The following is a 72,089-nucleotide window of genomic DNA, read 5'->3' as shown; positions in this document are numbered from 1 at the left end:
GTTTTTAGCACATAAACGCAGCGAAAACGTAAATTTAAATCTTAAAAAAAATGAAACCCTCCGCAGGATCCATGCGAAAAATAATATTTAATTCGTAGTTCAGTATGTTTACCTTAAGAAACTTTATGTTAATAGAAAGATGGAGGTCTTTAATGGCGATCCAAAAACGATGAACGGAGATCCTTAGCAGCTGCTCCTCAAGTGTGAAGCACTCCACCGGTATCCACCAAGAAAACGATGTAATGAAGGAGGAGGAGATGGAGAGAATTAGGGTTTTGTAAATCTTTTTGGTTGAGGCAAAAATAGGGTCTATAATAGTATATTTATAGGCAAAATTTTCAGCTAAAAATTTTCCCATAAAATATTATTATTATTAACCCTTTATTATTCTCACTAACAATTAAAACACCTTTTAAATATTAATCCTTTTTCTAAACACTTTAGAAATAATTCTCTCACTTGATTTAATTTCCAAAAATTAAATTCTTAATTAATAATATTAAGAACTTTTTCTTAATTAATTTATAATCAATTAAATCTCATTTAATTAATTATTAAATTTGCCAATTAATTATTTATTTCATAAATAAATAATTATCAGCCATTATTAATTAATTTCTCCACCATTAAATCATTCTCTTTTATGGTGTGACCCTGTAGATTCAATATTATGCTGGTAGTAGAAATAAATAATAATAAAACTATTTTATCAATATTTATATAAATTCTCTAATTCATTAAATATGATTAATTAATTAATCATATTTATTCTATATCGTGAGGGATACTTCTCAGCATATCGCGACTATCCGGATAATACGAATCACTGCTTAGAATACCAAGAACCTATTCAGTGAGTAGTTACCGTACAATTAATTCCTTCTACCCTGCAATGTCACGATTAAATACAAGGCATGGAACTTGTGTCAAGCCTATCTTATTTAATCACTTGCTTTCCCATTCACTATGCTTAGTTCTATTTAATGTAAATTAGAAACTCCTTTCTAATTTCATTCACTCTGGCCAGAGATTCCTGAACTAGCATAAGTGGATCAGCATTGAACATTCTCTTCCTACAGTGGAAGGGGTAGATCCTTTATTGATCATACACTATCTTCGTGTACAAATTCCTATATCCAGTAGAGCCCTTATAATTGTCCTTTGAGACTAAGAACTAAACCAAAGCATAGTTCAGTGTACACAAGATGACTATGATGACCTCAAGTCTAAGGATACTTGTACAACTATCACTATGTGAACAACTGCTGACACGTGAGTGAACTCCATCAGTTGCTCAGCTGTGAGAGTCATGTTCAGTGAACTTATTCTATAATAAGCACCCACATACTAGCTATAGTGTCACCACACAAATGTCTCTGAGAACAGACATCCTTCATAATGAAGCAAGCATAGTATGTACCGATCTTTGCAGATTATTAATTACCAGTTAGTAATCCTAGGACCAGGAACTATTTAAGTTTAGAGTTATCATCTTTTAGGACTCATTATTATGATCTCATCACAATCCATAAAAAGCTTTACTCTAAACTGTGGTATATCTTATTTAAACATTTAAATAGATAGAGCCTGCAATAAAAACAAAACAAGTCTTTTATTAATAACAATGAAATCAAAACAGATTACATAAAAGTTATTCCTAAATCCTCATACATGATTAGACTTAGGACATATCTTTTTCACCCCCCCCCCCCGTTTCGCTGTACAGAATACATCTCTTGATGATTTGGTCAGCTCCTTGCCTAAACAGATATGGTTCATCCCACATGTACCACTTCACCTCATAAAAAAACTTCTTCCTTTGAGCGTACGACAAGTATGGAGGCATGATATTATTCACAAGGTAGTTCACAATGTCTACAAACCATGGTTCTTCCTCTTGCACTCTAAACAACTGCTTATCGGGAAAAGCCTCATTTATTAATGTCTTATCCTGTGAAGTCGCACTTGGATCTTCCAAGTGAGAGAGATGATCAGCGACTTGATTCTCGGTACCTTTTCTATCCTTGATCTCTAATTCAAACTCCTGAAGCAAAAGAACCCAACTAATCAATCTAAGCTTCGAGTCCTTCTTTGAGACGAGATATCGAATTACAGCGTGGTCAGTGAAAGCTGTCACCTTCGTCCCAAGCAAATAAGATCAAAACTTCTCAAAACCGTAGACAATGGCTAAAAGTTCTTTCTTAGTAGTAGTATAATTCAGTTGAGCACCATTTAGGGTCTTACTAGCATAGTAGACCACATGAAATATGTTGTTCTTTCTCTGCCCAAGAACTACTCCAACTGCACACTCACTTGCATCACACATCATCTCAAAAGGTTCATTCCAATCAGGTGCAGTTATGACAGGTGCCGTGATTAAATACTTCTTCAAGAACTCAAATGCAGCTAGGCACTTATCATCAAACTTGAACGGGACATCCTTCTCCAGAAGATTGGACAAAGGTTTAGAGATTTTTGAGAAGTCCTTGCTGAAATGCCTATAGAAACCCGCATGACCAAGAAAGTTGCGAACTCCCTTAACAGAAATTGATGGAGACAGATTTTTAATGACCCTCACCTTGGCTTTGTCCACCTCAAGACCTTTACTAGAGACCTTGTGACCAAGAATAATTCCCTATCGCACCATAAAGTGACATTTCTACCAGTTGAGAACCAGGTTGGTCTCAACACACCTTTTAAGAACGTCGCCGAGATTCTGCAAGCACTCATCAAATGAGTCTCCAAATACAGAGAAGTCGTCCATAAACACCTCTGCATTCTGACCAATCATGCCAGAGAAAATGGTCATCATGCATCTCTGAAATATGGCAGGTGCACCATATAGACCAAAAGAACACTTCTAAAGGTGAAAGTACCAAATGGACAAGTGAAAGTAGTCTTTTCTTGATCTTCCAGAGCAATGCGAATCTGATTATAACCCGAATAGCCATCCAGAAGACAGTAGTACTCATGCCCAGCCAACCTGTCAAGTATCTGATCAATAAAAGGCGAAGGAAAGTGATCTTTTCTTGTGGCCTTGTTCAGCTTCCTTAGTCCATGCAAACTCTCCACCCTATGACTGTTCGAGTAGGAATGAGCTCATTCTTCTCATTAGCAACAACGGTGATACCTCTTTTCTTCGGTACACACTGAACTGGATGCACCCAAGAACTATCAGAAATGGGATAGATGATCCCTGCATCCAATCATTTGAGAATTTCCTTCTTCACAACTTCTTTCATGATTGGATTAAGCCTTCTTTGTTGCTCAAAAGTAGGCTTGCTACCTTTCTCTAGCAGAATTTTATGCATGCAATAAGAACAGATGATTCCCTTAATATCTGCTATCGTCCATCCAATTGCCGATTTGAACTCTCTCAGAATTCTTAAGAGTTTTTCCTCATCACTACCTGAAAGGTCAGATGCAATAATCACAGGCAAAGTAGATGCATCACCTAAAAAGCATACCTTAAGTGTTCAGGTAATGGTTTAAGCTCAAGTGTAGGAGCTTCCTCAATAGATGGCTTGAGGCGCTTTGGAGATTTGTTCAGCTCTTCCATTCCAAGAGATTCAAAAGGTATATCCATCTTCCTCTTCCAGGGAGAAGCATTCAGATATTGCAACTACTCATCACCTTCATCATCTTCACTATCAGAATTCCCCAACAAGGCTTTTTCTAAGGCATCAGACCTTACCAATTGATCAAGTTCTGAAGTAACCACAGATTCGACCAACTCCACCTTTAAGCACTCCTCATTTTCTGTAGGGAATTTCATGGCATTAAACACATTAAAAGTTACATCCTGATCCAGCACTCGCATGGCGAGCTCACCTTTCTGCACATCTATCAAGGTTCGGCCAGTAGCCAAGAACGGTCTTTCCAAGATTATGGGAATCTTCTTATCCTCCTCGAAATCAAGAAGTACAAAATCAGCCGGAAAGATGAGTTTATCCACCTTGAACAAAACATCCTCAACAATGCCTCATGGATATATAATAGAATGATCGGCCAACTGCAAAGTCATATAAGTAGGCTTTGGATCTGGTAAGTCCAACTTCTTGAAGATTGACAAAGGCATCAGATTGATGCTGGCTCCGAAGTCACATAAGCATTTGTCAAATGACACTTTTCCAATGGTGCAAGGAATAGTGAAGCTTCCAGGATCTTTAAGCTTCGGAGCCAACTTCTGTTGCAGCACAGTACTGCATTCCTCCGTGAGAGCAACTATCTCTAAGTCATCAAGCTTCACTTTCCGAGAAAGAATACCTTTCATAAACTTTGCATAACTAGGCATTTGTTCAAGAGCTTCAGCGAAAGGTATATTGATATGAAGTTTCTTGAACACCTCCAAAAACTTTTTAAACTATTTATCCAGCTTTTTCTTTTGCATCCTCTTAGGAAAGGGAGGTGAAGGGTAGATATGTTTCTCTCCTGTATTACCCTCAGGAGGAGTGTGTTCAAAAGTAGTCTTCATTGGTTCCACTTCAGCTTCCTTCCGCACTTCTTCTTCAGCCACAGCTTCTTCATCCGAAACTTGAGAGTGTTCGGGATTTGCAACCTTCCCAGACCTTAATGTAATTGCCTTTACCTGCTCCTTAGCTTCCCTCTTTCCTAGCACTTCAGTATCACTAGGGAGTGTACCATGTTGACGATTTAACAAGGTATTGGAAATTTGCCCAATTTGATTTTCTAAAGTCTTGATAGAAACCGCTTGACTCTTGCAAATGAGCCTCAACTCCTCCAATTCAGATTTTTCATTAGACTGTTGCAGCTGGAGTTGTTGTCTTAGTGCATATTGCGGTTGCTGAAAACCAGGAGGGTTATATTGCTTTGATGGATGCCGCTGATAAGGCTGCTGAACCGCATTCTGAGTGTTACTCCAGCTAAAGTTAGGATGATTGCGGTTGTTAAGATGATAAGTGGCTGGCACAGGTTACTGCGACCTCTGAAAATTGCTCACGAACTGAGCTAATTCACTAAAAATAACACACTGCTCCATCTCATGGGCACCAGCACAAAGCTCACAGACACTAGTGATCTGATTAACTCCATAATTAGCCAAAGAATCCACCTTCATTGTCAAAGCCTTAAGCTGAGAAGCTATAGCAGTAGCTGTATCTAACTCCAGAATTCCTGCTACCTTGCCCTGACATAGTCTCTGAGTAGGATTCTGGTATTTATTTGTAGCCATCAGTTCAATGAATTCATAAGCTTCATCATAGCTTTTAGCCCACAAGGCTCCTCCTAATGCTGAATCATGGGTCTAGAAGTAGCACCCAAACCATTATAGAAACAGTTAATGATCATCCAGTCAGGAATCTCATGGTGAGGACACTTTTTAAGCATCTCCTTATAATGATCCCAAGCCTCACATAAGGATTCTCCAGATTGCTGAGCAAATTGAGTAAGTGTGTTTCTGATTGCAGCAGTCTTCGCCATAGGAAAGAATTTAGTTAAGAATTTTTGAGCAAGATCCTCCCATTTGGTGATAGACCCTGGTGGTAGAGAATGTAACCAACACTTAGCTTTATCCCGCAGAGAGAATGGGAAAAGCCTCAACTTAATAACATCTTCAGAAACTCCATTGAACTTGAAAGTGTCGCATATCTCGATGAAATCTCTGATGTGCATGTTGGGGTCTTCTATCGGAGAACCCCCAAACTGAACTGAGTTTTATATCATCTGAATCGTGCTCGACTTGATCTCAAAGGTATTAGCCGAGATGGCTGGTCGAACAATGTTAGACTGAATATCATTGATCTTCGGTTGAGAGTAGTCCATCAAAGCCTTTGGATTTGCCTCTGGTTCTCCCATTGCAATAAGAACCTCTTCTTCTTTCTCAACTAAGAACTCTTCTTCAACTTTCTCCTCGACTACAACTTCTTCCTCAGCTTGATCCAGTGTTCTCTTACGAGACCAAGAACGCGTATGCATACACACTCGCTAGAGTAAAACACGACAAGGAATTTAGTAAGTAACAATGTCCGAGTCATTGAATTTAATGACCAATGATGACAAACACATAAACTAAAAATTAATACCGATATCCTCGGCAGCGGCGCCAAAAACTTGTTAGGACTGAAACACGCGCTAATATTCATGCAAGTATACGTGATCGCAAGTAATATAGAATAAATTCTAGTTCGTTCCCACAGGGATTGGTTTAGGTTAATTTCAATCAATGTATCTATGCAACATCGGTATGGTTATTATCCAATGCTAAGACGAATAATAAATTGAGGTTTTTTATAACTAAAATTAACTAAGGGATTATACTAAGAGAGTAAAGAGAGTTGAATACTATATGACACAAACATGGGATACTAATTCATTAAATACTTCAATCAATAGCCTTTTCGTTCTTAACCTTAGCATGTAATGGTGATGACACTAATCAGATAACACGAAACTGATTAACGCCAACTTTTATTATACGAATACGATACTGCCAGACATCCACAAAAGAGATAGAAGCTGAATAGACACCAATTATATTGAGACCCTATATGTCTATAGAATTTGACAACATAATGGTTTAATGCACAAGTTATCTATCGTGATTACATAGGGCAAGTAAGATGGTTAAAATTACCTACGAATCATGCATAACAATTATACATGAACCTATGCTAGCATGGCAAGTTTTAAATCCTTAAATTCACTTTCACTTCATTAAAGATTAACACACTATCTTATAAGTTCGTGACACTCATAAGACAAATAAGCACAACCAATACTAGGTTATCATACAATCACCACACACTAAGGTATCGAAATAAATTAACTAAGTAAATCCATAAATAAATTCGATAGAACCCCATGATAACGATTAGCCCATAATCGGACTCATCATCAATGTGGGTTCCGATGAAAGCTGGGTATAATAAACGTATTCTTTATATTGAATAAATAATAAACCAAGTACGAAATAAGAGTATAGGTTCACGAATAAGAAAACTAGCATCCAAAGTTACAACTTAAAATAAAGAATCATAAGTATAAATTAGATCCTCTTCGCCTTGGTTGAATTGTGCTCTACGATCTTCTTATGCCTTCTCCTTAAGCTTTGGTACGTCTTGCTATTAAAAACGGCTTTAAGTTATGTATATATAGCAGCCCACGCGACCGCGCTGACAATCTGCTCTTTGGGCGTAGGGGCGCTTTTTGGGAGGCAACCCAAGCTTATGTATATTAGTAGAAGATAGAAGGAAGAAAAAACCAGAAGAAAACACAAAAAAAATCAGAATAACTGAAAAAACAGGGTATTTTCTACAGAAGCACGGCACGCCTGCGCTGCCTGGCGGGGCGACCGCGCTGAGATTACAGAAACTACGCGCGCCCGTGCTGGGAAGTGGGGCGGCCGCGCTATATCAGCAGAAACACGGCACACCCACGCTACCTGGCGGGGTGGCCGCGCTGAAGTCCTGGACCCGAACAAAAATTTGAAAAAACCAAAAAAATCAAAACACAAAAAGAGTTCATCAGCATTTACTTTCCTCCCTTCTTACCCAAATTCTACTCCTAAAAACACTTCCCATTATCCCCACTAACCCATAATCATATCCCACTTCTATTATAAATCAATTTCTAATTCCCTATATATACATACACTTACATACATCCATCTCCATCACTTTTCATATTCTCTCAAACCCTAATTCTCTATACACATCTCTCTTTTCTCACTTTTTCAATTTCAATAACACCCAAGAGAGCTTGCATTCAAGTTAGCAGCAGCACTAACCCCGCCACTACTGATTCTTCGAGTGTTGGGGGTACGAGGCCTAGGTTTGTTATCTGGAGGCTAAAGCGGAGTACACGAGGCTATTGACTAAGCAAATAGCGAAGGAGAGGGGTTTTCTACCATCAGGTAAGGATGGTAAGCTTCTTGAGATGATTTTAGAGATTGGTTGGGTTTCTTTTTGTGAGGCACCCGTTGTTGTGCCTATGAGTGTAGTTCACGAGTTCTATGCGAACACGAAGGTTGATAAGAATGGGTATATGGTGGTGCGAGGGTTGAAGGTGCATTACAACCCTGAGGCTATGTGTAGGGTTATCAACTAACTCGAGCGACAGCCAACTCAGGAGGAGTGGGTGAACAATACAGGAGATAATTTTGACTTGGATTTGATTGTGGCTACGCTGTTCTGGATATACATTGGAAGTTTAAGAGGGGATCGAATGATTATGCCACTTTCCCTGCCTCATGCATAAACAGGTTTACTCGTGCTTGGAATGCCTTTATTTGTGCGAATATCATGCCTTCTCATGTGTATGATGTAACTGTGGATCGTACAAAGTTGTTATGGGGGATTTTGCAGGGAGATTATATGGATCTCGGTTCCATTATTTATCAGGGTATTATGAGGTTTTTGTGTGGGAGCACTACGGGGTCTATTTATTATGCCTCGATTGTGACCAAGCTTTGTGTAGCGGTAGGAGTTCATTGGCCCGCACACGAGCAACTTTAGTTACCGAGTGCCCCCATTGACAGTTTGATGATCTTGAGCATGCAGGAGTGGTTTGGTGGGAAGGCTGACGAGAAGGGCGTGGGGTACACCTATGATCATTTATCGGGTGGCCAGCCAGCTGATCAGACTTATGTTGGTGGTTTGACTCGGGTACGCAGAGCAGCATGGAGATATCAGATGGGTGAGCCCGATTCATTGTAACAACAAGAGCATCAGGGGGTAGAGGACAGTGTTGGTTTGGCCTCGGGGCAGTATAGGCGCTTGATGAGGCAGATGGATGTGATGTATGACATCCATAGTAGGTTTGTACAAGATCTTACCCAGGCGTTGGGTACAGCTTTTAGAGCCACGGGGGTTGACATACAGTGGCCAGTTTTTGGAGAGGATTCTGTGTACCCGCCTCCTGACACTCCACCCGCGTAGAGTGATGACCATCCGGATTCCGAGTAGGTATGTCTTGATTCCTTACTATTAACTTCACTAAGGATAGTGAAAATTTTAAATTTGGGGGTGGTAGTTAAGGAATATTTATGTGTGAGTCCATATAGATGCATATCCATGTTAGTTTAGTTCATACAGTTTGCATATTTGTCATGTAGTTATTTGTTTTTGTTTTCATTTTGCATATTTGTAATCATGATAGTATGTTGCATATAGTTGCATTTGCATTATATCATGATCCCTTAGGTTGATTTTCTGATTAATTTGTGATGTTGATTGAAGTGTAGTGATATCGTATAGAGGAATGTTAAGTCATAACGAATTGATTTACATGCTAGAAATAAGAAAAAATTTCACTAAGTCTTATAGGTTGCTTGAGTGCTAGATCATGATCATGATTTGTTTGTTTGTCGAGGTTTAATTACTTGTTTATGTCTAGAATTTATGATATTCTCTTAGTGACGAATGAACATGGATTTTAAAAATTGGAGAAAAACATTGGATTTCATTGCTAGTTGTGGCTAGGTGTCAAATGGCTAGTCGCCGGCTCATATTTATATTAGTCGTCTAGGGTTGAGCGAGATGGAGCGAAACACACTCGTTCAAAAATTGTGAAACAAAATTGTAGAAAGAAAAAAATAGAAAAAAAGAAAAAAAATATGAGTTATGCTTAATTGATCACGAGTGGGCTATTTGATACTCGAGTTATTAAGTTTTTAGGGGACTTTGTGCCTAGTGACCTAAGGCTTTTATAGTCTGGGATCCGTTAACCTAACGCTCGCTACATGGGTATTATTGCATAAGTCTTTTGTGGACCTCACTCATTGCATGATCAAATAAGCATGTTTGTGTTTTGTTATGTGTTATCAATAAAAACATGAATCCTTGTATAACTCCGATAAAATTGAAGTGTAGTTAGTCATTTTGAGTTTATCGTTTATTCTATTTATAACCTTGTGATTTCCTTGATGAGTGGTGAGTTATGATTACAGATCTAGTTGCAAGAGTATATTTGTTAAGCAATTGAACACACGCACGTTTCTGGCTTGTGAGTTGATTTGTGTGATTTGATTGAACTTTGTGTGAATAATTGCATTCATTGAGATATTGCTCATTGGTTGGTTTAGTTATGCTGAGGGGATCGTTGCATTCATGTATTTTTATTTCTTGTTTTTGAGTCTGTTTTATTTCTTGTTTTTGAGTCTGTTATGCTTGAGGACAAGCATCGATTCAAATTTAGGGGTGTGTTAACTGGCAATTATGTCCACTTAGAACGCGTCATAAAGGCTCGAATTGGTATTTTGTACTCAAGTTATTTATGTATTTGATGTGTTTTTGTAGTGTTTTGCATTTCAGGGCATAATCGGAAGAAGGAATGGTTTTACATTATTTTTATGCTAGAAGAGTGTTAGGATGGAGCCTTGATCATTTGCGTAAAAGAAACCAGCAGTTGAAGTCAAGAAAAGAAGAAAATTTCCATTTTTTCCAGAAGCTCAGCCGGCAACGCTACACTTGGGAGCGGCCGCGCCATACTCAGAGCGGCCACGCGGGATCCCAGGGCAGCCGCATTAGGTCGATTTTGAAGAATCCTGATTCTATTGGAAGACTGATTTTCCGGACTCCTAATTGGATGGGCTGGTATTTAAAGACTCCAAAAAGACATTTTTTTTATAACGAAGAGCAAGGAGATAACATGAAGAAGACCTAATAGCACAATTTCAATGAAGGAGAAAAAGAGCTTGCTTTTACTTGTGATTCTTTGCTTAAGTTATAATCTTGGATGCCTGTTTTCTTTATTGTTGAACCTAATACTCTTGTTAACGTACTTTGATTATTTATTCAGTTTATAATGACTTGATTTATTTACCATATTTTCATCGGAACCCACGGTGATGATGAGTTCGGTTATGAGCTAATCGTTATCATGGGGTTCTAATGGATTTACTTATGGATTTCAATAGTTAATTTGTTTCGATACCTAAGTGTGTGGTGATTGTACGATATACTAGTATTGGTTGTGCTTATTCGTCTTATGCGCATCGCGAACTTATAAGATAGCGTGTTAATCTCTATTGAAGTGACGGTGAATATAGTGATTTTGAACTTGCCATGCTAGCATATGTACATGTATTTATTATGCATGATTTGTAGGTAATTTTAACCATCTTACTTTTCCTATGTAATCACGATAGATAACTTGTTCATTAAATCTTTATGTTGTCAAATTTTATAGACATATAGGCTCTCAACATAATTGGTGTATATTCAACTTCTATCTCTTTTGTGGATATCTGGTAGTAGGGTGTTCATACAATGAAAGTTGGAGTTTACTAGTTTCGTATTTTCTAGATTAATTGTCATCACCATTGCATGCTAAGGTTAAGAACAATGACTTTGAATGAAGTAGTAATGAAGTTAGAATCCTATGTTTGTCTCATCTAAGTAATTCAACCTCAATTCTCTTAGTTAATGCTATTTAGTATAATCTCTTAATTTAATCAAACCCAATTTTTTATTTGTCTTAGCATTGAACAATAGCCATACCATTGTTGCATAAGTGCATAAATTGAACTTAACCTAAACCAGTCTATGTGGGAATGAACTAGAAAGTATTCTATATTACTTGCGAACGCGTATACTTGCGTGTAATTTTAGCACATGTTTTCGTCTTAACACATGCTACACTCAAAATAAATATCTCATCAACAAAAATCTTGGAAAATCATCCTACTCAATCTTATCAAAAAGGAAGCCTACTGTGAAGCATCTGCATATGTTTGGAAGCAAGTTCTATATTCTAAAAGGCAACTCTGAATATGTGGGAAAATTTGACTCCAAAGTCTTTGAAGCAAGTTTGGAAAGCACTTATGTGACTTTTGATGATGACAAGTGTCCAGGCTTGGAATGCCTTGATGAAAATAAAGCCCAAGCCCCTAAGTTTGAAAATCTCAACATTGATAGTGATTCTGAATATGAAGCTGAAGTCAACACAAGAAACAGAATGAATGAAGAGTCAAATGAGCAAGTGAATCATGAGAATGGAAGCTCATCTAAAACACATGAATTTGATAGCACAAACTCAGGGGGAGAAAGAGGAGAAAGTTCTGCAAGTCATGGCAATGGTGAAGAAAATGCACAAAATTCAAGTCATCAAACTCACACCAGAAAATGAGATAGGAGTCATACAAGAGAAGCAATTATTGGTGATCCAAATATTGGAGTGAGGACTAGAATACAACTGCTAATGAGTGTCTACATGCATGCTTTCTTTCAAAAATTGAGCCTAAGAAAATTGAGGAAGCTCTGCTTGATCCTGACTGGAAATCTGCTATGCAAGAAGAGCTAAATCAGTTTGAAAGAAATAAAGTTTGGAAGTTGGTTCCTGCACTAAAGAACATAAGTATAATTAGAACAAAGTGGGTGTACATGAATAAAATGAATGAAAATGGAATTATAACAAGAAACAAAGCAAGGTTGGTTGTAAAAGACTACTCAAAGGAAGAAGGAATTGATTATGATGAAACTTTTGCTCCAGTTGCAAGACTTGAAGCAATAAGGATCTTTCTTGCATTTGCTGCACGCTCAAACTTTAAAGTGTATCAAATGAATGTAAATAGTGCATTCTTAAATGGTGAGTTGGAAGAAGAGGTTTATGTGCAACAGCCACCTGGCTTTGAAGATTCAAAATTTCTAGATTTTGTCTACCAACTTCTCAAGGCTCTCTATGGATTAAAGCAAGCACCTAGAGCTTGGAATGACACATTGTCAGAATTCTTGCTTAAACATGGATTCACTAGAGAAACAATTGACAAGACTGTATTTTACAAAAAGCATGGTGGTGATATGATCATCGTTTAAATCTATGTGGATGATATTATTTTTGGTTCTACTAATGAAAAACTATGTCAAAGATTCTCAAGACTCATGCAGAGTGAATATGAAATGAGAATTATGGGAGAATTAAGTCACTTTCTTGGACTTCAAGTCAGTCAAAGAAGTGATGGAATACTCATCAGCCAAACCAAGTATGTTAAAGATTTATTGAATAAGTTTGGAATGGTTGATTGTTCACATGCATCAACACCTATGTTTACAGCTACAAAGTTGGATGAAGATAAGAAAGGAAAAAGTGTAGACAATTCAGGTTATAGAGGAATGATTGGATCTTTGTTATATTTGACTACTAGTAGACCAGACATTATGTTTGCAACATGTCTGTGTGCAAGATTTTAAGCCAATCCAAAGAAATCATATATGATGGTTGTGATGAGAATTTTCAGATACTTAAAGGGAACACCAAACTTGGGATTATGGTATCCTTAGGGAACTGGATTTGAAGCTGTTGGATACACAAATGCAGATTTTACTGATGCATTATTGAAAGAAAGAGCACTAGTGGAAGCTATCAATTTCTTTGACAGAGACTTGTATCCTCGTATAGTAAGAAACAACAATTTATGTCAACTTCCATAGCTGAGGCTGAATACATAGCTGTTGGAAGTTGATGTGCTCAAGTGCTTTGAATTAGAAATCAACTAATGGATTATGGCCTAGTATTACACAAAATTTTAATTATGTGTGACAATACTAATGCTATATCTATTGTTACTAATCGACTAAATCATTCTAGAACAAAGCACATTGATGTAAGATACCATTTTATTAGAGAACATGTTGCAAATGGTACTATTGAGCTTATTTTCACTGAGCAATCTTCTCACAAATTGGGGGAGATTGTTGTGCAAGACATGCTTATATAATAACAAGACTAAGTCACATTGACAACCCTGAAATTTAGTTGTATGATAGTCTAAATATGTATCATGTATTGTATTTCTAAAGTATGTAAAAAGGTTAGAAGATTAGACTGGAGTATTTTTCTGTAAACAGTTTCAAGCCTAAGAATAAACTCTGGAAGAAGATCAAGTAAAGATCATGCATAAGAGAAAAGATGTAGAAGTTTGGAGTTGAATAAATATGTTTTATGAAAAATATTCTAAGTCAAGATATCGACAAATCACCGATCAAGTTATATCGAGAAGTCATTCGAGAACTCCAAAATGACTTATCGAGATGTCCAAAATGGCTCATAGAGAAGTCTTAGAGATATCGACAAGTCAAATAAAGATGTGAAGATTGGAGATATCGACACGTCATTTCTGCATGTAGAGAACTCAGAAATATCGACAAGTAAAATGAAGATGTGAAGATTGGAGATATCGACAAGTCAATTTCTCATTAGAGATATCAGAGATATCGACAAGTCAAAATATATATAGAGATCTCAGAGATATCGACAAGTCATTTATACATGTAGAGATCTAGAGACCTCGACAAGTCAAGTACACTTATAGAGAACTCAGAGACCTCGATAAGTCAAATACACTTAAAGAGAACTCAAAGATCTCATTAAATCATTATACTTATCGAGATATCACTTATCTATACAAAAAACTAGAGATCTCGACATAAACCTCAAATACAGTAATACATATAAGTTAAAGATTCATGATTATCAATCAACGAACGATCTATTCACTTAGACTGGAAAGTCTACAAAAGCAGCTTGAAGAGTGCAAGATCAAGGCCAAGATTAACTGACAAAGGATGGTCACAGACCTACAAGATTTGCAAAGATTTACTAAACCAAAAATAGAAAGAATTAGAGATAGCTTAGAAAAGGGTTTAGTACATCTTATTGCATGCTGTGTAAACCCGTGTTTACTAATCTATAAAGTAAAAACCGGTCCTTTATTTTAGTAGTAACAAAACATATCTAAATTTTCTTGTACTCTCTCAAGAAATAAGCCGAGTTCTTATATTTTTAAGAACACATAAGTTGTAGTAAGACAAACTTAATTAATACAAATTAAGTGAGTTTTGAAATATTGTCTCTGTGATTTTATTTCCGTTGAACACAATATTTTTACAAATCATAAACTTCATTGTTCACAATTATCCAAACAAGTTTTTAAAAGGGTTAAAAATCAAGAAATACATTCACCCCACGTATTGTACTCAATATCTAACAAATACCATTGGAGATCCTCTAAGATAAGAAAAAAATACATAGAGGTTTTTTGAAATATACATTTTTTATGTTTTTTTTTGCAAAAATAGGACTTTAAAAATTTTTTCTGCAAAAAAATAATTCTTCAATTATTTTATTTCAAAAATACTATTTTGTAACCCGATACAAACTTAAATACAACCAAAAACAATTAAGACCTTTTTCAGAAAACGTATAAGCAATCACGTGGGCAGTTGTTTTTTGTTGCAAATTGTATTTTTGCGATGTTTTTAAAATAAAAAATAAAATCGCAAAAAATTTAGAAAATGAAGTATTTATTGTAATTTCTAAAATAGATATCTTAACGTAATTTTTTTTTTATCGTAGTTAACCCGCAGCCGCTACCCTTTGGGTGCGCACTGGGTAAACCCTACGGGCTCACGCAATAGCCTGCAAACCACGTGAACCAAGGTAAACCACATTTAAGCGACAGGCTCTGACTCAGGAGGCATAATCATAAATTCTCCTCCCGTGGGATTCGAACCTGTGACCAAGAGGATAGTTATCCCATTTTTAACCAACTGAGCCATATGTATTGAATCTATCATTGGAAGGATGGATACCATATATTTCAATTCTAAATTTATTAAATAAATGCATGGTATCTACATAATAACAATTTTATAAAAATAATTGCACAATTTATAAAGAGATCGTGAATTATTATTTAATTATATCAAGGTAAATCTTATTTAAGTTGAAAATCTATTTAAACTTTAAATTAATTCATATTAAAATTTTGATTCACTTCGAGGTAAACGTGACAATTCAGATAATCTGATCTGTTTCGAATCGGATCGAATTCACTTTTGGATAATTATATATTTGGAGGTCATTCAGATTTAATATGATTCCCTTCAGATCTAATTCGGATAAAGATTCTACAAAATTCATTTTGAATTAAATTTGGTTTGCTATTTTCGAATCATATCATATTCATTTTCTCAACTTGTGAGATTCAAAATATATCTTTTTATTAAATGTAGTACTTTTAATATAATATAATATACATTTACAAAAGTTTATGATATAATCATTTTATTGGATACAACAAGAAGATCCTGGGTCTCTCATGTTTCATCTTATATTACATTCATTGATTCTCAGGATTCATGATGGTTGCAACATTTCGATCGATATTTGGATGATGTTATTGTAATTGAAATTTATGTTAAGATTGTTAAGGCCTGAAAAATTATCCACTCAAGAATTTAGATAGACCTAGTACTGAATATTGCAAAAACATGTTATTGATCCACAATTTTTTTTTAGTATGGGCATTTCTTCCGAATATTGGTAGACTTCAGGATGGTTTCAAATTTCTTGGTGGAGCAGTAAACATGGATGCGGGTTTTATTGAATTTGTAGAACATATATGTGCACCGGAGTAGTTTAATGATGATAACTTGTACTATTAGAGTTTGCATGGGACCAAGAAAATCTTATTATGCTCCACGCACTTGTTCATCAATATTTTCTTATTAAAAAGTTTCAACTCAGTTTGACATTACTTCAAAAAAAGGATGACATAATATTGTGACGTCTTAAGGACCTGAATTTTGGCGCCTTTCAATGAAGATTAGCAGCTTCGCCTATGTGAAAGGGTGATTTTGGTGTATATGCCGGTGGTAATTTTAGTTTATTTGCTTTTGTGGTTTCTTAGACTCAATCTATTAGTCTGCAAAATCATATTCCGTCATACTATGGTATAATTTCTGCTAGAGAACGTTCTTTTTCGACACTAGAATCTGTGTCAAAAGTATTCTCACATGTGGATTTAACAGTAATCAAGAGTTTCTCCTCCAAAATTAACGCACTACTTAGCATATCTTTATAACTTTAGGGGTGTATGCGAAAACTTATTCATTAACTTCAATTTCAGAGTGATAAGAATAGTTTTCATTGTCTAGCGTCTCGACATACATAAAATTTTCTTCCGACTATTTCTCGAGAAAGGTTGTGATAACACATGTCATCATAGGAATTATAAATAATTTTACTTTAGAGGCTGATGATTTCCTAATTTCATAGGGTACAATTTGCTTAACTCGCATGAATATAGTTAAAGAACATGTTGTGCAAAAGATATGACATATTTACAGGTGTGTTGTATAATATATTTTGGAGGGCAGAAATTCTAACTAAAAAGAATACACCTATTAATTTTCTCACTCCAAGAAAAAGTAAGATCAACTCTTTGACTTATGATATTTTAATTTTATAGTTGAAATGGGCGGACTTATATTTGTGTTGATCTTTCTGGAGTTTTTTCATTACCAAATTTGATATTCGGGTGCTCATAGTCGGCTAATGCAGCGAAATCGGGGATAAGTATGATCAAATATGGGACAATCATCATAATTTTATCCTATTTAATTTTGATATATTTGAATTCTTGATTTTTGATTTCACTAAGTTTTATATACGGGTATAAACAATTATAAATAACAACCTAATGACAGTTAATTTAGTTAAATACATATTTATATAGATAAATTCAGCGAAATTTGATGGCGCAAATTATTACCCTTCCACCTCGTGTATATGTAAGTTAAATTATTTTCACTTTAATCGACATTTAGTTTTTATATTTTTTTCTAAAAAATAATAAGTTTATAAATAAAAATAAGTCATTTTTCTTTTTCGACGGATCTTTACAAAAGTAAGAAGAAAATATTGAAAGTAAATACATTAAATTTGTTTTCCAAATCTTCAGAAATTCTTTTATTTCCTTCTAAAAAAAGAATTCAGAAGAAGTTGAAGAGTCAATTTTTTTCCCTTTATAAATTTGAACTGTGTAACATTTTTTTTGTTTTCTGTGTTAAAGTCTAACACAACAATCAATACAAGTATTTTACACCTAACTTTTCCTTCTGTTCACTACTTTATGGACACAATAAAAATATAATAAAATTATTTGTATCAATTTTTTATATTATATTTATATATATTTACAGTTTTTTAGTTAGAATTAAATTGTTATATTAAAGTAGTAAATTATATGTTTAATACACTTTTAATATTATTTTATACATAAATATGATTTTCTATTAATTATTTACTATCACAACATAAATTATTTACATTATTTTTTAAAAACAAATACACTTTGTTAATATAAAAATTGCATTATAAAGTTATTAGTTAAAAAATATAATGTTTTTCAAAATCTTTCTAGTTGTACGCTTTATAATTTGTTTTTCTAAATACATTTTATATTCGTGCAACGTGGGTATTTTAATTTTTTTTGTATAAATATTATATAATAATTGACTTTTTATTGAATTAAACTATTAAAACAGGTTTTATATGGAATATGTAGAGATGTGTTTAAATAAAATATTTGATAAATAAGAAAATTAAAAATAAATAATTTATAGCAATTTTTGATATTAAATATATGTTAAAAATATATACATATTTTGGAATTGAAATCCCTCAAAAATTATTTGAATTTAATATTTACATCACATTTTTTACAACCTATATTACTATTTTAGTAAAACAATTAGTAATAGTAATCATTAATCAGTAGTAGCATTTAATTCCCTTTATGGGTTTTATTCATTTTTACTTTATTTAATAAACTCGTTAATAGATATATTGATCAGACTCGTGTATTTAATACATTCAAAATTGAAAAAATTGAAAATCGGTTCCATGCGATTTTATTCCAAAAAAACGAGTACTCGAAATTCGGAGAGAACTCGAATTGCTAATTGGATATAATTATTTTATTATTTTATCTATCCTATATTAAATTTATTTAATTCTAATTTTTGTGTATGTATCTTAAACTTATGCATATTTTTTGTTGGATTATATAGAGTTAGACATAATACTATTAAAAAATAAAATTATGTAATTATACTAATACTTTAATATCACAATGGAAATAATTGAGTTTAAGTAGAATTTGCTTGTTTGATTATTTTGCAACAAAATAATCAAAAATAAGTTTTAATAAGATTTCACTTATCATTCTAATAAATGTCAAAATTTTATAAAAAATAAATGTATATAATTTAACGTTTGATCTTTTTTAGAAGAGTTTTGAAATTTTTTTAGAAAGTTAAACTCGGATTTGACCTCAAGTACTCGAAGTCATTACCGAATTTTGACCAATTTTAATAAAATCAGTTTTAAACTCAATTACTCGGAAATCGAATCGAATGAGGGATTGAAAACGAGTACTCATAGTACTCGACTCACTCGACGATTTTTAGAACACTAAACACAGTTAATATCATGCATTGAAAACAATATAATTTTCTTGAACTGTATTTTACAAAAGTGAATTACATTCATCAACACCCGGAAGTAAAGGGATGTAGAGATGAAAATAAAGGGGGCAGACAGGGGCAGGGCCGCCCCTATGTATTTGGGTGCCCTAGGCGGGATTCAAAAATGGTGCCCCATATTCATAACCGAAAAATCACAATAAGATATATTCATTGTATAAAATAAAACTTACTTGAATCTAAAGTAGCAAGTGAATATAATGAATTTCTTGTACGCTAAATATCCAAATTTTCAACCTCCTGCAATAATCTCCTGCAAGTCACTGATGTAATATCATGAATATAGAACATTCATCATTACTACTACACAACAATGTCAAAATAAAGTTATAAAAATGAGTTTACCTTTATTGATTTTGAAACTTTTTTCTAGGCTTTTCAGATGTGAATCTCTCTATGATTTTGCTATAATCTAGAGAACTTGCCAGCTCACTTTCAATATACAATAAAGCTAATCCATTAAGTCTATCTTGAGACATCGAAGAGCGGAGATAAGATTTGATCAGTTTCAATCTAGAAAATGTCATTTCCGCCTCTACCACTGTAACAGGAATGGTCACAACGATTCTATAAGCTATCCAAGCATTTGGATAATTTATTTGTCTTGAACTAGAACTTAAATAATTAAGCACATCTATTGCCTTTGTTATCTCATCGGGTATTACCATTCGAAGCACTAGTAACTCGTTAAACAACTCTGCGCCAACAATATCATATCGCATATCATGTATAAGAAATCCCACAAGCTTCATGCAACAAGATTTTAACCCCTCATCATCACCAGATAAATGCTTCTTCAGGTTAAATAAAAACCCAAAATTTTCCTTATAATCTTGAAACTGTTTAAACCTTTCTTTGAGTTGAAAAGCACCTTGATCAACAATATACAAGAAATAATACCTTCTGAATTTTTGTTCAGCACTCAAGTTCTGATCATCATCAGCTGCAGTAACCCCAAGATCATCAAAATGAACAAGCCTACGAATTTTTCGCTTTTCAGGAAACACAGGCTCCACATCCAACTCCAAAGCTAACTCTTTTGCCTCCTTCTTACAAGAGTCATAACCAGTCATCATTTGCAATTTCTCTGCTTCCGCCGCTTTCAATTTCTTTTGCCTTTTTTGATGACGCGATAACTGGTTACGCTTCATTTTCAAATTATCTAGTCATCAAACAAAATAATGCAATTAATTTTAGTCACCAATCCCAAATCAGTAAATCACAAAAGACATACTACTTTTTACAAAAATAAATCTCAATTATTCTCTAATTATTCACATCAAATCCTTAAATTGAAAAATAATAATAAACAAATAGTAAATTACAATATTATTAAAAAAGTAATTAGAATAGAAATCTTTAAACCATACCTGTATTATAATTGCTGAATTGCAAAGCACAGATGATCCGATCTTCACGATGAGTCGATGACTTCCAGTGTTTTGATAATTGATATTCAGAATGAACAGAGAACAATCTGTGTTCTGTATTTTATTCGGTAGCTAAGCAGAGGGAAGGAGAGAGTTTTGTACTTTTGTTATATGACTTCATCTGGCCATCTGGGCAATGGGTATAGACGCGCATAGTCCAAAAACTCAATTTCTCCAAACCTTTCACATTTTTACTTTGTTTTGTTTATTAAATAAATTTATTAATTATATTTTTTAAGTAAATTAAAGTAAATTATATTTTAATTTTAAAATAAAGTTATCACAAAGATAATAATATATTTTAAAATTTTAATATGTCCCCCAATCAAATATATGTTAATGTATTCTAATTAAAATTTTTATTTTAAAATATAAAAAATAAAAAAAATAAATAATATAAAAAATAAATACACCTATATACATATGTTATTGAAATATTTTGGTGCCCCTGTGTGCGGTGGTGCCCTAGGCGGCCGCCTTGGCCGCCTTACCCAAGGGCCGGCCCTGGACAGGGGTGGCAATTTCGGATTTCGGGTCATGTTCGTGTCTGTCAATTTCATGTCAAATTAAAATTACCTAAATTAAATAAAAATAATTTTTTAAGTGAAAATGAATGAAATTCTTAATAACGGGTCATTTCGGATCACTTTTCGGTTATGCAAGTCGTGTTCGGTCCATTTTCGGATTTTCTCTGGATAAATTGAATTATAAATCGAGTCGAATTCGTGTCAGTGTAGTGTCAGATATTACCGCCCCTAACGGCAGAGGGTGATATAAGCCCTAAATTAGGAACAGGACTTAGCATCCAACATAGCCGTACCAGGGGGTTTATCCGGGGCTTATCTGCCAAACTAAATCATTCTTGTTCTTCTGGGTTTTAAACAGAAATAAATAAATAAATAAATTCGAAGAAGGATGGAACATGGGTCAGCAGATAATGAATCAGCCTCCACATTTTCATTCACTGATGAAGATCATACTCTTGCTAATGCTCTCCGTTTCTCCCTCAATCAAGAGTATTCAGACATTTCTATTATGCTGCTGATGTGTTTAGTTTTATAAATTTAAGTGTTTGATTTTGTTCCCCTATGTTTTGCAGTCCAAGAGTGGCGTTTTGTGGATACAGCATTCCTCATCCGTCCCAGCCTCGAGTTAATATACGAGTCCAGACTACCGGTAAACAAGCCTTATGTTTTCTTTATCTACTGCCTATGTTTTGTGTAAGCTCTAGTGTTAATATTCATATGTTTCTTGGTGGTTTTGCTTGCTTCATTTGTTACTTTCATAGTCGGGCGGCGGGTTCTTTGGCTAGCTATTTTTCCCCTTTCTAGATAGTCTGTCATGGTTGTAATTGATTTAAGAGGCCACTTGCTCAAGGTGCTTTAATTTATCTTTCCCTTTAAGTTACCCCCAAATTTCCTACAACTGAAGGTTAGGTTCTAACTCGAGACCCCTTCTGGTACTAGAACTTATCAGCCTAATCCTGAACTTATCAGCCTAATCCTTTTTTCCCTTTCAAATTCTGGATGTTCCCTTCTATTCTGCCCCAAAATGTGTTGAGTAACCAGCTCATCTAAAACCTAAGGTGTTAGAGGAAGGGCCCAGTAGGATCACTCGAAAGCCCATTTATGGGTCGAAGAGTGGAACACTGGCGCCCATCTTTGGGGCATTAATTGCATTTAGTGTCCACATTAAATTGTGAGAATGTTGGGGTGGCTGGGAATCGAACCTTAGTCCTCCCGCCAGCCTAAGCTGTGATACCATGTTGAATAACCAGTTCATCTAAAACCTTAAGGTGTTAGAGGAAGACCCCAATAGGATCATATATTTAACAAAATGGTCTTTATTGTACTCCCTCAGTCCCTTCCAATTGTTTACATTTCTGAGGAAGTGTCCGACACGCATTTTAAGGTGCATAAAAAGTATAGTTATGTAACTTATTTTTACAATTTTCTTTTTCTGAATAAAAGTTAATGTTTTAATTTTTATTCAGAAAAACAAAATTGTAAAAAAAAATTACAGAACTATACTTTATATGCACCTTAAAATGCGTGTCGGATACTCTCTAAAAAATGTAAACAATTGAAAGAGACGGAATGGAGTATGTTTTTTAGCAATCCGTCTGTTGATACTCGTTACCATGTAATCCTACCTTGAATATGAGCAGATGACTTTTCTACTTGCAAATTATACACATAAAGGTCTATACTCACAATTGAGGAACCATCCAAGGTCAAGAACATCCATAGACACGAGCTTTGAAGCCATGGGCCTAATATGTGAAAATATATAGTGATTTGACCCTATTCCTAGGTTGATAAGCAAGAAAAAAACCTCACACTGGGGTTAGATTTAACTATGTGATGCCATTCGTGACATATGTTTTGTTTTCAAACTTACCCTTGGCATTTGGAAATGTTTTCTGACTTTCACAACTTGATGGATTCACTCTTTGTTAATTCTTTGTGCTCTAGACACAAACAAGTTTCACGATTGATAGTTATATAAGTTTAGTACCCCTAACATATGGTTCTTCCCTTTGAATTTCAAGGGTGACTAATGAGTAGAATCCCATTTTCTTCTCCTTTTGCTCAAATGGTCAAAATAATTTATATCTTACATGTCTTCTTTCTGAATCTACAGGAGTTCCAGCAAACGAAGTATTGAAGGATTCATGCCAGGATTTACTGATGATTTGCCAGCATTCTAGGCACACTTTTAGTCTAGCTGTTGAAGGTTTTAGAAACGAACAAGTTCGCAAAGCCATGGATATAGAACAATGAGGAATTTTTGCTGGCTTTACCATTTTGTTTTGTTTCTTAATGTTGAAAATTAAACCATCAATGCGCATGTTGACATTCATTACTGAGTTCAACTACATCATTGTCTTCATAAAAGATGGTTTGAAAGAGTTAAATTTGATTTACTTTGTTTACGGGGGGAAAGACTCCATTTGATGTAGCTTTTGAAAATGGTTGTATAATGTATGTGATTTATTGCTAGCAGAGATTCTTTCTGACCTCCCGAACTTGCAGTATTGGAATTTGGAATGTAAGCATCCTTCCCATTCAACAAATATGTTCGAATCTGTGTGTGATAATAAACAGTTTTTGAAACAGTAGGGTTTCGTTAATGACAAGAGACTTTCATCAATGGCAAGAGTGCCGCCAAAAGGTATGGGTTCCTCCCCTGCCATTCCTACATACTTTAAAATCCAAGGCATTGAAAAATATGTAACATACAAAGATAAAAGTTTGAAAGGCTGTCCTGGTACAACTGCTAGTTATCTTGTAAGTTGCAGAAAGGAAAATGGTCCATCTGCATCTGGAGGGCCCTTTTTGGCATAATAATGGAGCACCAGTGCTGATATAACCCAAAACTTTGTCATAAAATCCAACGTAGGATACACTATTCTATAATATTTAGCATTTGTAATACTTCTATAACTCAGCCACATAGGGATATAGACATTTAGATAGGGAAGCTCTTCCTTAGATTCAAGAGGATAAACCATACTATAAAAATTCAGTGAAAAACATGGAAGTGAAAAAGCCAAGAAATGATAAAAGCGACAATCATGCAGACCAGCAGAACGTTCATAAGTCGGCGACCATCAAGGAATCGAGTCCCAGAAACGACCTCAGGTGCCGCGTTTACTTCTGTCACAGGTCCATCAGTGTAGTTTGTCAAATTTGTCTGCTCAACGGTTACATTGAGTGCCTCAATCATCTGCTCAGAAGCAACATTTAGTGCAATGGAACCACATATCTCACAAATACTGCAAAAAAATCAAGGAAATAGGCAGCAAATCAAGACAAAGCGTAAAGTTACCGCCCTTCAAATTATTAAGCAATAACTTGTTAATTGAATATGAAACGGAAAACGGAAACTGAAAACATGAAAAATATGCTAACATCAATTGTCTGTTTCTTTTCCAAATGGGGAGAGGTATCCACTCTGTTATTACAAAAAGGGATGAACTGCAGTATGTAATAATAGCACTGATCACTAGTCAGGACCAGTACAACAAAATTAAACGGGACCTACGGATAGATTTTCTAATTTTTTGGATAATCTAAAGCTTCCTCATTTTTGTTTATATCCGCTCCAAGAGAGAAGGCAAGGCTGCATAAATTTTGCATTGCCTGGTCCATTGCTATTATGGAAGTTATGTGAGAAAGCCCCTTTCCAACCCCTAAAATAATTAGGTTTTATTCTGTCACTTGCACCATAAAACAATCCCATTAAGGGATACAATCTCACCACGGAGCAACAAATATTCACAATTTGATAATGTTCGGGGGTAGGAGGGCATGTTAGATGGTCAACTCTCCCAAAAACATGAGCAGTAAGTAGAAGCTACTATACGGAACTTACACTTTCAACAAATTTAAATAGAGCACCTGCATTGTTCTCTATGATAGAGTGCTCAATAGAAGTAATATATTCCCAATAGTGCACCTATTTTGTTCTGCAACAGAATCCTAACTTCATAAATTAGGCTATAACACAAAACATATAAATTTGAACTTTGACAACATACATTTTAGACTTGAGGCTGTATTATACCAGTTAATAATTCAACATAGCAAGGACAAGTTGATTGATTTAGAGCAGATCAATCAGATAGACTTCCTGCAGGACACACACATAGAGACACGGGCAAGATGTAAAGTTACAGTTTCTTGATGGGTAAGGTAGCACACATACCTTGATAATAGAAAAAAGGGAACTCTGAATACAGCCAAATTTAAGTATGTACTTCTGTGCATTCTTTTTCTTTTACTTTTTTTGCTTCAGTTCAATTATGTACTCTTGTTCTCGCAGTTAGAGCAATAGGTTTTGTCTAATATTACATGCTGTGTGTGTGTGTGTTTTAAGCACATGCAGGGTGACTAGAAAATGTATGCTCTGGCAAGAATGTGTTTGTATTTGTTTGGACAGTTCTAAAATGTTTAATTTTATGAACTGGCAAAAGAATGTAAACAAAAAAAATGCAAAAGCAGACCGCAGCGACACATTGATATGGGAAAAAAAATGGAACCATATGCTTGTAATCCACTAAAGTGAGTCGGTACACCGATAAATGCCAGGCAATGGCCACTATAAACTAAACTAGAGTAATTACAATTTTTTTCTTTAAAATAAAGGGTTTGCTAGCTCAACTACGATCTAATGAAACGTATGTACTCATTACCAGCTTGTATTATGTTCATACAATGGAAGTTGCACCTGGATCTTACAAAAATTATAGTTGTAATGGGAATAGAGGTAAGATATGGATGCTCTTAAAAACCATTGCAAAAGAAGAAGAGTATTAGAGCCTGAGTGGGGAGGTATGTGCGTGTGAGTATTTAAAAATCTGTAATTAATGATCATAACCAAAAATATATTATAAATTAAAAATCAGTAGGCAAATAGATACAAAAAAATATATAGTGAATGACAGAAAATAAAGTTATTCTTGTGTAAAAACTGGAAAAACAACATGTTAATCTAGTCATAGGCATCTTTTGTCTGATGAAAGGAAAGCCTGAAAATGGCTGTAAAGTACCAAAAAAATTATAAAAAGCTGGATGATGATAGTTCTTGCTTAACATGAAGCACTAAAAGAAAACTCGCAACCATTTGAATTCATAAGTTTCATGTGCCATGCAAAAGAGGTGGATTAAGAACAACACTTGATAAATTTTCGCTGAGACTACCTTACTTTATCCGCTGATACCGTAAGAGAAAGGCTAGTGACAAAAACAAAACAACATAATGGACAATCTAATAGGAACACACAAGTATGATGCAGACTCTGAAAAGAGACAAGTCTAAAGCAAAACTTTTTATCAGGATTATATATTGCGCAATCACATTTTAAGAAACCAGATATAAAAAGACATAAAAGAGAAACCGAAAAAATGTAAAAGGAGATACAGATACCCGAAGATTATACTAAAAAACAACCATAGAAGCATGGACAGCAATATGTACTAAACATCAATTCATCTCTTCTTAATTCTTGCAGCTGATATCAAGAAGAATTAACTTCTACAACACAGGAACGGTTACAAGTGCTCAAACGAGAAAAAACTTCAACAACACAAGGACGGTTACAAGTGCTCAACGGAGAGAAAACCGTTTTTCCAAAATTAATGCATGTTGAAACTCATAAAGTAGAAAGAGGAAAATTAATTGATCAGTAGCATCAAAATCAAATCTTGGAAGACCACATTTGTACAACACTCAAAGAATTCTTACTTCTTAATCAGGGGGTAAAAGTACCTTTAATAACTCACAATATACCACCTTTCCTAAACTGACACCAAAACCAGACTAATTAAGTTCACTTCTTGATCAAATCTTGGGGTAATAGTACAAGTCAAACAGTAACACAGTACATATAAACATAAGAAAGATGAAAATCAGAACTAATCAACCAAGAAAATACCACTTTTCCTAAACTGCAAACAAATCAGAACTATACACAGTTACACACAATGCACATATACAAACAAATATTAAAATCAGAACTAACCAACTCAAGAAACTACCACCTTTGCAAAATTAACATCAAATTCAGTACTAATCAATACACACACACAAGCACATGATTTTATCAAGAAAAGACTCACAAATCACAATCAACTATACAAAACCACATTTAATCAACAGAGAGAGAGAGGGAGGGAGGGGGGGGGGCGAGAGAGAGAGAGAGAGAGAGAGAGAGAGGAGACTCACATATTCCCCCTAATCTTGAACCAAGTTTCAGCACATCTCTTATGAGCAGCACCCAGATCACCTTTACAATCACACCCCAACTGTATATACCCACCTCCATTATCCCCATTCTCTCCCTCAGCCATTTCACCACCTCCATTTTCCATCAAATTCAAATGACAAATCCTACACTCTCTCTCCTCCACCTCCTCATCTCTCTCCTCCCCATCTCTCTTTCTCCTCTTCTTCCTCCTCTTCTTCTTCCTATAATAACTATGCACTTTCCTCTCCAATTCCCCACTCTCCAAATCCACCTCCCCTTCCGACACCCCACATTGAGACGACGACCCATTTGGCCGGAATGTGGTTAGCTCCTCGCCGGAATCGGAAAAGTGAACACTCCCATCTGTTGTGGTCCCACCACTGCTCAATGTGATCTGGGGCGTGTGGGTCCATCTCCGGTGACGCCGCCGTCGTTGCTGCTCGGTGATTTCCACTGCCCCCTCCTCTGTAACAGCTGACATTGCTTTTCTTGATTTGTTAAAGTGGAGTTGCAATGTGTGTTTGTGTTTATACTTTATATACTTCGTGTGTATCTTAATGTGTGCGTCATGTGTGAATTAGTTTTTGTTGTCTAAATATTTATTGTACTTGATTAATAAAGACAAAATTCAAAAAAATTTAGAAAGAGAACAGTGTAATATAAAATTTATTATTTTAAATTCAAAATTGTTTTTACCGTCGAAACTTCTGATTTTTTTTGGGAAGGTTTTAAGAGGAGAAAAGAAAAAAAAAATAGAAGAAAGATGAAAACAAAAAATCATGTATAAAAAAGTTTAGGACATAGCGGATAAAATAGACTCGATAATTTGTTTATTATTGTGAATATTTTTTTGTCATATATTTTCCTCGTATTGTATATTTAAATGTTAAATACAAAAGTTTGGTACACTTTAATATGATATATGTAATGATTGGGAATTTTCGCGAATTAATTATGGGAGTAAAGTGTAATTATGTGAATTATGTATTATTATGTGAGAATGGAAATATTTAAATAAATATTATATTCCAGTTTGACGTGTCAGCTGATATAAAGAGAATAATTGTGAAGCGTAGTTGAAAATGCTCAGTGTCGGGCCGTCAAGACGTAACCTGTTACGCGAAGAATGAATATTAGTAAAAAGGAAAGTTTTATGATTAAGTATATTTCATTACGATAAGTGATATGTGAATCTATGTTAAGGTGCATGATTACGTGATTATATGCTTGTATGATATTATTTGGAATTTTAGAAAATAAGAAGTGCATTATTTTAGAAAGAGAACAGTGTAATACAAAATTTGTCATTTGTCATTTTAAATTGTTTTTACGGTCCAAATTTTTGATTTTTTTTTGAGAAGGTTTTAAGAGGAGAAAAGAAAAGAGAAGAAAAGAAAAATAGAAGAAAAATGAAAACAAAAAATCATGTATAAAAAAGTTTAGGACATAGCGGACAAAATAGACTCGATAATTTGTTTGTTAGTGTGAATATTTTCTTGTCATATATCTTCCTCGTATTGTATATTCAAATGTTAAATACAAAAGTTAGTTACAATTTACTAATATGATATGAGCGACTTGTGCGGCGTGAACAGTTCGGTGAATATCTATATTGTGTATATAAATATAAAATTATTATATCTATTTTTATGTCAGTTTCGTAAACAAAATTATTAAATTTGCGTATGATTTTGTTGTGAAGTAGAAAATTACCCGGTCTAAAAAATCTAAAGATAGTTTGTGTATCTAACTTTGGAAGTTGCCAATTTAAAAAAATATGTGCAAATAAAAGAGGAAAAAATTGAAACGAAAAGACTGGTGTTACTTTTTTATAATGCCAGATACGCAGAGGGTTGATGTGCTCCACTTTGAGCAGAAGTGTGTGAATATTGTAGTGGTAAATGTTTATTTTTGTGGCATCTGTTGCTCTTATATGTTATATCATTTGTTATAGAAATCGGCCGATATTTCAAAAATCGCCGATAAATCGCTTAAAAATTGGTTTAAAATATTTGTCCGATTTGATCGATTCCCGATAAATCGTCGATTAATCATCCGATTTTTTAAAAATCGTCTAATAAATCGTAAATCGGTACCTCAACTAAATAGTTCCGATTTCCGAAATCTGTAATACTGGTTATATTTTAATATTTTTGGGCAGACAATGACTATGCGCTGGTCTAGTGACACTAAAGAGATGAGGTGTATTAAGGATTAAGGGAAATATTTTTTAATGTTTCTTTTTCACTTGGGCACTTTTCTTTATGTTTTATGGTTGAAGATTGTACTAAAGCAAGTCACTTTGAGTTTGGGATTTGCAAACCATACAGCTGTTTATTTTAATAATTTAATAACATAAATAACGTCTGAATTTGTTAAAGATTAATCCTTTATTGTTCTCGCTCATTTTAAGAATTTTCGAGAACATATTCTCATTTATAAGGCCATATATTATATTTGTTAAAAAAATAACCTAAATAACGTGCACAACGACATTTTGATATTTGATCTATTATCTATTAAAATTGAATAAAATTTTGTGCCTAAAATTATGGAGTTATTTTGATACTTGATCTATTATATATTCATATTGAATAAAATTTTGTACATAAAATTATGGAGTTTTATGTGTTACTGATATAATAAAAAGATAGTTAATAGTATGATTAGTTTTACCCAAAATTGTAAAAATCAAAAATATGTTCAAACTAAATTTTGTTCGAGAAAAACGAGTAGTCAGAACACTAGAGATACTCGGAATCAGATAACTAATCACATATTTTTTTAATAAATCTCTCTTATATATTAAATTCATTTAACTCAAAATTCAATATTTAGTGTATATGTATTAGAACTTAACAGTTAAAACTCAGTTGAAATATATTCTTTTATCACATTATATAAGTTATATACCTATATATAAAAATAATTATCTAATACTTCAATATATTCACTTTATATATTAAATAGTAAAATTTTATAACCACCACTACATTCTTACGTTATACTCATCTTATACATTAAATATTAACCGGTTCCAGCACTTTGCATATTTTTTCTACTTTTCACCAGTAATTTTGTTTTTTTTTTAATTTCCGTTCCCAACCCGAATGTAAAAAATTGGGTGGAATAGGGAGAGTAATAGTAAGCAAATTAATTAAGGCATGGGGGACCCGGAGGGCTCCACACTACCTAAGGTGTGCTTTACGAGTCCGGAGGAGCCTCCAGAAGGCTTCCAAGCCCCCATGGCGCACCTGAGTGAAATGAGAGATCTTTGGGAGCCCTTTTTCTCGGAAATGTATTGAAGGCGTCATTTTGTAGTCTTGCGAGTTGTACGCGTAGGGGAACAATCGTCAATCTTAATGTGTGGTTGGGAGCCCTGTCTATGCATTCGACGGATTGTCCTCGTCGGGAGACTTTGGGATTATCTCGTATTTTGCACTTATACATTTGGGACCACTTGTCCTGTAGTCTGGTGGGTTATTCTCATTGGTGAATAATGATGCGCTTGAGCATTTGCGGTAAGTCATGACTATACCTGCGATTATGATCTACGAAGATAGCGGTTGCGGATGAGATATCTAGTGGTCGGAGAGTTTTCTTATCCGTGAAGTTCCAAAGTCGTAATCGAGGCTTGGGCCTTTGTAACTAGCCCACATCTGGGTACTCCTAAAATAAATCAATGTTCGAGTTATAATAAGAAGTTGGTTCGACAATTGCTACTGGGCCACAAAATTAGAAACCAAGTCCATATTGATTTTTTCTCCTCAAGAAATACGTCCGGCTTGATCCTCTGTAAAAGGAGGTATGTACGCACATTGTAAGAATACCTGTTTGAGAGTTCCGAGAAGACAAATATAAATCTTAGCAATCTCAGCCGTTTATTAAGAACAAATTAACGCACTCTGGTGATTTCTCCGATCACCGACCACCGCTATGGATCTTAATTCCGGCCTCGAAACTCAAATATTTGTTAACTAAATTCCTCCGTTGACATGTAATAATATAATTGTAGTAGAACTTTGCTAGAGATGCTCATGTTGTCGCGGATAAATAATGGATACAACAATATTTTATTTTTTTAAAAAAAGGCTCTTAAAATTTAAAATTAATTAAGGACATTTAAGTAAATTCAGCAAGTACTGTACGATCGACCAACTATCAAATTTTCAATTGGAATTAGTCTTCTTTTAACGATTTTAATATAAATTGAATTAGAATATACTACAAATTAAGTAAATTCAGCAAGTACCTGCTAGTCGCTAAATACGCGCTAAAATTCACGCAAGTATACGCGTTCACAAGTAATATAGAATTATTTCTAGTTCATTCCCACATGGACAGATTTAGGCTAACTTTTTGATTATGCACCAATGCAACAATGATATGGCTATTATTCAATGCTAAGACGAATACAAATTGGGTTTTAATTATACTACGATTGACTAATGAGAATTATACTAAAGAACATTAACTAAAGAGAGTAAAGAGAATTGAATAATATATGACACAAACATAGGATTCTAACTTGATTAAGTACTTCATTCAATAGCCTTTTAGTACTTAACCTTAGCATGTAATGGTGATGACACTAATCAGATAACACGAAACTGATAAACGCCAACTTTCGTTGTACGAGTACCATACTACCAGACATCCACAAAAGTGATAGAAGCTGAATAGACACCAATTATATTGAGACCCTATATGTCTATAGAATTTGACAACATAACAGTTTAATGCACAAGTTATCTATCGTGATTACATAGGACAAGTAAGATGGTTAAAATTACCTACAAATCATGCATAACAATAACACTTGAACCTATGCTAGCATGGCAAGTTCTAAATCATTAAATTCACTTTCGCTTTATTAAGAATTAACATACTATCTTATAAGTTCGCGACGCTCATAAGACGAATAAGCACAACCAATACTAGGTTATTATACAATCACCACACACTAAGACATCGAAACAAATTAACTAAAGAAATTCATAAATAAATCCGCTAGAACCCCACGATAACGATTAGCCCATAATCGGACTCATCATCAACGTGGGTTCCGATGAAAGCATGGTATAATAAACGTAGTCTTTATACTTAAAAAAACCAAGTACGAAACACAAGTAACGGTTCAAGAATAAGAAAACTAGCATCCAACGTTACAACTTAAACAAAGAATCACAATAATAAACTAGATCTTCTTCGCCTTGGTTGAATTGTGCTCTCCGGTCTTTTTTACTCCTTTTCCTTAGCTTTGGTATGTCTCCCCTTGGTAAAATGTCTTTATTTATGTATATATATGTTGTAGAATTGACGAGGGCTTCAAACTCTCAAAATCCTACTAGAAACAGTGTCGCGCGCTTGACCAGCGCGGGCGCCTGAGTTTCCCTTCTTTGGGCGCGGCCGCGCGCTTAACCAGCGCGGGCGCGCCGTCTTCCTGAATAAAATTCTGAATTCTTTTCTTCTCCTTGCTGATTTGTGCTGGTCTTTTCACGAGCCTTTGTTCCAACACCATCCAAACACCAAATTAGCACCACAACCATGCTAATTTACTTGATTACCTGTAAAATGCCTGTAATGTAAAAACACTACAAAAACACATAAAAACACCAACAACTTGAGTACAAATACACCAATTCAAAGCTTTACGGAGCATAATAAAGTGTCATAAATGCCACTCAACATACCCCCAAACTTGAATCAATGCTTGTCCTCAAGCATAAACAGACTCAAAGAACAAGAAATAAAAATACATGAATGCAACTAAATGAATGCAACGATCCCCAATAGAATAACTAAACCAATCAACAAGCAACATATCAACAAATGCAGTTATTCGCATAAAGATCAATCAAACCTTACAAATCAACCTACAAACCAGAGACGTGTGTATGTGCAACTGCTTACAGACATACTATCGCAACTAGATCAATAATTATGACTCACTACTTATCAAAGCAATCGCAAGGTTATAAATAGAATAAAAGTTAGACTCAAAATAACTTATAACACTTCAATTCTTATTTTGGAGTTTAATATGGATTCACGCTTTTATTCACAACAAAATAACAAGTATGCTTATTTGATCGTGCAATGAGTGAGGTCCATAAAAGACTTATACAATAACACCCATGTAACGAGCGTTAGGTTAGCGGATCCCACACTATAAAAGCCTTAGGTCACTAGGCACAAAGTCCCCTAAGAACTTAATAACTCGAGTACTAAATAGCCCACTCGTGATCAATTATACATAACACTTATTTTTTTCTTTCTTCTTTTATTATTATTTTTTTCTTTTTTTCACAAATTTCTGAACGAGTGCCTTTCGCTCCATCTCGCTCAACCCTAGACTACTCATATAAATATGAGCTGACTACTAGCCATTTGACACCTAGCCACAACAACTAGCAATGAAATCCAAATTCTCCAATTTTTAAAAATCCATGTTATTCTATTATTAAGAGAATATCCTAAATTCTAAATATAAATAAGCGATTAAACCTCGACAAATAAACAAACCATGATCATGATCTAACACTCAAGCAACCTATAAGACTTAGTGAAATATAATTATCTCTAGCATGTAAATCAATTCGACAAGACTTAACATCACTAAATACGACATCACTACACTAGTATCAATATCACAAGTCGATCGGAAAAATTATCTAAGGGATCATGTTATAATGCAAATGCATGAAACTATATGAACAAACTATCATAAAAACTACAAAAAAAAACTACAAAAAAAAACTACATGGCAAAATATGCAACTATATGAACTAAACTATCATGAATATGCAAACTATATGCGACTCACACAAAACATATTCCTTCAACTACTACCCCCAAACTTAAAATATTCACTATCCTTAGTGAAGGTAATAGTAAGGAATCAGGCATACCTACTCAGAATTAGGATCATCACCCTCAACGGGTGGAGTGTCAGGCGTGTCTGGAGGTGGATACACAGAATCCTCACCAAATACTGACCACTAGATGTCAACACCCGTGGCTCTGAATGCAGTCCCAAGTGCCTGGGTGAGATCACTTGCAAACCGACTATGGATGTCATGCATCACATCCATCCTCCTCGCTAGACGCCTATATTGCGTCGTGCTCAAACCAGCTTCAACATCTGCTCCCGCCTCCTCCTACTCCTGCTGCGATGGACCAGCCTCACCCAACTCAGCTCTCCAAGCTTCCTTGTTCGCCTGCACCGTGGCACCAACATATGCCTGAGGAGCTGGCGTTCCACCTGGAAGATTGTCATAAAAATATCCAAGCCCCTTAGGATCGGGCTTCCCACCATACCACTCTATCATGTTCAACAACGTAGAACTATCGATTGGAGCATTAAGAAGCAGCAATTGCTTATGTGCGGGCCAATGAATACCAACTGCCACGCACAACTTCGTCACAACGGATGCATAGGGTATAAAACCCGTAGTACCTCCTCTCAAGAACCTCAAAATACCCTAGTAAATAACCATCCCCAAATCCACATAGTCCCCCTGAAGAATACCCCACAACAGACGAGCACGCTCCACAGTAATCTCATACACATGAGAAGATGGTATGATGTTAGCACAAATAAACGAATTCCAAGCACGTGCAAACCTGTTCATGCACGATGCAGGGAATGTGAAATAATCAGTCGTGCCCCCTTGGACTTCCAGTGAGTCTCAGGTACACATAAAGTAGCAACAATCAGATCGAGATCAAAGTCCTCCGGAGTCTTATCGTTCCAAGTATCCTGACCGGGCTTCCTCGCGGGCTGCTCAATCACCCTCCTTATCGTATCAGCACTATACTTCACCGTCATCCCCCTAACCACAGTGAAACCATTATTCTCCACGCGTTAAAATAGAACTCATGAACAACACTTATGGGAAAAACAACGGGTGCCTCGCAAAAAGGAACCCAACTCATCTCCATAATCATCTCCAACAACTTACCATCCTTTCCTGATGGCAGAAAACCTCACTCCTTCGCTATAGGATTCGAGAGAAGCCTCGTGTACTCCGCTTCAGCCTTGGGAGTTGAAAACCTCGGCCTCACACCACCTATACTCGAAGAATCGGTGGTGCTGCTGCTTACTTGAGTTCTTTGTCTCTTGGGTGCCATTGGGATTGAATAAGAAAGAATAAAAGATAAGTGTTTGAGAGAGAATTGTGTTTGAGAATTTGTGAAGTGTTGGAAAAGTTTTTGTATAAGTGTATGTATATATAGGATGTGAGAAGAGAATTAGATATAGAATAGAAGTGGGAATTGATTAAGGGAATAGTGGGAATAATGGGTTTAATTTGGAGAGGGAAATTTGGGATGTGGAAGAGTAAAAATCGGGTGCAAATTGATTTTTTATTAAAACTCCCGATTTTCTCTTCACAAGCTGCTATTTATTTTTTTCTGAATCGGGACCCCAGCACGGCCGCACGCTAGACCAGCGTGGGCGCGCTCACCTTATGCCAAATCGGCGCGGCCGCGCTTGGTTTCTGGAATTCCAGCACGGCCGCGCGCTAGATCAGCGCGGGCGCGCTTAGTTTCTGAAGTTGGCCCTGAAATTTTCTATTTTTCTGATTTTTTGTGTTTTTCTCTTTTCTTCTTGGTTCCTCTACCTACTAATGTACAACAAACTTGGGTTGTCTCCCAAGAAGCGCTTGTTTTACGTCGTTAGCTCGACGTAGAAATGCGAGATCAAGTGGACAATAAAATGGCACTAACCACTTCGCGGTTTGCCGTGTCACCATAGTAATGCTTCAACCTCTGACCATTTACCTTGAATGCTTGGCCCGGATCATTCTCAAAAATCTCCACCGCTCCATGTGGAAACATAGTTTTGACAACAAAGGGCCCTGACCATCTTGACTTCAACTTTCCAGGAAAAAGACGGAGACGAGAGTTAAATAAAAGAACTTGTTGCCCCGACACAAATGATTTGAGCACTAGACCCCTATCGTGCCACCTCTTGACTTTCTCCTTATACATTTTGTTGTTTTTATAAGCTTGAAGTCGAAACTCGTCGAGTTCATTTAATTGAAGCATCCTCTTCTTTCCCGCTGCATCCAAGTCCAGATTCAACTTCTTCAAAGCTCAATACGCTTTATGCTCTAGCTCCACCGGCAAATGACACCCCTTAACATAAACCAATTGAAACAAAGACATTCCCAATGGAGTCTTGTATGCTGTTCTATACGCCTAAACAACTTCATCAAGCTTCAAAGACCAATCTTTCCTTGATGGACACACAAACTTATCTAAAATTCGCTTGATCTCTCTGTTAGATACCTCAGCTTGACCATTTGTCCGAGGATGATAAGCCGTAGCAATGCGATGATTCACATTATACCTCTGCATCATAGCAGTGAACTTGCGATTGCAAAAATGCGACCCCTCATCACTGATTATGAATCTTTGAGTTCCAAATCTTGTGAATATCTTCTTGTGAAGAAAATTAAGCACTACTTTTGCATCGTTCGTTGGCAACGCCATAACTTCAACCCATTTCGACACATAATCAACCGCCAACAAGATATACTGATTGTTACAAGATGGGACAAATGACCCCATGAAGTCAATTCTCCAAAAATTGAAGACTTCAACCTCGAGAAGCACATTAAGAGGCATCTCATCCCTCTTGGACATATTACCCACACGTTGATCGATCACATTTCAAAATAAACTGATGAACATCTTTAAACAAAGTCGGCCAAAAGAAACCTGCTTGAAGAATACGAGCGGCTGTCTTTTCTCCACCATAATGTCCTCCATAAGCCGTTGAGTGGCAATCTCGCAAGATCCCCCCCGTTTCGCGGTAAGGTATACATCTCCTGATGATTTGGTCAGCTCTTTGTCAAAAAAGAAACGACTCATCCCACATATACCACTTCACTTCATGCAAAAACTTCTTGCTTTGAGCGTATGATAAGTCGAGAGGCATGATATTACTCACAAGGTAGTTCACAATGTCTGCAAACCACGGTTCTTCCTCTTGCACTCCAAACAGCTGCTCATCGGGAAAAGACTCATTGATTAATGTCTTATCTAGTGAAGTTGCACTTGGATTCTCTAAACGCGAGAGATGATCAATGACTTGATTTTCAGTCCCTTTTCTGTCCTTGATCTCTAATTCAAACTTCTGGAGTAAAAGAACCCATCTGATCAATCTAGGATTCGAGTCCTTCTTTGAGATGAAATATCGAATGACAGCGTGATCAGTGGAAACTGTCACCTTTGTCCCAAGCAGATAAGATCGAAATTTCTTAAAACCATAGATAATAGCCAAAAGTTCCTTCTTCGTAGTAGTATAATTCAGTTGAGCTCCATTTAGGGTCTTACTAGCATATTAGACCACATGAAATATGTTGTTCTTTCTCTGCCGAAGAACTGCTCCAACTACATAGTCACTTGCATCGCACATCATCTCAAAAGGTTCACTCCAATCGGGTGCAGTTATGACAGGTGCCGTGATTAAACTCTTCTTTAAGAACTCAAAAGCAGCCACACACTCGTCATCAAACTTAAACGAGACATCCTTCTCCAGAAAATTGTGCAAAGGTTTATAAATTTTTGAAAAGTCCTTGAAGAACCGCCTGTAGAAGCCCGCATGACCAAGAAACCTGCGAACCCCCTTAACAGAAATTGGTGGGGGAAGATTTTCGATGACCCCCACTTTGGCTTTGTCTACCTCAAGACCCTTACTAGAGACCTTGTGCCCAAGAATAATGCCCTGTCGCACCATAAAGTGACATTTCTCCTAATTGAGAACCAAATTGGTCTCAGTACATCTTTTGAGAACGTCGCCTAGATTCTGCAAGCACTCATCAAATGAATCACCAAACACTGAGAAATCGTCCATGAACACCTCCATATTCTGACGAATCATATCGGAAAAGATAGCAAGGAAGATGAGTTTATCCACCTTGACCAAGACATCCTCCACAATACCTCGCGGATATGTAATAGAACGGTCGGCCAACTGCAAAGTCATATAAGTAGGCTTTGGATCAAGCAAGTTCAACTTCTTGAAGATTGACAAGGGCATCAGATTGATGCTAGCTCCCAAGTCACAAAGACACTTGTCAAATGACACCTTTCTAATGGTGCATGGAATAGTGAAGCTTCCAGGATCTTTAAGCTTCAGAGGCAACTTCTGTTGCAGCACAACACTGCATTCCTCCGTGAGAGAAACGGTCTCTAAGTCATCAAGCTTCACCTTCCTAGAGAGAATACCTTTAATGGACTTCGCGTAACTCAGCATTTGTTTAAGGGCTTCAGCGAAAGGTATGTTGATGTGAAGTTTCTTGAACACCTCCAGAAACTTCTCAAACTGCTTATCCAACTTTTTCTTCTGCAGTCTTTTAGGAAAAGAAGTGGAGGGTAGATCTGTTTCCCCCTGTATTACCCTCAGAAGGAGTGTGCTCAACAGTAGTCTTCCTTGGTTCCACTTCTGCTTCCTTCTGCACTTCTTCTTCTGCAGCCTCAACTTCAGATTCTGGAGTCTTTGCTTTTTCAAGATTCGCCACCTTACCAGACCTCAATGTAATTGCCTTCACATGCTCCTTAGCTTTCTTCTTGCCTGGAACTTCAGTATCGCTTGGAAGCATCCCAGGTTGACGATCCAATAATGCATTAGCAATTTTCCCAATCTGATTCTCCAGGGTCTTGATCGACACAGCTTGGCTCTTGCACATGAGCCTCAACTCCTCCAATTCAGATTTTTCATTAGCTTGCGGTACTTGCTGAAGTTGAAGTTGTTGCTTAGGGGAATATTGTTGTTGCTAAAAACTAGGAGGGTTATACTGCCTTGCTGTGTAAGGCTGATAAGATTATTGCACCGCATTCTGATTATTACTCCAGCTGAAGTTAGGATGATTGTGGTGATTTGGATGATAAGTGGCTGGAGCTTGTTGCTGTGATCTCTGAAAGTTGCTCATAAATTGAGCTGATTCGCTAGAAATAGCGCACTGCTCAGTTTCATGCGCCCCCGCACAAAACTCACAAATACTAGAGATTTGATTAACTCCATAATTCTCTAAAGAGTCCACTTTCATTGTCAATGCTTTAAGTTGGGCAGCTATAGCAGTTGCTGCATCCAACTCCAGAATTCCTGCTACCTTGCCCTGAGTTAGCCTCTGAGAAGGATTTTGGTATTCATTAGCAGCCATCAGTTCGATCAATTCATAAGCTTCAGTGTAACTCTTAGCCCACAGGGCTCCTCCTGATGCTGCATCGAGCATAGGTCTAGACTGAGCGCCTAAACCATTGTAGAAACATTTTATAATCATCCAATCAGGCATGCCATGGTGTGGGCACTTCCTTAGAATCTCCTTATATCGATCCCAAGCCTCACACAGAGATTCTCCAGTTTGCTGAGCAAACTGAGTAAGAGCATTCCTGATTGCAGCAGTCTTCGCTATAGTAAAGAATTTAGTGAAAATTTTTTGAGCAAGATCCTCCCATGTGGTGATAGACCCTAGTGGTATAGAATGTAACCAGCACTTTGCTTTATCCCACAGAGAGAATGGGAAGAGTCGCAGCTTGATAGCATTATCAGTCACCCCATTGAACTTGAAAGTGTAGCAGATCTTGTTACATATTGAATTCTCAATGATCAGAAGATTCTCAGGATCTGGCTGTTCGGATGTCATCAGGATCTGATGCACCGTCAGGATTTGGCATGTCATCAGTATTTGAATGTCATCAGTATTTGAAGACAATCACCATTAGATGATTTGTTTTGTTCCTTATAATGTGGAGCAGATATCTGTTACGTCTGAGTTATAGGACTTTATCTGTTTAGTTTAAGATATGTATCAGTTTCGGTTAATTTTTGATAATGCATATCCTAGATTAATTTGTTGTAGCTGTGTAGTATATAAACACAGTTTAGGTCATCACTTAGTGTATCACACTCGAGGATCATTCGACCTAGCAGCTCTCAAGAACATCAGTATTTCTTGAGAGGATTTTGTAACAGTTTTTATCAGAAATATAAAAATCTGTTATATTTTATTACTTGTTCGAAATATTTATACAATTGTAGCCAACCCCCCTTAAACAATTGTATCTTTACTGGGCAACAATTGGTATCAGAGCACACTGATAAATTTACAATAAAAAATGATCTAAACATGTGTCTGAACAAGTGTGAAAGCATTAAAATTCCCATTCTGAAAAAGACTGAATATCCAACATGGAAGGTGAAGATGCTCATGTACCTGGAAGCTACAGATCCAGATTATCTCGATATAATCAATGATGGACCTTTCATGCCAACAAAGCTGGTGCCTGCAACTCCTACTGTTGCTGAACATTATCAGCTGAAGGAGAAGACTGAGTGGACACCAGAAGAGAAAGTAGTTGTGATGAAAGATGCAAATGTAAGAAACATTTTGCATAACAGTCTTGATAGCGTGATGTCAAACATGGTTATAGCCTACAAGACTGCCAAAGAGATCTGGGATGCTCTTGAAACTCAATGTCAAGAAACCACGGCCATCAAGAAGAACAGAAGGGCTATTCTGATTCAAGAATATGAGCACTTTGAGGCCAAACCTGATGAAAGTCTCACTGACATCTATGACAGATTTCTGACCCTGCTCAACAATCTGTCGTGGTGGGAAAGGCGTATGATCGAGAGGATTCAAACACTAAGTTTCTGAGAGCCTTGAGTGAAGAATGCGAGACTCAGACTTTAATCATACGACATCAGTATGATCTGGAAGTAATCACTCTGGATGAAGTCTATGGCATGCTGAAAACTCATGATTTGGAAGTTCAACAAATGAGAGAGAGGAAAAGCAATAAAGGGAAATCTGTTGCTTTGAAAGTGAATGATAAAGCTTCAAGAGAAAATTCTTGTAACAACCCAAATTTTTGACGGCAGTTAAAAAAACCTTTAGGAATAGTAACCTTGCGATTTATTAAAAACTTCTGTGATCACCATATACGGGTGTTTCATTTAAGTTTCCGAGTTCATATTGTGGTTATACGTACTAAATGAGTATATGCAAAAGTCGTGAGTTTTCGAAGAAAACCAATAGTCCAAATGATATTATTTTACGAGCCATCGAGGAATAAGAGAATTATACTACGACCAAGAAAATCTTGAGAATTATAATTTCATAACTGATAACCAAGTACGAGCACTGGAAATGGTAATGATTTACGATTAGCAGAATTCTTCGACGTCGCATTTACGGGAATTGATTTAAATGTACGTGAATGAAAGCGAGATAATGTAGGATGACAAAATCAAGTGATAACCTAGGAAATTAAGTATTTTATAAATTTATTCAACAAGTAATAAATTAGAAAGCTAGTTGCAAAAATTAATAAATAACAAAATTTGATAAACATAAATTCAAGGAGCTTATCATGCAAGCTTTGACAAATGAGACACCTAGCTAAGCCTAGCCTTTGAAAATGAGATGCATCTTGTCCTACACACTTTCTAAAGTCACAAAAGCCTATTTCTATCACATTTCCAAGAAGCAAGCAAGGCAGTTCTCTCTCTCTCTCTCCAAAAATCCAATGCTGATTTCCAAGAACACCATGGGAAGAAAAATTCATATCTCATGATCTATTCATTGAAAAATCACCAAATTTTAACCAAAGCTTCCTCATACCATATAAAAGGTACTTTCAATATTTCATGTCCATTGAATTAGTATAGCATAGTCAAATCCTTGCTCAAAATTGGTGGTGAATAGTAACTTTGAAAATCACTAACTTATTTTCTTGATTTTTCATGAAAGTTTAAGGCTCCTAAAGCTAGAACAAGGCTTCATCAAGGATCTTAGGACTTTATTCAGTATTAAAAAGCTTCAAGAAAGGTATAAACATTCATCCAAACTTTGTTTATGTTGGATATATTTGAGATGTCATGTCTAATCTGTTGTGTTTAGTTTCAGAACTTAATATTAGGACTTACTGGAAATCAGAACTTACTGAAGTCAGAACTTATATCAGAACTTAAGGTCGTCAGGATTTATATCAGGACTTAAGTGCGGGTACTTCAGATAAGGAATGAAGCTGATTTACAGGAGAGGATCTGGACTAGAACAATTGAAAATATGCATGAAGAGTTGGACAACTAGAAGACTTGTAGAAGATAATATCTGATTGATATATTTTAGGAGACAGAACTATATTCCATTTCAATTAGAAGATATCTTGTAACTGTGTACTATATAAACACAGCTTAGGGTTTATACTATAAGTGTTATCATTCTCGAGAACATTATTAATTGTAACCTAGCAGCTCTTAGTGATATTGTTCATCACTGAGAGAGTAGTTTAACCTACTTTATAACAGAGCTTATTATATTGAATAAACTTGATTACTGTTACATACTTGTGTTCTAAATCGATTTGATTGTATAAACACTATATTCAACCCCCTTTTGATAGTGTTGTGTGACCTAAAAAATGGTATCAGAGCCTCTCTGTTGATATACAAACAGTCAGATCCAGTTTACAATCATGTCTGAAGAAACACAAACTCCAACTAAGCCCACCAAAACTCAAGATACTCAAAACAATCAAACTCATAGCCGATATGAGAGTATTAGGGTTCCCATACTGAGAGCATCTGAGTATAATATATGGAAAGTAAAGATGGCTATATTTCTGGGAGCCACAGATCTAGAATACCTTGATAGAATTAATGATGGACCATATAAGCCTACCAAGCTTTCTGTTGCAGTTGCTGATCAACCAGCAAAGATGAAACCAAAGGAGAAAGGTGATTACACAAATGAAGACATCTCATCTATTGCCAAGGATGCAACGGTAAGGCATCTGCTTCATAGTGCAATTGACAATGTCATGTCAAACAGGGTAATTGGATGCAAGACTGCAAAGGAAATATGGGATGCTTTGGAGACAAGATGCCAGGGAACCGAAGCCATAAAAAAGAACAGGAAGACTATACTCACTTAAGAGTATGAGCACTTTGATTCAAAAGCTGATAAATCATTAACTGATTTATATGTCAGGTTTTCCAAACTCTTGAATGATCTGTCACTGGTGGACAAAGAATATGATCTTGAAGATTCAAATCTAAAATTCCTTTTAGCTCTTCCTGAAAATTGGGATTTGAAGTCTACTACCATAAGAGACAACTATGACCTTTCTGAAACTACTCTTGATGAAATTTATGGTATGCTCAAAACTCATGAACTTGAGATGGATCAAAGGAGCAAAAGGCATGGAAGAAAGTCAAAGATAGTTGCTCTTAAAGCTGAGGAGGAATATCCTAAAGTGGTTTTCTCAAAGAGGGGCATAGGAAAGGCTCTCATCATACAGTCTGATTCAGAGTCATCATATTCTGATGATGATGATTCAAAATCCGAAAATTTATCTGAAGTGGATGTTGATGCAGAGATGATGCAACTGTGTGCTCTTATGGTGAAGGGTATCACAAAGATAGCCTACAAGAAATTCAGAAAGGGAAAGAAGTTTTCCAGGAAAGGTGGAAGTTCTGAAAATAAAGGGTTCAGAAAGTCTGAAGGCAAAGGAGGAAAGTCTGACAGAGGAGAGAACTCAAATGTCAAATGCTACAATTATGGTGAAAGAGGCCACATAACTCCTGACTGCAAGAAAGGAAAAGGTGATAAAGGCCAGACACTTATCACAAAGAAGAAAAACTGGGCAGACACTTCAGATTCTGAAGATGAGGTGAACTATGCCTTAATGGAAAATGCTGATAACAGTTCTGATGATGCTGAATTGAAGGTACCTCATTCAACTCTTGCTTTTCATAATGATGATATTTCTGAGCTAAGATTATATCTTAAAACCATGTTCATTAGTTTTAGAGATCAGACTTTAACAAATAAAAGATTAACATCTGAAAGTCTTGCTCTTAGAAACATAAATGACTACTTAGAAAAAGAGTTAGTTATATTTCATCAAACTCAGAAAGAAAGAGATGAGGCTTTGTATGTTAGAGATGAAGTGCTAAAATTGAATAAATTTCTTAAATATGAACTTGAAAAGAAAAAGGAGATAATCAAAACTTGGACTAACTCTGGAAGAACAACTCAGAAAATCTTAGAAAATGGAAATTGGAAAGAAGGACTAGGTTATCTAGATGATAAAGAAGAAAAATAAACTGTGTCATCTAAACCAAACTTTACCAAGAAAGCTGAAAAGCCAAAGGTAAATCCTGTTAAATTTGTTGCAAAAACTGATGTGTCAAAATCTGAAAAGATGAATGATTCTAAAACAGAAGTCAAAGAAAAGTCAACTTTTGACAAATTAAAACAGGATAAACCAGCTAAAGTAAACATATGTTTAATGACAAAGAAGCAGCTTAAGCATAAGCTGAAAGAGATTAAAAATGTAAACAAGGTCAATGAAGCTAGGAAAGATAGGAATGGAAAGGAAGGTGTGAATAAAAGCAATAATTATATGGCTATTCCTAATGCTCCTAGAAAGAAATGCTATAATTATGGAAATTCTAACCATCTTGCTTCTTTTTGCAGGAAATAAAGATATAAACTATTTACCTCCTAGATCAGGAGTTAAGAGTCAGTCTGTTAGGTTTAAACCACAAAATCCTTATTTTCATTATGGTAGTTTATGGCATTCTATTTATACTTGTAAGGAATATCATAGTTTATACTATGATTATTATCAAATAAAACCTTCTTTAAAGAAAGTTAGTGTAATTCCTTCTAGTGTGAATTCTGATGCAAAGTCTGATATAAAGTCTAATAAAAAGCATCTTAGCATAAACTCTGAAACTAAATCCGCTGCAAATGCTAACAAACTTAAAAAGGCCAAAGGATCGAAGCAATTCTGGGTCCTTAAAACTAACTAATAGTGGTCTTTATGAATGCAGGAAAACATGAAAAACATCTTAGTTCTGGACAGTGGATATTCAGGACATATGACTGAAAATAAAGCCCTGCTATCATACTTTATGGAGAAAGCTGGCCCAGGAGTTTCTTATGGAGATGGCAACGTGGGAAAGACTCTGGGATATGACAATATCAATCTTGGAAATGTCATAATTGAAACAGTAGCTCTTGTCTCAGGACTTAAACACAATCTGCTAAGTGTGAGTCAAATCTGTGACAGAGGTTATCATGTGGATTTCTTTGAAGAACACTGTGAAATTATAAGCAATTCTACAGGCAAAGTGGTTCTAAATGGTTACAGGCATGGTAATATATATGAAGCCAGACTTTCAACAAGTTCTGATGGTTCTGCAATCTGTCTGTTGAGTAGAGCATCAATTGAAGAAAGCTGTAATTGGCACAAGAGACTCTCTCATTTAAATTTCAACAACATAAATGAGCTAGTAAAGAAAGATCTTGTGAGAGGAATGCCAAAATCAGTATTTGCTCCTGATGGTCTCTATGATTCATGTCAAAAGGCAAAACAAAGAAAATCTTCATTCAAGAGCAAAACCGAATCCTCAATTCTTGAGCCTTATCACTTACTGCATGTTGATCTATTTGGTTCAGTCAATGTCATGTCCATTGCAAAGAAGAAATATGCTATGGTTATAGTGGATGAGTTCACAAGATACACTTGGGTGTATTTCTTGCACAAGAAGATTGAAACTGCATCTACTCTAACTGATCATGTCAGACAGCTGGATAAGTTGGTCAAAGATTCTGTTAAAATAATACGAAGTGATAATGGCACTGAGTTCAAGAATTCAATCATGGAAGACTTCTGCAAAGAGCATGTAATAAAGCAGGAATTTTCTGCACCTGGAACTCCACAGCAGAATGGAGTTGTAGAAAGAAAGAACATGACTCTTATTGAAGCTGCACGAACTATGCTTGATGAAGCAAAGCTACCAACCTATTTTTGGGCTGAAGCTGTGCAGACTGCTTGTTTTACACAGAATGCTACACTCATAAATAAGCATGGAAAAACACCATATGAGATGGTGAAGAAAAAGAAGCCAAATCTGAAATACTGTCATGTATTTGGATGCAAGTGTTTTGTTCTTAAGACTCATCCTGAACAGCTGTCAAAATTTCATCTAAAAGCTGATGAAGGAATTTTTGTTGGATATCCACTTTCCACAAAAGCCTTCAGAGTCTACAATTTAAGAACAAGGGTTGTCATGAAATCTATCAATATATCTTTTGATGATAAAAATATTACTGGACTTGAATATTTCAATGATCATGATCAGCTGATATTTGATAATGAAGATGTAAATTCTGATTCTGTAAATTCTGATGACCTAAATCCTGATCCTGTAAGTTCTGACGGGTTAAACTCTGATGTCATTGAAACTGTGGAAACTGCTCCAAAGGTAAATGCACCTGTTCAGGGGGAGCAAGCTAATGATCCTACCACATCTCAAGACTCTCAAGAAGCATCAGAACTTGTCACTGGCTCTTCAAAATCTGATTCATCAAGTTCTGATGAGCCAAATTCTGATAATTCTGGAAACTCTGATTCTTCAATTCCTGAAGAATCCAACTCAAATTCTGAAATTTCAGAGAGCATAACTTTAGGGGGAGCATCAGAAAATGATGATGGATACGGCATGGGTCATGGGGGAGGATCCAGTTCTAGAGATCAACTTCCATCTGCAAGGAAGTGGACTAAATCACACACACTTGACTTAATAATTGAAGATCCTGAAGCAGGTGTCAGAACTAGAATAACAATATCAAATGAATGTCTCTATCATTCCTTTCTATCTCAGACTGAACCAAAGAAAGTGGAAGAAACTCTTCAAGATGCTGATTGGGTACAAGCAATGCAGGAAGAGTTAAATGAATTTGAAAGAAATAAAGCCTGGACCCTAGTGCCAAGACCAAAAGACAGATCCATTGTTGGTACAAAATGGGTGTTTAGAAATAAAACTGACAGTGATGGCATAATTACAAGAAATAAAGCAAGGCTGGTTGCTAAAGATTACTCTCAACAGGAGGGTATTGACTATGATGAAACATTTGCTCCAGTTGCTAGATTGGAAGCCATAAGGATCTTTTTGGCTTATGCTGCTCACAAGAAGTTTAAAGTCTTTCAAATGGATGTAAAAAGTGCTTTTCTGAATGGAGAATTGGAAGAAGAGGTATATGTTGAACAACCTCCAGGCTTTATAGATCCAAAATTTCCAAATCATGTCTACAGGCTTGACAAAGCACTTTATGGCCTTAAGCAAGCTCCAAGAGCATGGTATGAGACTCTGGCACAATTTCTTCTAGAAAGTGGATTTACCAGAGGCATAATTGATAAAACTCTGTTCTACCTCAACCATGGAAATGACTTACTTTTAATATAAATATATGTTGATGATATCATCTTTGGCTCTACAAATACAAAACTTTGTGAAAGATTTTCCAAGTTAATGTAGTCAAGATATCAAATGAGTATGATGGGATAGTTGAGCTATTTTCCGGGACTTCAAGTCAAGCAAACTGAAGAAGGTACTTTCATAAATCAATCCAAGTACACCGAAAATTTACTCAAGAAATTTGGAATGCAAGACAGTTCAACTGCATCCACTCCCATGGCCACTGCCACCAAGTTAGATAAAGATACCGGAGCATCAGTAGATATTACTAACTATAGAGGTATGATTGGCTCACTTCTATATTTGACTACAAGCAGACCTGATATCATGTATGCTACCTGTCTTTGTGCAAGATTTCAGACTGATCCAAGAGAACCTCATCTAATAGCCGTGTAAAGAATTTTCAAGTACCTCAAGGGTACAACTGATCTAGGATTATGGTATCTTAGGAAATCAGACTTTAAGCTAATAGGTTACTTAGATGCAGGTTTTGCAGGATGCAAAATAGACAGGAAAAGCACTAGTGGAAGCTGCCAATTACTTGGAGGCAAATTGGTTTCTTGGTTTAGCAAGAAACAGAAATCAATTTCCACATCAACTACAGAAGCAAAATATATTGCTGCAGGAGCTGTTGTGCACAGATTCTTTGGATGAAGAATCTGTTACTAGACTATGGGTTAGAATTTTCTAAAACACCCATTTACTGTGATAATCAAAGTGCTATTGCTATGACAGGTAATCCAGTTCAACACTCAATGATAAAACACATCAGCATTAGGTACCATTTTATAAGGGAACATGTGATGGAAGGTACAGTGGAATTGCATTTTGTTCCAACAGATCAACAACTAGCAGATATCTTCACAAAACCACTATGTGAAGCTACTTTTACAAGATTAGTAAATGAACTTGAAATGGTTTCAGGTTCTTTCTCAAAATCTGTTTAGTTTTTGTTCTCATACATCAGACTTTATGATCAGTGTTTACAGATTATCTTATCTCCATGTAATCTATGCTTAAATTGTATCATATTAAATACTGATTATTATCTGTTGTGATTCTATATACTCTGATAGTGTTTTGCATGTTCTGTGACTATTCAATCCAATGAGGATTACTTTGCTAGATACTGACTTAATAGTCTTTAACAAACTATGTATCTCATGTTTGAATTAGTTATTTATGTGGAAATCAATAACACAAGCAAACTCTGATTTTGATCTTAGTCAAATTTACTTCTTGTATCTTATTACTAAGTCACAAACTAGATTATTGTTTCTTATCTGTCAAATTCTGATGTCACTAAATCTTAAAGATGAACTACATGCTTGATAAGCCTCACTTATCTGAAGAAAACAAAAGAAAAGAAAAATTGAAGTCAGGTACTCCTTTGAGATCTTGAGTAAATATGTGAAAGGGAAGACCCAAGTGCATTGCTGGTATTAAGTTATATGCATTAGAAAAGCAAATAAATTTTTCTTGGTGACTTTTCACATTCTCTGATTACTGGAGAAATATTCTGATAATAACATAAATTCTGATAGCAGTTTTGACTCATTTACACTGAGAAGCCACTGTAAAAAGAATTTTAAAAGATGCATAAAATGAGCACAAACAGTTGAGGTGGACTCTTGCATAAATTTATTTTATAGTAGACTTCAAAATTAAAGACAGATTTTAAGCATTTTTCTTAGTTATGCCTTATTTCTAAGATATCTGAAGTTTATCAGACTTTAATCTTTATCTGATCATTTGCAAATGCACATACTCTCACTCCATATGAATGATGAAATTTACTGTGGTGATTAAGTTATTTCAGATAAACAGTTAAGTATTATTTACATAAATTCTGAGGACAAGTTCAGATGAAAGTTCTGATGATTAAACTCTGAAGTAACCAATCAGTATTTGTGTGAAGAATCACAGAAACAATCATTCACTTTTTGAGTACATAAGCCATGTTCTGATGACCGTTAAATTTTGATAATAGTCAAGTTCTGATGCAAATCCTGATGGAAACTCTGATGCTTACGTGGCATTATTTAATTACTTGACTTATTTTTAGTATTTACTGTTACAATTATATCTTGTCAGAAAATAATTAAGTGAGATAAAAACAGTGAAAATTATTTGGTTAATGGGTTGCGTGTTTGTTTTGGTAACAACATGTGAGCAATAATTACTGCACATTTACCGTGTCCACTCATTACTGTTTTGACTGTTTCCATGCTGCCAGGTGTAAAAAGTCTGTTCTGCTTCACAAAAATAGCCGTTGTCACGTGGAGTGTATAAATAAGAGAGTTGAAAGATTTAACAATCTTTTACCTACTATTCTTATTTTCTAATCTCTCTTATTCTCTCTCACTCTCTAATATTCTCTGAAGCTATTTCTTACAGGCATTTTATCAAACACCTTTCGTACACATAACTTTTCACTTAATTTCTTACAGAAATGGCACCCAAGGACATCATCTTAAATGGAGCCAAGTTCGTCCCCAATAACTACATGACTATTCTTAGCAAGGATGATGCTCCATCAGATCTTCATTTTATTCAAGATTTTATGGCTAACAGTGAGATTGGGTATGCTTTGACCCAACCAAAATTACTCTCAGGAACACAGATACTGGAGTTTTGGAGGAGTGGAATTTATGATGATGGTGGTGAAGCTGGGTCCCCAAGTATTATCTTCACAAGAGGGGAAGATGAGCATCTAGTTAACTTGTCAACTGTTCGACAAGCTCTACACTTTCCAGAAGATTGTACTTTTAATGCTCAGATTGAAGAAACACTTCTATAGGGTATGATGGCCAGTCTTGGCTATGAGAAAAGTCTGTCCAAGATGGGAGAGCTGAAGAGGCCATACATCAGAAGGGAGTGGAGCTACTTCTTTGACTACATCACCAGAGCTTTTGCCAACAAATGCTCCAACTTTGATGCCATTCCCATTCTGAGTCAGCAAATAGGGTATGCACTTCTAAATCAAACTCACTTTGATTATGCTACTGCTATTTTTGATTTTATTGGGGATAGGATAAACGAGGACCCAAATACTGTTTACTTTGCTAGATTTTGTCAACTCATTTACAGTTTTTGTTGTCCTGATAAGCCCAAAACTTTAGTGAGATAATTCAACCTTTTAAACTTGCTAAAAGGGCCTTCACAGACTTGTTATCTACTGATAATAAAAAAGAGATACTAAGACCCCTTCAAATTCCTACATCAGTAAAATAGTTCTTAGTAAACTCTGACCCCAACACATACACACCCAAATTTCCTGAAGTTGCACCCTCTCAACCTCCATCAGCACCTACAACCAATCCTCAACCAGCTCAATCTTCTCAACCACAACCACAGCTTACCATCAGAACCTATTTTCAACCAGCACAATCCTCTCAACCAACCTCTAGTACTTCTCAAAAAGTGCCAGTTGTAAAATCTGCTAAACATTTAGACCCAAACCTTCAAGAGCAAAATCTGTTCCTAAATCTCCACCAAGGAGAAGAAGGATGATTCTTAGAGATTAATCAGATGAAGATGAGCAGGCATAGGTTCCCACATCAGAACCTGTAGAAATAGAAGCTGAAAAGGAAATTTTTCAGAAAGAGGTAACTCCTCAGAAACAGACTGAAGCTGAGGGTTCTGGTTTGAAAAGAAAAAGACTTTCAAGTTCTGATGCTGCTCAAGCAACACCTTCACAACCACCGTCCAGATCAAAGAAGATGGGAGCAGGTAGGCATATGGCACAACCTCAATCTGAGGCTGCTAAAGAAGCTAAGGAAGGGGATCAGGAATCTCTGATCTCATCAGAACCAATAGTAATTGAAGCTCTGCCACCTCCACCTCAAGCTGAAGACACTGTTCAAGATACAGTGATCACACCTCCTGTCTCTCCAATCAAAGAAACAACTACAGTTGAAGATTCAGGATTAAGTCCTGAAATTGATATTTATAGGCTGAACATTCTATCTGTCTTGTTTCTGGAAGCACCACAAGGACAAGTGATAACTCCACCCGTTTCTCCATTAAATGCTGAAATACCAACTACTCCAATTTTGGATGTGGAAACAGATGAAGTTGTACCAGAATCTCCTACAACCACACACACTCTTATGTTGTCAGAAAATGATGAGCTTCTTGCAAGTTCTGGAGAGTCAGCTCCAGTAAACACTCAATCTCAAATTCTTGGAAAGGAGGCACTGCTTAAAAAGTTTGTTGAAGAAGATGCTCTTGTTCCATGGGAAGAAACTCACAGAGGAGTTGAATAGACCAAAAAGTGGAATGAATCTGACTTTATTCCAAGCTCAAAAGTTCTGTCAGATCATATTGCAAAAGCTGATGAGTTGCTGACAAATTCTGACTTCAAAGCTCAACTTAAAGTCACAGCTCTCAGTACTAAAAGTCTTCAAGGTCAACACTCCATTACTCATGCCAAGGTTGATAAACTACAGGAAAATGCTGATAAGCTGGACCTGATGCTCAAGCTAGACAAGAACAGGTTTATCAGACCTATTCATGAAAAAGTAGAGTCTATTGAGAAAGTTCAAGAAAAGCAACAGGCCCAACTGAATGAGGTCCTGCAGAATCAAGCCTCTCAACAAGCACAACTCAATAAAATCCAATCTTCTGGGGAACTACTTCTTTCACTACTCCTACCAGATGATGCCAAAAAGGGGGAGAAGGTAGTTAAGTCCAAATGCTCTACTATTAAATGCTCTACTATTCAAACACTGAAGAATAAGGATGATAAATGAGAAAAATAGGGAAACCCTAGCAAGGGCAAAGGTCAAGGTAAGGGCAAAGCAGCAAAGTTTCTTCACAGAAACTAAATTTTGATTCTAATAAATCTTCTACACAGAAGAATTCAAGTTCTGAAGTTGTGAATGCTCAAGTTCTGAAAGCAAGTTCTGATGATCAAAGTCTGATGTTCTTATTCAGTTCTAAAGTCAAGACTCTCATAAGTTTTTTTAAACTCTGAAACTTAAGGGAAGGGAGACTACTGTCTACTATAAGGATCCCAAGATTCAGACACTTGATGAAGAGATTGCTAGAAGATTATTTCTCAAGCATAATCCTGGAATGGATTTATAGAATCTAAAGGAGGAAGAAGCTAGATTTGTAGTTGAGAAGACAAATCTTAAATCTAAGGCTTCTAATGCAAAGAAACCTCCAAGGCCTAAGGCAAAAGGCATTGTGATCAAGGAAAGGTCAATTTCTGAGGCTTCAAAGCCCAAGACAAGATCACAAGTTGAAATTGATCCCAAGGCAAAAGGGAAAGGAAAGATTGATGAACCAACAAAGAAACAGGAGATGAATATTCCTCAAATCCTGATGAAACCTGTGTGTAAAATAGTTCAGGTTTTTGATGATACAACTGCTGAAGATGAAACTGTTGAAACTATGAAAAAAAGAAAGATAACAGAAGAATCTAAGACAACCTCTGACATAGCTCAAGTTGTTCAGAGTGAAGACATTTCAGAACATCAAGGTATAAATGAAACAACAAATCCTGATCAAATCATCAAGACATCAACCTCTGACAGAGCTCAAGTTGATTTGAACAAGATGACAGTTACTGATAAGAAGAAACTCCTATGGAAAAATGTTAAACCATCAGATTCTAAGAAAAGTCAACTGCTATCTGATTTCATGACTTTTGGATTGAAAGCCAGAGAAGCAAGAGACAGAGATGGATTAGGTTCTAAAGAAGCCAAGATCAAAATAAGAGTTGAAGTACTTACCAGAGATCCATTCTTATTAACTGACAAACCACTTGAGGAAGTTACACAGAAACACCTTGACAAGGTTATATCTGTTCAAGTGCTACTGGATGCTCATGATAAGAGTAATGTCAAAGAAAAGCTGATTCTATTTCTTGAAGATGGAAGAATATATAGAATGTCAGAATCAGATGTGCTGAACAAATCTCTGAAAGAACTTCAATTCTTTTATTATCTTTTGGAGATAAAGTCTGAGATTACCAGAAGATGGTCAAATTTCATAATGAAGACCATAAGGGATAAAGCTAGAATCTCTGGATCAAGGGTTGCAGAATTTATTCCAAATATAGTTGAAGATGATGGAAGTGAAATTCCTATGAAGAAAAATTCTGCTAAACTTGGAGTTATTCTGAAAGAGAAATGTCTGTGCTATAATGAAGACTCATCTCATTCAAGGGTAATCAGACTTGATGATGGTTTGGAAAGAAATCACATCTCAGCACTTAGGACCGCAATCTACTAGATTGAAAGTTAAGATGAAGAAATGAAGCAAGTCAAGGCTACATTAGCTCAAGTCCTGAGAAATGCAGAAGATAAGCTGATATCAAACTTTGTCAAGAATCACTTTGGATTCAGATTGACTCATTAAAATTGGTAAAAGCTGCAAGGACTGTACGTTGTAGTTAGTTATTTAAATAAAATCTCATTGCATTTGTACTTAAATGTTTTTGACATCATCAAATCTATTAACTTGTATATTTTTCATAATTTACAAGTTAGGGGAGATTGTTGGATATATTTGAGATGTCATGTCTAAACTGTTGTGTTTAGTTTCAAAACTTAATATCAGGACTTACTGGAAATCAGAACTTACTGAAGGCAGAACTTATAGCAGAACTTAAGGTCGTCAGGATTTATATCAGGACTTAAGTGCGGGTACTTCAGATAAGGAATGCAACTGATTTACAGGAGAGGATCTGGACTAAAACAATAGAAGATATGCATGAAGAGTTGGACAACTAGAAGACTTGTAGAAGATAATATCTTATTGATATATTTCAGGAGACAGAATTATATTCCATATCAATTAGAAGATATCTTGTAACTGTGTACTATATAAACACAGCGTAGGGTTTACACTATAAGTGTTATCATTCACGAAAACATTATTCATTGTAACCTAGCAGCTCTTAGTGATATTGTTCATCACTGAGAGAGTAGTTTAACCTACTTTGTAACAAAGCTTATTATATTGAATAAACTTGATTACTGTTACATACTTGTGTTCTAAATCGATTTGATTGTATAAACACTATATTCAACCCCCTTCTATAGTGTTGTGTGACCTAACAATTTAAGTTTTAAGTTTCAAGAAAAGTAAGGATCTTGGATATAAGTATGGTTTTAATGATTGATTTGATATTATCTTAATGTTTAGTTAATTAGTTTTAAGATTGATGATTGTTGCCTCAAGAATATGATGTTCTTGAGATGAGTTAGTGTTTAGATGATGATTTGATGATTGTTGATGGTGGTATAATGATTCAAGACGTAAACGAACTCGAATCGTAATCGTAACCTCGTTAAAATGAACAAAACTCAACTTAAGTTTCTGCAGAAATTTCAGAATGTATATACTGTAGTTTCCTAAAAAGTGAGACTTTCTTATGATAGAAAATGTTATGAGGATCGTTTAGGCGCTTGAATTGCTTGATTCGATTTACGGATCAAAAGTTATGACTGTTTTAGTAAAAGGGATTTACGCGACAAAACTGCTACAAATTACGAACTTTGTAAATATAAATAATTGACTTAATAATATTTAAAAATCATGAAATTTTTACAGAGAGTAAGAATTAGAGTTTATTAGCTTCCATAAAAATTTCAAGTAAAAATGTTGATTTTTAAATTTTATAAAAATGTCGGAGCCGAGGTCGCGCGGAGTACAAATGTCAAAAACAACCCCCTGTTAGGAAACTGTCACTTCGGGATTTTTACCCCTGTTACCAGAAAACCATTTTCAAATTATGTGTTCCAAATTTATCTAAATCGTGCACGCAAAAACGGTGCATCAATTGAGTTAACGGTTTGACAGATATCAACATTTTAGTGAAAGCGGTTTGAATAGTAAAACTCCGTAGTTGACCAAACTTTTGAAATGTTTTTCACCTAATTAAATTCATTTTATCAAAATGAAACTTTTAGGATAAATATTATAAGCACTCAAGAAGCTCCTCGAGGTGGTTTCGTATAAAAATTTTAATTTTACGATTTATTAAAAATAATAGAGTGCGAGTCGCGTAATAGTAATATTCAGTAAAGTCAAATATTGAAGACCACTTTGACCGTCCATTTCGACCAAGGAGTGATACTTATTTCGAGTCGGTCGAATGATGAAAGTTGTAGGAATACTGATTAAGATTATGATATTTGTATATTAGAAAACCCGAAACGAGAGGAAGTCCGGAAATGTGTCTTGGACTCCAGGCAAGTTTTCAAACCCTACCTTTTTTGAAACTGTTGTGTTGTGTTTGTTTTCAAATAATGTCGATATATACATGATGCTATATTTACGATGTTTTACGAATTATGTTATATAATATCTTATGATATGATAATGATTTTGGTGTATAAATATTACCGAATTTCAATCGATAACGCTAGAGAGTAGCGTTGTATATATGAGGAGTATATTTTAGACCGATGATCGGTCAGTATAATTTTATGAAAACCCGGAAGTATTCCGGAGGTGTTTTATTTAAGAATACAAACGATATAGTAGAGCGTGATATATAAGTTATAAGACCGAGAGTCGGTCAGTTTTTATAAAGTATAAACTCGGGAATCATCCCGGAGATGTTTTGGATCATTAAAAGTCCGTACTTATTTTATTCCAAGGGACTCGATGTCCACTTGCGAAATATTAGATACCTCGAACTTTTATTAAAACAATTTCCAAAGATCGTATTCCCTCAACTATATTTTATTATTCAAATAATAAATATTAATTAACTATTCGTTTATTATGGGAGAAGTATTCTCCAACGATTATTTATTTCAAACCTGATTAAATATTAAAGATTATTAAATTACTTAAACATAAACTAGTTGAGAAATATTATTTCAATATTATTTTAAAAGCATAATTATTCGAGGTTTAATTATTTAACGATTGATATTTAATTAATAAATATTTATTAAATGATTTATTTATGATTTAAAAATCAAAAAACCTGATTTAAAATACTTTCTAATTTTCGAAAAATCATTCGAATAATTTCAAATCGTCGGAGAATATTATCACAACTTATTTTAAATATTTTGAATATAGTTTCAAAAGAAACTCCCCCTTATTTACTTATCTGTTGATAACGGTCAACTCACATCCTTAGTACTTCCTCCGAAAAATTCAGAAGTACGTATATATATACATATATACGCTAATAAAACAAGTTGTTTCTATCAGCAAGCGAAACGCTTTGGGGAACTTCGATGTGGTTCGAGTTCTCAAGATATGATAGAATTTTGTTAAAGGACAAGGGTGCTAGATGGACTACCAAAGATACCGCATGCGTAGGTACTCTGTGTACTCAGGAACTTGTGAAGTATAAGTATACCCAAAAATGAGACACGTAGCCCAAATGCGGCAAGGGTGATAACCGGGATACGAAGGTGTCGTACTTCTACTAGTAAAAAAGGTTATTATTTCCGTAGTACGACTGATCATCATATGCGGTGGCTCCAACGAATGTCATATTCTTCCAATTAGAATTGTGATGTAATACCGTAACCCAAGCCTAGGTGCTGGGTTTACCATTAAGGTATTCGCAGGATAATAATCCATTAAAGAATTATTTTCAGAAGAAGGTGTGTATCACCAAGGAAAACTATTTTTGAATAAAATATATTTATCATATATGATGTTTTACTTGAGTTAATCATACAGTCATTTCATACTGTACATTATTATGCTGGGCATTATAGCTCACTCTTGCTTTCTTTTAAATGACACAACACAACAGATAACCAGTATGCCGGTGTGGGACTTAGTCGCTTGCAGTCATGGGGAGAATCCCTGACAGCTTTGTCTCAGGTGGGCAAGAGTATCAGATAGGTATAACATATCAGTCATAATTATTGTAACTTCATGTAGAGGTTATGAATAATCGTTTGAGATCCTGTAAAGTACATTTGAGTGTAATAAAAGAAGATTACATTTTGTACATCATTTCTAAGGCTATAACTTGTGTGTGTGTGCATGAGATTGAGGTCTGTTGGATTATTGAATCAATACAGGTTATACATGAGTGAAGGATGGCGTGACGACCCAGATTCCTGACCCAGGATTTGGGGGCGTTACAGAAATGGTATCATAGCAATAAGTTATAGTACTTAGAGACGAGAGTGTTAGGAATCTGTCTAAATGCGAGATTGCGTAAGAGGTCATATAGAGTTCATCATTGGACTACCGGATGTAGCCCCAATGCGTAGGTTAGGATAAGTGTATATTTGAGGTATTAAAGAATGACTAATAGGACCACTGCAGATTATCAGAATGATGAGAAGAAAAAAATTAAAATCATATATGATTTGGCAAGTATGTGGATGTAGAACTCGGAGCTGAGTCTCCAGGGGGGTAAAGACGATATTACCAACACCATATGTTCATTGTGATAACACGAGTCTGGTTACTCGCAGTTCTTTATAGGTTTCCCATGAAGGGGTATCACATGTAAGAACCATAAAGTCTAACTATTAGTATACAGTTGAGGCTATTGACCCAAACTAGTTGAGGTGTCATTTTACCAATGAGGATGTGAATGTCGTATTAATAACGAATTCACCAGAGATAGTGTCCAATATACCCTTAAGGATTTTAATTCTATTAAGGAATATTTGAATGTAATATAAGAATATTATCGTAAGACGAGTGCACTACGTGATATTATTAGTGTACTTAACTTGTAAGGTTAAGATGGTTTAGCTCAGAGATCGAGAGCATCGAGAATTGATGGCATGTGTACAATTGAATGTCGTAAGATTACAATGAGCGATGGTTCGATCTTAGAACCTTTTAAAAGGATAGACCAGTGAGTCTAAAATGGAATTTTTCGGTAGAAATGATGTCACAGACTACATATATATACTTGTAGACCTCTAATATATTCGGTAATATATGTTCACTTACACACACATGCCACCGAACTTATGGAATGTATTGAGATCCCTAAGAGATCTCTCTGATCTGTTCCCAAGGGGAACTGGCCACTTGTAATTAGTAACAGATGCATGTAGCAGGCCCCTATCAGGCCCCTACAAATGCTTTTGGAATATTTCTGAGTAAGGTCTTCGAGGTAAAACACCCGAGTGACAGATATACGTGCGAAAGTCAAATTAGTAAGCGATTTTAAAATGATGTTGAAAGAGAAAGTATTTGAAACATGGAATTATGAAGAAGAAGAGGTGAGATCATCCTCAGATGGATAATGACGAGAGTTAGGATAATCAGTGAAATATTTTGGCACCTACTCACTGTCAAGTTACTCCCTCCAAATTGTTGATCATTCGTATTGTCTTGATAAGTCATATCGGGCAATCCTTTTCGTTCCCTACTTTGAACTTCCAATTTGACCATCTTGAATAGTCTTTCTCCGCAGCAGGACTTGTTCAATTCTTTTAGTTGATCAATGAACTTTCATTCATAGATTATGATCTTCTTGTTCGGCTCAGAGCTATTTATACTTTATTTCAATTATCCACAGATTTTTTTCCTCAATTCATTGATGAATATTCATAATGAATATCTTCATTTGATTCTTCTTTCATACTTACTCTTCTCAGTCGAGATTGTAAATATCTAACAAATTGTTAAAAACATGGATGATCTAATATTCATATATTCCTCAGAAATCCTTTTCTTCTAATCAGGATGAAATTGTATATTGAACTTTGAAATCATAGTAAGGGTATCAATTTGATATTGGTATTCTGAATTCAATTCTATTTGAGAATCTGATAAAGTATGTGAACGAGGACACCTCTGAGTGTACCCTTTTTATAACGACTCGTGTAATCTTTTTGAATTATTTAATTATGCAACTATGGAAATTATTAAATAAATAAAATATGTGTGTTAGTTTTGACCGCTATGTGTTGTTTGATTATTATTCATATGTGATTTATAGTGTATCGGATTGTCCGCGCGATTAATGATGCGATCATATTGAATTATTTCAATTTTAAAAGTGGATTTAATGCAAATTTATTTGTATAAATATTTGAAGTGTCTCTAAATTCTTTTTTATGATTTTATAATTATAATAATTATTTTTAGGATTTTATAAAATTGAGAAATCAATATTTTATTAATTATTTATCTTTAAATGATTTTCTGAATGCTTTTATTTGTAAAATCCATATTTAATTCTAAAATTCTTCAAAAATTATAAAACTCATATTTATTTAAGTTTGGAATATTCCGAGAATTTTAAAATTATTTTGGAAATTTTCGGGATTAATTTCACCCGCGCGTCGTTTCGCTTAATTGATAAAAAGGCGGGTATAAAGTGCATTTTAGAAATTAATGTAAAATTAGGAAAATTGCATTTTTATTTACTTCGGGATATTTCTAATATTTTAAGACTATTTTCGCGAATTTTAGAATTTGTTTTAAGAGCAGCTCGGTTTGTTAATTGTAAATGCGGGTATAAGTTGTGTTTCAAAATTTATTTAAAAATTACGAAGTTTACATTTTATTAACTTCAGGATATTTTAAATATTTTTTAAATCTATTTGATAATTTTCGGGTTTCTTATTTATCGCATGTTAACCATTAAAATTCATAATTTCGGGTTTACAGTCAAATTCAGGACACGTATCTATTTATTTGATACGTGTCAAATTTTTAACAGGTGATAGTATACGTGTTATGTAGTGGGTGGATAGCAGTTTTATTTAGGAACAAGAAAAAAAGAAGAAGAGGAGAGGCATCACCCCCCGGTTCTCATCTCATCTTTCTTTCTCTACAAATCCATTGTCTCTTTCTCTAGAATCTCTCGATCTCTCGCTCTTCCCTCTCTGTAAATATCGAACCATCTCTCTCTTGTCTTGTCGAGTTTTCCCTATTTTCCGGTAATTCTCCGCCCTGTGTCCTGTTTCCGGTGAGAGCTCGCCGCCTTTTCTGGTTGTCGCGCGTTTGAGCGCGTGTATGGTGTATTGTTTTGTTGCCTTCTGTTTTGCTGCGATTGATAAGTGTGTGTATCGTGTGTGTTTCATTTCTGTGTGTATGCTGTGTTGCGCGGCGCGTGGCCGCGTGTGTGCAGTGGTGTATGTCATTCAGTTGGGCTCCTTGTTGGGCTTGGCTTCTGTTGGACTGGGTTGTGCAATTGGATTTATTCTGAACTTTTATTTCTTTCTTTGCAGGAATTAATTGATTACATATTTATGATATTAATTATTCGTGCGGAATTATTTTAAGTATTTATCGGTGAAGTTACGTTGGAAACCCGAAATTTATCGGGTACCCGTAGATTTTACCGCCGTTGACAATGAACTTAGGTGAGTCAACGGTGGACTATGATGATTATATTCTGAGTCCGAATTTAACAAACAAATGTAAAATACGAATAATAATAGTATTGAATTGACGTTTGGAAAATTATGGATATTGGTTGTTGTGAATTATTGTGGTGAAGTGACGTCGAATTGTTCGACGGGTTAGTCCGATAAATAAAGGAAGTGCTGCTCAATTTCCGGGAAACTGAACTACGTAAATACAGGAAAGTATTCGACGATTATTAGAATGTTGAATGACTATATATATATGTGTATGTGTGTGTGTGTTTTATACGAAACCTGATTATACGATGTGATGAAATATTTTTCTAAATCGATAACCCTGATTTCATAAAATAAAGAGTATGGGTATTTTCCGAAAACGAACACTGAACCGATTTTCGAGAACGTGAGCCCTAAGTGATACATGTATTATATGAAATATGTTACGAGTCGGATTTTGTTAACGTTCGGGTAGATTGTTAACAAGGACATGTCAAGCATAATCGAATGTCTAAATTAGGATATTGCAGCCTTGTAGGTTCTAGTCGGAATGCCTGAGAATTGGAATTGGACGAAAGATAGTTGGTGGTGAGTCGAAAAGCTTATTAAGGTCTCAATCAAAAGACTTAAGTGTTGAGGTCGAATCCAGAATGATATAGTGGTTGGACGTAAAATCCTAAGCGGCAGTTGGCCCAGAATTGATCAGTAATAGTTGTAAAGCCATGTAAGGCAAGTATTTCTGAACTTTTCTTCAAGATATATATATTACCAATGTTTTCGAACTGTTTTATAACATGTCGCTATTATAAAAAAAAATAATAACTCCTGTTTTATATTGTAAGAGTTTCAAACCATTTAACCTTGAACCCTGATTTTCTTGATCTTGAGCCAGAAGCCTTATTCTTTGTAATCCGTCCTTTATTGATTCTCAGGCACCAAGCCATACAAATATAATACTCCTTCCCAAAGGTGTAACTACCAACACCAAACACTGAAAGAGAATGATTTGAGAAAACAGAAACTTTCATACTCCAATCGTTCTTAATAACATCAAAGAACCATATCTTGAAAAATCATTACTGGTCAAATACCTGACCCCTGTACAAACTGAAAACCATTTCTTATACATACCCTGTTATACCCTTGAGATATTCATGAGTTTCCTTACGTTTTATGCAAATGTTTAACCGTTAGTGATTATGATCTTATTTTATTGAATCATATTGTATCGTATTGAACTGCTTTAGGATTGGATAGATTTTATATATGTGGACCAGATTCGTGGTCAGACCATACCAATGGTCAAGTTAGGCCAATGTGTGCATTGGATCCGGTAATTAGAGTAGTGTTGTGTGCTTGCTCGGGGTTAGTGCGTGACTGATCAGCAGCCTAACCTTGATTTTTAAAACTTAAAATGAATATCCAATTCTAATGATTAGTTAAAAAGAAACTTGATTCCTTTGAATCCTCTCATTTGATCATTGTTTAACTTCAGTTATCGTTATCGTGACTTGCTGAGCTAGTTAGCTCACCCTTGCGATTCTTTTATATGTTTTACAGTTGAAAAGAATATGGATGATAGTGAAGTTCCTCAGTCCAAAGTGCGGGCTAAGGTTCCAGTTGAGTTGGATCGAGCTAGCAGAAGTTTCATGCGGTAAAGAGATAGTTAGATTGTAAGAATGATTTTATTATCAATTATAAGTTAAATTAGTTGGGATTGGTACGATGTAATAAGTTAAGGTTGTGGCTTGTTTTCATACTTTAACCTGTTGCGATCCGTGGTTTTGTGAAGCAGGGTCATTATAAATAATATTTCTTATACAGGTTGATATATTGTGTTTGTGTTGTGGACCCCAAACTTCTGACCCGGGTTTGGAGGGCGCCACAGGTTGGTATCAGAGCTACATGTTATAAGTTACTGAAACAAGTCTAGATTGTCGGGATTGGGTAGAGGGTTAGGATTAGTGTAACACCCCAAATCCGGGGTCAAGATTTGGTGTTACTAAACCATTATTACATAAAGTAAAGAAATAAATAAATAACCCCTTAAGTCCGGATCTTTTACAGGTCATGGTATGAAACAAGAATCTAACCTTCTATAACTCACTTCAACTATAATACAAGTATATATACCTTTGAACTAATGCTCTTGTCACATTCTTCTAACACCTTCAACCTCTCGCAACGGAAACTTCTCTAACTTCTGCTGTCTATCAAAGCTATTCACTTTAGTCCTTATCTGTTTCTGGCAGAAATAAGAATTGACAAAGCAAGAGTGAGCCAAAAATGCCCAGCAAGTATATAATTTGAGTCTTTAAACATTAATTTCTCTGAAATATTTTGAAGGGCGAAACACGAAATCATTTAAAGGATATACTCTATCAGCTTAAATCAATTTGATTTGTATTGCTATAAATCACAAAGGACATAATGACATTTTTGTCAGAGCTTTTAGAGATCGCGTGTTTTCAAAATAGCTTCTGGTATCATCTCATAATTGAGCAATGGATGCACTAACTATTCATAAAACGACGTTCAAGAAATTCCTAACTATTCAGTATCCATCATTATCGACTAAGTTTCCATAGACTTAGCCTGCTAAACCAGCCTGATAAGGACGGGTTGAATAATTAAGAAAATCCCAATTCATTCAAGATTCTAAATATCACTGAGCAACAAATGTTGCAGCAACACTCTGAACCTCGAATTCATTTATAAACACTGTAATTTCCCGAAACTGAGGGCTAAGAAAGAATAACTTTAACCCATAATCACATTTTACTTCAAGAGGGAATGCCATTAATGGCGATCAACAATAAATTGGACTGAACACTAGAAACCAACATATGCACTATAACCTGCTGATCAGTCAGGAGATAGTGCGGATCTATACCCAACTGCATAGACCCAACCAACATATGGGGCACCCAGGCAACTATGGCCTAATAATTAATGATCTGGGTAAAACCCAGCCTGTATAGTAACAATCCAGCCCGTAGAGTATTTTGATATCAAATCATTTTGATTTCAAAACATCCCAAATTAGGGTTCGCAAATAACCCGAACGAATGGGTATTTGCTCAAGAGAGCAATTGAATTATAGGAACAAGAATAAATGAACAAGCATAATATGAGTAATTGCAGCAAAATGTAAAACAGTTAACTATTCTGAACTTAGAATAGGAGTGAATAAATATTTGCAGTATTTTAAAGAGAAAGATTAGGAATACTTGCATGATAAAATTTAAAATAAATATTACTTGAACAATAAGTGATGATAGGGATACTTGCCTCAATTGAGAATCCCTCTGATCTTTAACTAGTTGACATATCACTCAGTCCTGTCGTCTCTGTACTACCCTTGACGAGCTATTTGACCTTTTTTTTTTATCATTTACCTTCTTAGGTTATCTTTATCCCAAATCCACTTGTTTCAGTATTACACGAAATCAGGCTTCACTTCTACCATCTCTATCTGGCTTTGAACGTCTCATACTATATGCATTTATCACAAATAATACTATTCAATGAACTGACAATATATATTTGACTAGTCTATACACTTATCCCTATCGTCTACCCGTCCGATAATAATAATATATAAGAATCACATCTCATTCAGATAGCATTCAAAAGACATGTTGACTCATTATTTGCATAATACATACACATAGGACAGGTAATCATATTATCCAGATAACACGTAATCATGTAATTCACGTAACATATAAGTTGAATCGTCAAAAGATAGGTCTCGATATGTTTAGAGTTGAAATTGGGTCAAAAAGAACCTTTTATCAATCCATTACCGACTCAGGATGATTCGTGAAACAAACATCCTTTTAATATAAAAGAATTTAGGTCTCGAAAATATTTTTAATAGAAGCAGAATATTTTTCTGAGTCTAGAGGCGTTCGTTTCGTATCAAACAGACGAACGGTTGAATTATTATGAATTAAACAAGATTTAATTAATTAATAATTAATTATAAATAATTAATTATAATTAAACAATCCTTAACTATATTTTTAAATAATTATTTAAGAAAATCAAAGTCAAAAATAATTTTTTTATAATTTTTGGAGTTAAAACGAAGAAGTTACGATTTATTGAAAATTATGTGATTAATTATTGAAATAATTACTCACTTAATAAATAAATAACTAGTAAATAATTAATAGATAATTATTTACTAATTTAAAATAATTAATCCCTAATTATTAGGATTAATCACAATTTATTACAAATATTTACAACTCATCGTTATTTATTTGATTAGATCGATTATTTACAAATAATCAATCAACTTAATTAACTGATACGCTATTTATCGAATAACTACGAATTACTCAAATTATAAACCAACTCAACGATTAATCACTCGTATAAATACGAGCTACACACTATTCTCGAACACTACCGAATTAATATATTAATATCGGAATTTAAACGATTCGTTAATCAATTAATTATCGGTATTTAATTATACAATACAAATAATTACCGCAATATTATTCGAATAACTATTGTTCGAATAATAACTCTAATTATCGAATCACTATTCGAAAAAGTACGAGTTACTCGCAGTATTCAACTAATTTACGAATTATTATTCGTATTATTCGATTATTTTTAAACCTTATTTATTAATTAATTACCTAATTATTAATTAACTAAATAACTAATAAATAATTAGATAAATAATTAAATAATTATTTAAATAACTAATTTCAAATTTCTAAATTAATAAAATAATTTAGAAATTATCATTAATAATTTTCAGTATTTAAATCTAAATTTTATTAGATTTTTAGAATTATTAAAATCTGATTTTTATTTTATACAATAAAAGAAATTAAATAAAAATAAAAAAAAAACAGAATACAGAAACTGGGAATCGGGTTTTGAAGATCAAACCCGGGTCGTTTCCCGGGTCGACTCGGGTCACGAAGAACACCGGCTGCCCAGAAAACGCCGACGCCGGCGGCCCTATTCCGGCGAACCAATTCTGCCACTACAGCGATGCAACGACGAAGTTAGTCGAGGGTTTTCATTCCCCAGCCCTCCAGGAACACAATCCCACCGTCCTCTTCTATCCCCATCGTGTGGATCGTCTTCTCCGGCTAGAACCGCCATTAACGCCGGTCAAAATCGAAGCTTTTCCGGCCACAACTCAAAATCCTTAATCCTCAACCAAAAATTACAGTAAATACAGCAAAATGAAGCTGGGAACATGTACAATCTAATCATATCATCACAAACAATCAAAAACCTCTAAATTATAAACCCCAAAAATTCGAATATTAACCCTAAAAATCGATTTTAAAATTTAACCACTGTTGGAACGATTTGATGATATAAAATGATAGAGAATCGTCTGTGATTCATTTTGGTTATTCATACTTGTGATTTGGTGTTCAATAACACCTTCAAAATTGGCTTTGATTTTCAGAATTCTCCAAGAACACCAAGAACACATATTCAAGAAATTTTCAGAAAATCAAACCTTAATTTCTATATGATATTGAACTCTATTTTTGACATATAATATACCAAATTGACCAGAAAAACATGCTCTACAACATGGAAGCATCAAATCACATCAACAACATCAAGAACAAAAATTCATAATTTAATTATCAAATAATTCGAATATAAATAATTAAATAAGAAAATTACTGTGATTTCTGGAAAGAAACTGATGATTGATTCAGATAGAGGATTCCGAGAGCTTCGTTTTGATATGCTGCACGCCCGAATCGGAGTTCGATAACGCCTTCGTTCGTGTGTTTGATTCCCGGGAACGTATCGGTTTTCTCGGGTTTTTCTCTGTATTTACGGTGTTTTAACTGGTTGCAAATGAATAAACGGAATAAACGAAATAAGAAATAGGCTATTTATATTTATGGAATTTTGGATCGTTTTGGATCGTTAAATTAGTTACTTAGCCACTAAGTAATTGCAATAACGATCCGATTTGATATCAAAATTGGATAATTATCCAAACCGGGCTTTTTATAAAATACTTTATACGAAAATAATGTAATAATATCCCGTCTTTTGAAAATACGGGTTTCGTTGGTTCACCGAAATGATTATCGTATCGAAAAACTTGCGCCGGGCCGCGCACGGGGCAAACCGTAATCCGGATCGAAAAAGTCAAAACACGGAAAATGTCCGGAATTACCAGATTAGGTTAGGAAGGAGTTTTCGGAAGAGTTTCGGGTTGTAAAAACGTAAAAACGATTGAAGTCGGACGATTCCCGGCTTTATAAAATAATTTTGTAATTATTCAGAAAATAATTAATAATTTCATAAATTATTATAAAATCATCTAATACTTCAAAAATTACCAGAAAAATACCTTAATTATCTATATTTTATTCTGGACATATTAAAATTAACATACTCACATTTTATTACATACAAACATCCAAATATTATTATCAAACACCAGATAATTCACCAAAAATTCATATAACATTCACATAATAATCATATATTGATATAAATAATTATACGATATTTCCCGGATGTTACATCCTTCCCCCCTTAAAAGGATTCTGTCCTCAGAATCACGCTAAGGAATAATATTAATATTTTTCAAGTATATAACTTTCATTTTCTCAGGTTAATCTCTCAACCTCATAATTTTTCATAACTTTAACGTATAATACCAATCTTTCCTTTATAGCCTCTTGCTAATATCATATTTTATTTATTGCTTGCATAACTCAATTCAACTCTCCATCTCCTATATATACTGGAGCTAGCTTACTTCTTCCGAATATCTACAGATAAACGCCTTATGAATGCGCTGTATGAGCAACGGTGAAGCCAACTCACTTCTACTTATCATGTCTATTTACTACTTAGGAGGAACAACATAACACATCTTAATTCTCTTTTTCTTTTTAATTCTAATAACTCGTGCCTACGTGCATTTCCAATTGTTACTCGGTGTTGAATCTCGTCCTCATATGTTTCTTCGTTCAAATAATCTAATTTGTAATCACTTCCTATCGCACTGGAGGTAACCGTTCCTGTAATTTTCTTCTTCATTTGTAAATGATACACGGGAACCGGGGCGCATTGGCTTTCTGACGTTAACTATGATATTCCCCAAGTACCTTTCCTATAATTCCTCGGTCTCATTATTTTAATCACAATTTAGCGGTCTTTCACTGACATTAAATCTGTCAGTTACTCACATAACCTGAATCACCCTTTATTTTTATACGTAGGGAACTAAATTACCTTTCTCCGCTATATACATTTAAATATCTTATGAACTCGTTATGCCTATAACAAAAGGGTCAGCTCATTCGTAACCGTTATATCTATCTCATTGTTTTGATGGACTAACTTGAGTTATACCAATCTGATTTTCTTTCTAATTTTAACAATTTGCGATTATGCACCTTCTATTTTCCTGACTGTTCAACTTTACTTCTCGTGTCTCCTTCTGTTTGGTTAATCTGGCCTATAATTGTTTTTAATCGTATTCAAGAACCTTTAGTTGGTTTCTTGTACTTTCACTCCGTATCCGCTTGATATACTAAACTTATGGCGTTTAATGCTTCGAAATGTTTTGAATATATTAAAACTAACAATTAAAAAGGCAATCTCGACCATCGCATTTAACTCACCATTTTGTAGTATTTTTCAATTCCTTTTAAATATTAACAATTAGATTCATCAAGTGAAATCCTTTACTCTTTAAATAGAATATTAATTTGGAATAGAATGAACCATAACTTTATTCAAAACCGAACTCCTGGTACTAATACTAATTTTATTGTCATATTAAATTAGATATAAATATGAACTTTGATGCTAACAACGTTCCATACTGAAGTCAACACCAATCATCTATATTAATACCACCTTTGATATTTAACAACAAAATAAGTATCAGTATATTCCAGAAGTCGGATCAACCTGCTCTTAATTTCTAACTTTTCCTATCCCTTTATTCATTATCTTGTTCATACATAACGAATTTCTTTTTCTTAGTAATATTACTCTGTTTATTATTGAATAGGTCATTCCTGGAATTCACACTGGAATGAAGGCTTTTATTTACACTATTTAAATTTTTACTAACAAAATTATCGAATTTCCTCGGTAGCTATTTTCTTAGCCTTACTTGACGTGTCACAAATCACGTGTTTGACTTCTCTTCATTGATTCTCATTTCTTTTCCTGAGTTCACATGCGGACTTCATCAATCTCCGTCGTTCATTGGATGCTTGAATTTGTGAGCTTTCCATTATTCTATAGTAACTTCTATTCAACCGCTTCAGGTCTTGAAATATTCTTCTGGATCACACCTTACACCCGATTACAATAACATCACGTTAATTGAACTAGGCCTTTTAATTTACAGTAACGCCATTACTTTTTCTCAAATTTCTATATCTTTCATTTCGGATCTGGAAATTATGTTAGAGCTTGACTCAATCTAATTGGAATCGATTTCCATTTAACTAACCATTAGTTGGCAAAGTGGATCAATCAACTCCTTTAAATGATCACTTAAACCAAGTGCTAACTAGCTAACTGGAATCAAAGACCAATTACATAAAGTCAGTTTGGTCATAACAACTTTCTCAAGAACCGAGATTGCAATTATCTGGAATGCTGATGAGAATGATCATATACTTCTTTGTTTTTAACTATAAGGTAATTTCTGAAAATTTGGGTAGCACTTCCCCTACACCATTGACTACCAGTCGGACTCAAGCCGACACCATTAATCAACCAAGTCATCCACAATCATATACATCTACTTCCATCAACCAAATCATCAATTCCCACAATTCACCTTTGATCAGCATCTAACTAGTATAGCATATCTCTTTTTAATTGGGATTGGATCTGAAACCCACAATGATTAATATAACCATACCTTTCTTAGAATATTACGAATTGTTCTTAATGAATTTAAGGTTTGATTTCATGATTCTGTTAATTTATTTCTGACCATTATTAATCGGTTTATCTTTTAATAACTGCGCATGGTCTCCATTATTATCATCACAATCTGGTCGGAACTCAATCGTTAGATTATTATTTCTTGAAAAGTTTCACAATCGAGTCACCATTGCTTCATCTCTATTTATGGCTTTGCATCGAACTTCCGTTACTGACCCGGGTATGAGCATTGAATTCATAATCAATTGTCTAAGTTAGGGATCTTCACAACTTCTTGAAGAACACGTTCGAAATTCGATTTTTATTTGATGACTAATATCTTTTCATGACGAAGGGATGCCTCGTGTATTAACCGCCTGTCTGAGTCATCGTTCAGAATTTCCTTGATCTTTGATCATCGTCCCGATACTCGTTTACTTCGTCTGACACACACAACTCTGCTTCCGTATTTTGTAATAAATGTACGATTCACTAACCATTCATTTCGCGTCGAAATCCTCTAGTTTGAAGTGCATTATTTATCAACTTACAATCATATTCTCCTTTGACACGTAATTCTACCTGTCGCGGTGACTATTCTATTTCTTTTGGAATCGTCAAAGAACAGACTCGATGCAAGAGGAGAGTTTGTAAACATGATTTTGATTGAAAAACGGAATAAGGAATAACAATGCGACAACTGATTGAAGGAAGAAAAATGAGTGAAGGATGAGACAACCATATTCATACTCAAGATGGCCAGTCTTTCATACTATATGGTATACAGCACATGATTAGGTGGCGTCCCACCCGACTTTTCGTCATTTCGACAAAGCGTCATATCATAACACTGTTGTCTCAATTGGGAATCAAGAATTTGAGAAAAGCAACAATTTAGGAGGGATACAAGAATGTTCTTTCGTTTCCGCCTCATATGATTTATTAACAGAAGAAGCTCATACATATTCAAACTCGAGAAGAACATATGCTATCGTATTAGAAGAAAGAATATCAATGCCGATTACCTTCCACGATTCACTTACGTATGCCTTCAGGATCGTGCGGACACAGGTTCACGATTCAAGTCACATCATTGCTTCAAAATGCTTCCTGGAAACGCCTTCACATCGACTATTTCAATACTTTGATCTTAATCGCATTGTTCCGAAGTTAAAATCACGGCTTCAGATTTCATCTATGTCGTGTAAAATACCTATTGATCACGTAATGCCTCAATTTCATCGATAGAAATACGATTCTTCTCCAACTATCTGGAAGATTCTGCCATTTCCTTCAATCTTTTGTTCATTCAAATCACAAATCTCATTAAATTTTAATAATTTTATACACTGGATAAATAATATTTTAACATGTTGATTCAATTATTGATTTTTATTAAACAGCATTTGCTTTCATTTTTCACAGCAAACCTTAAACCTTCTCCCTGCCGGTGGGTCTACTCGGCCCTTTGAATAACAACACTGAGTCTAATTCATTATCTTTTTTAGGTCATTTTCTCTTTATAATAACAAAAACATAAGTAGTAATTTGACAACCAATTTGTAAAACTCATTTCATGCAAAAATCTTCTGAAAGTTGATGAAGAAAATCTTTTCCGAAATCTGATTTTAAAGTTTTAAAAATCAAATATTTGGTCGTCATTACTATATAAATTACTTGCTATCTTCCTGATTTACCAATAAAATGTCTAATTAAAAGAATGTCCATATAAGGTCTCTCTACTTTGGTACTTCTTCCACTTTTCCTTGGATTATACATGCACTTATTAGCCGACGAAACTTCATTCACCATTATATGCCATTTTATTCCTAACTTGGACCCAACGCTGACGTCTGCCATTGTCTTTCATATTCATGTCGTCGTCCTCGACGTTATGCTTACAACCACGCACGTAATTCGACGTTCTGTATGTGAATAGGGTCGCATCTTCTTGCTAATCTTACCTATATCTAGGAAGGTAAATATTATTCCTCATGCAGCTCCCGATAAGTGATAAAAATCTTCTCGCAACGGTGGTTCCTTCGAGACGCGCAACGTTAGTTCTTTATCAGCTTCCATCCACTGGTTGCCTTCGACGTGTGACTCGTCCTAATACCTAAGTCAACTCGTACTAAAACTCACCTA

At 35.0% G+C, this 72,089-nt stretch overlaps 3 protein-coding genes and 2 non-coding genes across 5 annotated transcripts; 3 read left to right on the top strand and 2 right to left on the bottom strand.

Annotated features, from left to right (window-relative positions):
• Positions 1-5,317: 5,317 nt before the first annotated feature.
• Positions 5,318-5,424, top strand: LOC141699407 (small nucleolar RNA R71). The gene has a single exon (XR_012565873.1). It is a non-coding gene; the product is annotated as a small nucleolar RNA R71 (small nucleolar RNA).
• A 14,206-nt stretch (positions 5,425-19,630) lies between these two features.
• On the bottom strand, positions 19,631-20,434 carry LOC141695990 (uncharacterized). The gene has a single exon (XM_074500189.1). The coding sequence runs from the start codon at positions 20,432-20,434 to the stop codon at positions 19,631-19,633; it is 804 nt and encodes a 267-aa protein (XP_074356290.1).
• Positions 20,435-21,457: 1,023 nt separating this feature from the next.
• On the top strand, positions 21,458-23,734 carry LOC141698536 (uncharacterized). Its single transcript, XM_074503242.1, has 3 exons — positions 21,458-21,729; positions 21,813-21,889; positions 23,357-23,734. The coding sequence occupies exons 1-3, from the start codon at positions 21,629-21,631 to the stop codon at positions 23,494-23,496; spliced, it is 318 nt and encodes a 105-aa protein (XP_074359343.1). The 5' UTR covers positions 21,458-21,628; the 3' UTR covers positions 23,497-23,734.
• A 455-nt stretch (positions 23,735-24,189) lies between these two features.
• Positions 24,190-28,035, bottom strand: LOC141698535 (uncharacterized). Its single transcript, XM_074503241.1, has 2 exons — positions 27,443-28,035; positions 24,190-24,491 (listed from the first exon to the last, which is right to left on the bottom strand). Exons 1-2 carry the CDS (start codon positions 27,943-27,945, stop codon positions 24,239-24,241), a joined length of 756 nt encoding a protein of 251 aa, XP_074359342.1. The 5' UTR covers positions 27,946-28,035; the 3' UTR covers positions 24,190-24,238.
• An 11,732-nt stretch (positions 28,036-39,767) lies between these two features.
• LOC141699200 (small nucleolar RNA R71) lies at positions 39,768-39,874 on the top strand. The gene has a single exon (XR_012565681.1). It is a non-coding gene; the product is annotated as a small nucleolar RNA R71 (small nucleolar RNA).
• The last annotated feature ends 32,215 nt before the right edge of the window (positions 39,875-72,089 follow it).

The sequence above is a fragment of the Apium graveolens genome, chromosome 11 (genome assembly GCF_009905375.1).
Source record: "Apium graveolens cultivar Ventura chromosome 11, ASM990537v1, whole genome shotgun sequence".
Taxonomy (NCBI): domain Eukaryota; kingdom Viridiplantae; phylum Streptophyta; class Magnoliopsida; order Apiales; family Apiaceae; genus Apium; species Apium graveolens.
This window is presented reverse-complemented; position numbering and strand designations above follow the sequence as displayed.

Bases quoted from the DNA above. Each gene is read 5' to 3' on its own strand.
- LOC141695990 (XM_074500189.1), bottom strand. From the start codon at position 20,434: ATGAAGCGTAACCAGTTATCGCGTCATCAAAAAAGGCAAAAGAAATTG.
- LOC141698536 (XM_074503242.1), top strand. From the start codon at position 21,629: ATGGAACATGGGTCAGCAGATAATGAATCAGCCTCCACATTTTCATTC. The intron at 21,730-21,812 runs GTATTCAGACAT...TATGTTTTGCAG, and splicing joins CGTTTCTCCCTCAATCAAGA to TCCAAGAGTGGCGTTTTGTG. The intron at 21,890-23,356 runs GTAAACAAGCCT...CTGAATCTACAG, and splicing joins TATACGAGTCCAGACTACCG to GAGTTCCAGCAAACGAAGTA.
- LOC141698535 (XM_074503241.1), bottom strand. From the start codon at position 27,945: ATGTCAGCTGTTACAGAGGAGGGGGCAGTGGAAATCACCGAGCAGCAA. The intron at 24,492-27,442 runs GTGAGTCTCCTC...ATTTTTTTGCAG, and splicing joins TTCAAGATTAGGGGGAATAT to TATTTGTGAGATATGTGGTT.